General features: G+C 43.5%; 1 protein-coding gene across 2 annotated transcripts; it reads left to right on the top strand.

The window, feature by feature from the left end:
• Positions 1-15106: 15106 nt before the first annotated feature.
• On the top strand, positions 15107-58510 carry SLC39A13 (solute carrier family 39 member 13). 2 transcript variants are annotated; one of them, XM_032956162.2, is made up of 10 exons: positions 15107-15255; positions 35889-36701; positions 38739-38846; positions 40387-40478; positions 44387-44536; positions 50803-50892; positions 52293-52343; positions 54333-54465; positions 54787-54886; positions 55681-58510. In XM_032956162.2, the coding sequence occupies exons 2-10, from the start codon at positions 36065-36067 to the stop codon at positions 55754-55756; spliced, it is 1437 nt and encodes a 478-aa protein (XP_032812053.2). In that variant the 5' UTR covers positions 15107-15255; positions 35889-36064; the 3' UTR covers positions 55757-58510. The 2 variants fall into 2 exon arrangements, with proteins under 2 accessions (XP_032812053.2, XP_032812054.2); XM_032956163.2 differs by lacking the exon at positions 15107-15255 and adding an exon at positions 16965-20023.
• The last annotated feature ends 5086 nt before the right edge of the window (positions 58511-63596 follow it).

Raw genomic sequence — 63596 nt, 5'->3', positions numbered from 1 at the left:
CCATCAGCTACAGAAGACAACCATCAGCTACAGAAGACAACCGCCAGCTACAGAAGACAACCGTCAGCTACAGAAGACAACCATCAGCTACAGAAGACAACCATCAGCTACAGAAGACAACCGTCAGCTACAGAAGACAACCGTCAGCTACAGAAGACAACCATCAGCTACAGAAGACAACCATCAGCTACAGAAGACAACCATCAGCTACAGAAGACAACCATCAGCGACAGAACACAACCATCAGCTACAGAACACAACCGTCAGCTACAGAAGACAACCGTCAGCTACAGAAGACAACCATCAGCGACAGAACACAACCGCCAGCTACAGAAGAGCAACGTCAGGCAATCAACCTCGAGAAAGGGCGGAAAGCGCCAAGCATCGACCAAGCCAGCATCGCAGAGAACCAGCTGCACGCGCAATCGGCACCGCCAGAGAGCACGGAGCAGGAGAGAGCACGGACCAGCGCCACCAGCGCCACCAGCGCCACCAGCACCACCAGCGCCACCAGCCAAGGGTGCCAGCTGCCAGCGGACGAGCTGCGGGCGCTGTCCGACGGCGAGCGGCGTGCCGACTCTTCCATCCAGCAGTGGACAGAAACTGCGGCCGCCCGTGAGAAAGAGGGAAGGCCAAGCTGTTCGTATGACACGCGCACACTCACACACTCCAACGCATCGCCTGGCGTCTGCTTGACGCAAATAATTGATGGAACACATACTCGGACTAATAATAAGAAGACTAATGATAAAGCGCGTCGAATATGAACTGATCGTGAAAAAGCATTGCTGCCCGTCGAGTTACATGAATGCGATTGTTAGAAATATTTTAGTCATTTTCGTTTTCGTTAATTGCATAATCTTGCCAATGAATTAATTGATAACTACTCTTGCTTTAGGAACAGGTTCCTTCATTACTGTTTGTATGAATATTGTTACATTAATTTTAAGGACCTTTTCCTATCGCCGTATATGCTCGCGTTACTCTGAGGAATGTATCGCCTGTTCTGTTACCCAGTTTAACAAACGTAATCATTGAGGGTTAAATGTACGGATCAATGAGGGGAACATCTCCAGGAGTACTGTGTTGACAATTCCAAGCATAAGAGTTCGCATATTAGAGTGTTATGTTTTTATTTTGATTTAAAGCTTTCGTGACTGCAGTAATTCATATTCTTAGTTCTTTCGGTAAAGTCACGTTGAAGGGAAACAACAAAATAATAAAATATATATAAAACAATAAAGTTTCTTAACACAGAAGTGTCTTGAGTGGTGCCTTCCTAAGTTCATGCGTAATAATATTAATTATAAGAACTGTATCCTGCGGTGAGATTTTCATTTGGAGACCTGACATAAACACACTAAGACATAATCAGTAAATGTTAAAGCGAGAATAATTGTATTATCCCGATTGATAATACGACCCTCAACAACGAGGCAGAGCCTAATTATCATAACGGAACGCATCAGCATAATCATCTTTCCTAATTGCATAATTTATGCGCATAATTACATAAATTAGCATACATTCTGATAATTATGCATGTTCTATTTTCATTTAATATGTATTATTTGTATACATTTTTCAAGACGCGGCATATACAACAGGCAGAGCTTTGTGACGTCATATAGGCAGAGCTTTGTGACGTCATTTTTTGGGGGGGGAGGGTCTGACTTTTTGTGACGCCGTGTGACGAGGGGGGGGGGGGGTCAAAAATCGTCAAAAATCGCGTGACGTCATTTATGGACGGCCCCATACTAGGCAAGGTAGTTAACTCCCTCCACGGCCTCTGTCCACCCTGGAGTATAAATTCGTAGATCGCAGTTAGTCGAGTGCAGGTCGCGTGTGGTGAGGTAAAGCGTGGGTATTCCCACCTGTCTGTCCATCGTCAGAGAGTCGGCCTCACTACCACCCCAGAGCAGTCATTCATTGCAAGGTCCGCGAGCCACTGGCGGCCCCTGGCGGCCTTTAGTGCGGCCCCTGACGTGCGGACCCCGACTATACGCAACAACAACACGTGACAACACTCCCCATTGTGCTGTCAACCGCAATGGTTTCAAAAATGACGGCCCTCAACACTGATGTCTCATGGGCGAAAGTGCCACGCCCCCTCACCGAAAATAAGTGGAGAACACTGCTCTCAAGCTTGTTCTAGTGAGTGAAGAACACTGCTCTCAAGCTTGTTCTAGTGAGTGAAGAACACTGCTCTAAAGCTTGTTCTAGTAAGTGAAGAACACTGCTCTAAATGTTGTTCTAGTAAGTGAAGAACACTGCTCTAAAGCTTGTTCTAGTGAGTGAAGAACACTGCTCTAAAGCTTGTTCTAGTGAGTGAAGAACACTGCTCTAAAGCTTGTTCTAGTGAGTAAAAAACACTGCTCTCAATCTTGTTCTAGTGAGTGAAGAACACTGCTCTCAAGCTTGTTCTTGTGAGTGAAGAACACTGCTCTAAAGCTTGTTCTAGTGAGTGAAGAACACTGCTCTAAAGCTTGTTCTAGTGAGTGAAGAACACTGCTCTCAAGCTTGTTCTAGTGAGTGAAGAACACTGCTCTCAAGCTTGTTCTAGTGAGTGAAGAACACTGCTCTCAAGCTTGTTCTAGTGAGTGAAGAACACTGCTCTAAAGCTTGTTCTAGTGAGTGAAGAACACTGCTCTAAAGCTTGTTCTAGTGAGTGAAGAACACTGCTCTCAAGCTTGTTCTAGTGAGTGAAGAACACTGCTCTCAAGCTTGTTCTAGTGAGTGAAGAACACTGCTCTAAATCTTGTTCTAGTGAGTGAAGAACACTGCTCTCAAGCTTGTTCTAGTGAGTGAAGAACACTGCTCTAAATGTTGTTCTAGTGAGTGAAGAACACTGCTCTAAAGCTTGTTCTAGCGAGTGAAGAACACTGCTCTCAAGCTTGTTCTAGTGAGTGAAGAACACTGCTCTAAAGCTTGTTCTAGTGAGTGAAGAACACTGCTCTAAAGCTTGTTCTAGTGAGTGAAGAACACTGCTCTAAAGCTTGTTCTAGTGAGTGAAGAACACTGCTCTCAAGCTTGTTCTAGTGAGTGAAGAACACTGCTCTCAAGCTTGTTCTAGTGAGTGAAGAACACTGCTCTAAAGCTTGTTCTAGTGAGTAAAAAACACTGCTCTCAATCTTGTTCTAGTGAGTGAAGAACACTGCTCTCAAGCTTGTTCTTGTGAGTGAAGAACACTGCTCTAAAGCTTGTTCTAGTGAGTGAAGAACACTGCTCTAAAGCTTGTTCTAGTGAGTGAAGAACACTGCTCTAAATCTTGTTCTAGTGAGTGAAGAACACTGCTCTCAAGCTTGTTCTAGTGAGTGAAGAACACTGCTCTAAAGCTTGTTCTAGTGAGTGAAGAACACTGCTCTAAAGCTTGTTCTAGTGAGTGAAGAACACTGCTCTAAAGCTTGTTCTAGTGAGTGAAGAACACTGCTCTAAAGCTTGTTCTAGTGAGTGAAGAACACTGCTCTCATGCTTGTTCTAGTGAGTGAAGAACACTGCTCTAAATCTTGTTCTAGTAAGTGAAGAACACTGCTCTAAAGCTTGTTCTAGTGAGTGAAGAACACTGCTCTCAAGCTTGTTCTAGTGAGTGAAGAACACTGCTCTCAAGCGTGTTCTAGTGAATGAAGAACGCTGCTCTAAAGCTTGTTCTAGTGAGTGAAGAACACTGCTCTCAAGCTTGTTCTAGTGAGTGAAGAACACTGCTCTCAAGCTTGTTCTAGTGAGTGAAGAACACTGCTCTAAAGCTTGTTCTAGTGAGTGAAGAACACTGCTCTAAAGCTTCTTCTAGTGAGTGAAGAACACTGCTCTAAAGCTTGTTCTAGTGAGTGAAGAACACTGCTATAAAGCTTGTTCTAGTGAGTGAAGAACACTGCTCTCAAGCTTGTTCTAGTGAGTGAAGAACACTGCTTTAAATCTTGTTCTAGTGCGTGAAGAACACTGCTCTCAAGCTTGTTCTAGTGAGTGAAGAACGCTGCTCTCAAGCTTGTTCTAGTGAGTGAAGAACACTGCTCTAAATCTTGTTCAAGTGAGTGAAGAACACTGCTCTCAAGCTTGTTCTAGTGAGTGAAGAACACTGCTCTAAAGCTTGTTCTAGTTAGTGAATAACACTGCTTTAAAGCTTGTTCTAGTGAGTGAAGAACACTGCTCTCAAGCTTGTTCTAGTGCGTGAAGAACACTGCTCTCATGCTTGTTCTAGTGAGTGAAGAACACTGCTCTAAAGCTTGTTCTTGTGAGTGAAGAACACTGCTCTCAAGCTTGTTCTAGTGAGTGAAGAACACTGTTCTCAAGCTTGTTCTAGTGAGTGAAAAACATTGCTCTCAAGCTTTTTCTAGTGAGTGAAGAACACTGCTCTCAAGCTTGTTCTAGTGATTGAAGAACACTGCTCTCAAGCTTGTTCTAGTGAGTGAAGAACACTGCTCTAAATCTTGTTCTAGTGAGTGAAGAACACTGCTCTAAAGCTTGTTCTAGTGAGTGAAGAACACTGCTCTCAAGCTTGTTCTAGTGAGTGAAGAACACTGCTCTAAAGCTTGTTCTAGTGAGTGAAGAACACTGCTCTCAAGCTTGTTCTAGTGAGTGAAGAACACTGCTCTCAAGCGTGTTCTAGTGAATGAAGAACGCTGCTCTAAAGCTTGTTCTAGTGAGTGAAGAACACTGCTCTCAAGCTTGTTCTAGTGAGTGAAGAACGCTGCTCTCAAGCTTGTTCTAGTGAGTGAAGAACACTGCTCTCAAGCTTGTTCGAGTGAGTGAAGAACACTGCTCTAAAGCTTGTTCGAGTGAGTGAAGAACACTGCTCTCAAGCTTGTTCTAGTGAGTGAAGAACACTGCTCTAAAGCTTGTTCTAGTGAGTGAAGAACGCTGCTCTCAAGCTTGTTCTAGTGAGTGAAGAACACTGCTCTAAATCTTGTTCAAGTGAGTGAAGAACACTGCTCTAAAGCTTGTTCTAGTGAGTGAAGAACACTGCTCTAAAGCTTGTTCTAGTTAGTGAAGAACACTGCTTTAAAGCTTGTTCTAGTGAGTGAAGAACACTGCTCTCAAGCTTGTTCTAGTGAGTGAAGAACACTGCTCTCAAGCTTGTTCTAGTGAGTGAAGAACACTGCTCTCAAGCTTGTTCTAGTGAGTGAAGAACACTGCTCTCAAGCTTGTTCTAGTGAGTGAAGAACACTGCTCTCAAGCTTGTTCTAGTGAGTGAAGAACACTGCTCTCAAGCTTGTTCTAATGAGTGAAGAACACTGCTCTCAAGCTTGTTCTAGTGCGTGAAGGACACTGCTCTCAAGCTTGTTCTAGTGAGTGAAGAACACTGCTCTCAAGCTTGTTCTAGTGAGTGAAGAACACTGCTCTCAAGCTTGTTCTAGTGAGTGAAGAACACTGTTCTCAAGCTTGTTCTGGTGAGTGAAGAACACTGCTCTCAAGCTTGTTCTAGTGAGTGAAGAACGCTGCTCTCAAGCTTGTTCTAGTGAGTGAAGAACACTGCTCTCAAGCTTGTTCTAGTGGATGCCCTTCCGTCAGCCTCGGCAAGCAATCGCAGGGATGCATCTTCACTTTTTTTTCTCTTCCAATATTCTTAATCAGCCACGGTCTATTCCCTGCTGGATGAAGGCTTTACGCACGCCGTCGACATCTCTCTCGAGCTCGCATGCCGGAATCTGTCCGTGCGTGATGTGATTGATCATCGCTCCATCTCCGCGTCCATCCTCTCGGGCGGGTTCTCGTCTTTGGCTGCACATTCGACACCAGTGTCATCCACCTGCTTATCACCCCATCTATCGTTATTCGAGGCCAAATTCCACTCACTCTTACTAAGTCTTTATTGTAGGTTATGTCCTACATTCTCTGATCCACTTGTTGAGTGTAATTGCTCACATGCACTCCCCACGGCTCTGAGCGCGTGTTTAAACTTTGTTTTCCATTGGGCAGTATCCATTTTTCTCATGCCAGAGCTGCAACAATGAACTTATTGAAAACATTTGCAGGCACAGTTTCAAACGAGACACAAAATATGCGTCAGAAAGCACACAGACGTTTTGCATTATGCAAAAAACATCAGCATTTTCTGAATAAGTGCATTGTGATCATGGTGCTTTAGGTCAGCATCAAAATAAAATGTGAGCAAATGTGACCGGCAGTGATGCAGACAAATTGTGGACCGATTTCGGCATAATTAAATATTACTCATCGGCAAGAGTATAGAGCCACCAATGCTCACTGATAGAGGCTATCCACATATACAAACACAGAGACAATTTCAACCGAGAAGATGGATTCTGGCTTAGCAATCATTGGAAGGATTTGATTGTTCACGCTTACAGTGGCTTTCAGACCGCATCCGTTATTTTCGTCCCCCCTCCTCTTTTCTGAACATAGATGGACTCGTCCATCTGAATTACTGCCAAATCGCTCTCCGTGGTGCTAACGTAAAAAAAACCCGCCACTTTTTATCAAATTTTCTTGCTGTGGTTTTCACACCTGATGATTGCTTGTGTTGCAGTCGAAATGTCGTGGTAATTTATTGTTTTAAATTTTTATTATTTTATTGTTTCCCTTCTATGTGACTTTACCGAAAGAACCAAGAATATGAATCCCTGCAGTCACGAAAGCTTTAAATCTAAATTTATTTTAAAAAAATACTTGAAACTTTGTAGTAGAACGAAGCAAAATGGAGAGTACAGTTATCACATGCACATATTCATTCCACAGAATGAAAAGCCCTGGTAGAATCATTAAAATCAAAGTGTTTAATAAAAATCATTCAAAATTTTTACAAAACTAATGCTTCTCCATTATCCCATGGAGAAGCAAAATGCTCCTTCGTGGAAAAAAATCAAAGGTGACCTTCATAAATTTAAATAATCAAATAGTTAATCATGAAAATTGATAGAAAATTAGTGTTGTGATAACAATTCTATTGTTTTTATTTATTTAAAGTTGCGCATTTTGACGTGACGTCACATTTCTCAAACCCCCCCTCCCCCCCTCGTCACACATCGTCACGAATGTCTGACCCCCCTCCCCCCCCCTAGGTGTGTGACGTCATTTATGGACGGCCCCTTATTCTATGTGCAACCATTTTTATTTTAAGTTGGTCACTATTTTGATCCAGCTTAGTTGCAGTATTCTTCTGTTGCAATACATTTCCAGTGCCAATATCTTTCCTCTGTCAATCTTTTTTTTAATTTCCAAGTTTCGCAGATACACAAAGCCGTACTGAACACGCACGTTCTAAACATGTTTTGTTTGGTCACGTAGTCTGTCTCTGGGAAATAAATATATATGTGGAGTCCCCACATTCACACCATAGGAACCCATTAGCTTGACTAATATCAACAATAATCACATCTGTAAATGACCAGAACCCCCCGCCCCTCCGTCCCCATCATGTACAGAATAAAAATGCAGGCTGGAAAATCGTCAGTTTCGAGCAGCACATAGAAATCATATATTTCCCTTCTCGTGTCCCTCCAGGACATGATTTTAATTTACCCTACTTCCGCAATGGAAACGTTCAAAGTTAAGTGGTGTACGTGTGATTCATAGAATGTGTCACAGTTTACAAATCACCCGAAATGCGCCTCCTGTCGCTAGAACTCGCTAGGAACTGAACAGGATTTGAGAACCGAATGCGTGACCGTCATAGATGGACGATAACACTACTTTAAAAATAAATATAATCGGTGACGTTTCGGGCAATGACTCTTCGTCACGGACCAGAGAGGTAGAATTACTGCGGTTAAGGCCACAGTGATATTGACGCGAATGCGTTCGAGTTTGTTTTGTCATGCACGCTTCTGCCAATGCCGCATCGCGACGAGAATCCGTGTCCACGCAATGTCAGTGCAGCAAATGATTGATTCTTAACTCTTGTTTTTGCTTCCACGGATGTTGAGCTTCTTTCGCACGTAGCCAACCGTGCTAATCGGCGTTGCTCTCCGCCTTCGCCATCCTGCACTGGTCGGCGTGGTGAAGTGTGGTCGCAAAGACAAAGAACCCCCTGTATAGCCTCAACACACTGTAGGGGCAAGTGTCGTTAGCGAGCACCTATCGAGGCACACGCTGGGGTGGGTGGCCAGGGCCACGCCCGGCCGTCTTTGTCTCCCCAGTGGCGATGTTTGCGCACCATACTAGGTAGTCATTTGAGGCTGAGCCGACCTAGGGGTTCAGGTAATCGTCACTGTGGTGTTGGCCGTGAGCGCCCACCGCTCGCCACATCCCTCCACGACCCGTACAGGCGTGGGGAGACCCGTCATCCAGCAGTGGATCGACGTGTAAAGCAGTTAAATTAATTGCTCTTTAACACGTTATGTATTTACAAGGGGCCGTCCATAAGTGACGTCACGCGATTTTAGACGATTTTTGACCCACCCCGCCTCGTTACACGGCGTCACAAAAAGTCAGACCCCCCCCCCACCTCAAATATGACGTCACAAAGCTCTCCCCCCCCCCAAAAAAAAAACATTTCCATTTTAAAAATAAAACATGCTTCAAATCGCTTTAAACTATCGTCATTGTAGTGCGTATTTAATGTGACGCTGCACTCTGATGTTGTAGGAGTGTTGTTATACACAATTAGTGTTGTTATAACAATTCTGTATTTATTTAAAGTTGCGCATTTTGATGTGACGTCACATTTCTCAACCCCCCCCCCCACCCCCTCGTCACGAAAGCTTCAGATCGAGATCGTCACAAATGTCTGACCCCACCCACCCACCCTCCTAGGTGCGTGACGTCATTTATGGACGGCCCCTAACTCCAGCGAAAGACTTGAGTTGGGCTTTAACCCTATTAAAAATTAATTGGTTGAGAATAGATCAATAAGGTACATGGGACTGCGGATCAAAATTTTGAGGGAACTATTATTCTTGGTTCTTTCGGCAAAGTCACGTAGAAGGGAAACAATAAAATAATAAAACAATGAAATTATCACGACGTTTCGACTGCAACACAAGCAATCATCATCAGGTGTGGTTTTCACACAATCATCATCAGGTGTGGTTTTCACACCTGATGATGATGGTGAGAATTTCTTATTTTATTGTTTCCCTTCTACTTAGTGACTTTACCGAAAGAACCAAGAATATGAATCCCTGCAGTCACGAAAGCTTTAAATCAAGATTGAGGTAACTATTAATATTCTCGAAGTTCGAGGCCACGATGGAATGTTTCGCGAGTGTTGTTGGCCAACTAAATATTCATGAGTGTTTTGAAGCGGCCAACTTAATATTCATGAGTGTTTGAAGCGGCCAACTTAATATTCATGAGTTTTTGAAGCGGACAACTAAATATTCATGAGGGTTTGAAGCGGCCAACTTAATATTCATGAGTGTTTGAAGCGGCCAACTTAATATTCATGAGTGTTTGAAGCGGCCAACTTAATATTCATGAGTGTTTGAAGCGGCCAACTTAATATTCATGAGTGTTTGAAGCGGCCAACTTAATATTCATGAGTGTTTTGAAGCGGCCAACTTAATATTCATGAGTGTTTCAAGCGGCCAACTTAATATTCATGAGTGTTTGAAGCGGCCAACAAAATATTCATGAGTGTTTGAAGCGGCCAACTTAATATTCATGAGTGTTTTGAAGCGGCCAACTTAATATTCATGAGTGTTTCAAGCGGCCAACTTAATATTCATGAGTGTTTTGAAGCGGCCAACTTAATATTCATGAGTATTTGAAGCGGCCAACTTAATATTCATGAGTGTTGAAGCGGCCAACTTAATATTCATGAGTATTTGAAGCGGCCAACTAAATATTCATGAGTGTTTGAAGCGGCCAAATTAATATTCATGAGTGTTTGAAGCGGCCAACTAAATATTCATGAGTGTTTGAAGCGGCCAACTTAATATTCATGAGTGTTTGAAGCGGCCAACTTAATATTCATGAGTGTTTGAAGCGGCCAACTTAATATTCATGAGTGTTTGAAGCGGCCAACTTAATATTCATGAGTGTTTGAAGCAGCCAACTAAATATTCATGAGTTTTTGAAGCGGCCAACTTAATATTCATGAGTGTTTCAAGCGGCCAACTTAATATTCATGAGTGTTTGAAGCGGCCAACTAAATATTCATGAGTGTTTGAAGCGGCCAACTTAATATTCATGAGTGTTTGAAGCAGCCAACTTAATATTCATGAGTGTTTGAAGCGGCCAACTTAATATTCATGAGTGTTTGAAGCGAACAACTTAATATTCATGAGTGTTTGAAGCGGCTAACTTAATATTCATGAGTGTTTGAAGCGGCCAACTAAATATTCATGAGTGTTTGAAGCGGCCAACTTAATATTCATGAGTGTTTGAAGCAGCCAACTTAATATTCATGAGTGTTTGAAGCGGCCAACTTAATATTCATGAGTGTTTTGAAGCGGCCAACTTAATATTCATGAGTGTTTGAAGCGGCCAACTAAATATTCATGAGTGTTTGAAGCGGCCAACTTAATATTCATGAGTGTTTGAAGGGGCCAACTTAATATTCATGAGTGTTTGCAGCGGCCAACTTAATATTTATGAGTGTTTGAAGCGGCTAACTTAATATTCATGAGTGTTTGTAGCGAACTAAATATTCATGAGTGTTTGAAGCGGCCAACTAAATATTCATGAGTGTTTGAAGCGGCAACTAAATATTCATGAGTGTTTGAAGCGGCCAACTTAATATTCATGAGTTTTTGAAGCGGCCAACTTAACATTCATGAGTGGTTTGAAGCGGCCAACTTAATATTCATGAGTGTTTGAAGCGGCCAACTAAATATTCATGAGTGTTTGAAGCAGCCAACTAAATATTCATGAGTGTTTGAAGCGGCCAACTTAATATTCATGAGTGTTTTGAAGCGGCCAACTTAATATTCATGAGTGTTTGAAGCGGCCAACTAAATATTCATGAGTGTTTGAAGCGGCCAACTTAATATTCATGAGTGTTTGAAGCGGCCAACTAAATATTCATGAGTGTTTTGAAGCGGACAACTAAATATTCACGAGTGTTTTGAAGCGGCCAACTTAATATTCATGAGTGTTTGAAGCGGCCAACTAAATATTCATGAGTGTTTGAAGCGGCCAACTTAATATTCATGAGTGTTTGAAGCGGCCAACTTAATATTCATGAGTGTTTGAAGCGGCCAACTAAATATTCATGAGTGTTTGAAGCGGCCAACTTAATATTCATGAGTGTTTTGAAGCGGCCAACTAAATATTCATGAGTGTTTTGAAGCGGCAAACTTAATATTCACGAGTGTTTTGAAGCGGCCAACTAAATATTCATGAGTGTTTGAAGCGGCCAACTTAATATTCATGAGTGTTTGAAGCGGCCAACTTAATATTCATGAGTTTTGAAGCGGCCAACTAATCTTCATGAGTGTTTGAAGCGGCCAACTTAATATTCATGAGTGTTTTGAAGCGGCCAACTAAATATTCATGAGTGTTTGAAGCGGCCAACTTAATATTCATGAGTGTTTGAAGCGGCAAACTAAATATTCATGAGTGTTTGAAGCGGCCAACTTAATATTCATGAGTGTTCGAAGCGGCCAACTTAATATTCATGAGTGTTTGAAGCGGCCAACTAAATCTTCATGAGTGTTTGAAGCGGCCAACTTAATATTCATGAGTGTTTTGAAGCGGCCAACTAAATATTCATGAGTGTTTGAAGCGACCAACTTAATATTCATGAGTGTTTGAAGCGGCCAACTTAATATTCATGAGTGTTTGAAGCGGCCAACTAAATCTTCATGAGTGTTTGAAGCGGCCGACTTAATATTCATGAGTGTTTTGAAGCGGCCAACTTAATATTCATGAGTGTTTTGAAGCGGCCAACTAAATATTCATGAGTGTTTTGAAGCAGCAAACTAAATATTCATGAGTGTTTGAAGCGGCCAACTAAATATTCATGAGTGTTTTGAAGCAGCAAACTAAATATTCATGAGTGTTTGAAGCGGCCAACTAAATATTCATGAGTGTTTTGAAGCGGCCAACTTAATATTCATGAGTGTTTGAAGCGGCCAACTAAATATTCATGAGTGTTTGAAGCGGCCAACTTAATATTCATGAGTGTTTGAAGCGGCCAACTTAATATTCATGAGTGTTTTGAAGCGGCCAACTAAATATTCATGAGTGTTTTGAAGCGGCAAACTTAATATTCACGAGTGTTTTGAAGCGGCCAACTAAATATTCATGAGTGTTTGAAGCGGCCAACTTAATATTCATGAGTGTTTGAAGCGGCCAACTTAATATTCATGAGTTTTGAAGCGGCCAACTAATCTTCATGAGTGTTTGAAGCGGCCAACTTAATATTCATGAGTGTTTGAAGGGGCTAACTTAATATTCATGAGTGTTTTGAAGCGGCCAACTTAATATTCATGAGTGTTTCAAGCGGCCAACTTAATATTCATGAGTGTTTTGAAGCGGCCAACTTAATATTCATGAGTATTTGAAGCGGCCAACTAAATATTCATGAGTGTTGAAGCGGCCAACTTAATATTCATGAGTGTTTGCAGCGGCCAACTAAATATTCATGAGTGTTTGAAGCGGCCAAATTAATATTCATGAGTGTTTGAAGCGGCCAACTTAATATTCATGAGTGTTTGAAGCGGCCAACTTAATATTCATGAGTGTTTGAAGCGGCCAACTTAATATTCATGAGTGTTTGAAGCGGCCAACTTAATATTCATGAGTGTTTGAAGCGGCCAACTTAATATTCATGAGTGTTTGAAGCAGCCAACTAAATATTCATGAGTTTTTGAAGCGGCCAACTTAATATTCATGAGTGTTTCAAGCGGCCAACTTAATATTCATGAGTGTTTGAAGCGGCCAACTAAATATTCATGAGTGTTTGAAGCGGCCAACTTAATATTCATGAGTGTTTGAAGCAGCCAACTTAATATTCATGAGTGTTTGAAGCGGCCAACTTAATATTCATGAGTGTTTGAAGCGAACAACTTAATATTCATGAGTGTTTGAAGCGGCTAACTTAATATTCATGAGTGTTTGAAGCGGCCAACTAAATATTCATGAGTGTTTGAAGCGGCCAACTTAATATTCATGAGTGTTTGAAGCAGCCAACTTAATATTCATGAGTGTTTGAAGCGGCCAACTTAATATTCATGAGTGTTTTGAAGCGGCCAACTTAATATTCATGAGTGTTTGAAGCGGCCAACTAAATATTCATGAGTGTTTGAAGCGGCCAACTTAATATTCATGAGTGTTTGAAGGGGCCAACTTAATATTCATGAGTGTTTGCAGCGGCCAACTTAATATTTATGAGTGTTTGAAGCGGCTAACTTAATATTCATGAGTGTTTGTAGCGAACTAAATATTCATGAGTGTTTGAAGCGGCCAACTAAATATTCATGAGTGTTTGAAGCGGCCAACTAAATATTCATGAGTGTTTGAAGCGGCCAACTTAATATTCATGAGTTTTTGAAGCGGCCAACTTAACATTCATGAGTGGTTTGAAGCGGCCAACTTAATATTCATGAGTGTTTGAAGCGGCCAACTAAATATTCATGAGTGTTTGAAGCAGCCAACTAAATATTCATGAGTGTTTGAAGCGGCCAACTTAATATTCATGAGTGTTTTGAAGCGGCCAACTTAATATTCATGAGTGTTTGAAGCGGCCAACTAAATATTCATGAGTGTTTGAAGCGGCCAACTTAATATTCATGAGTGTTTGAAGCGGCCAACTAAATATTCATGAGTGTTTTGAAGCGGACAACTAAATATTCACGAGTGTTTTGAAGCGGCCAACTTAATATTCATGAGTGTTTGAAGCGGCCAACTAAATATTCATGAGTGTTTGAAGCGGCCAACTTAATATTCATGAGTGTTTGAAGCGGCCAACTTAATATTCATGAGTGTTTGAAGCGGCCAACTAAATATTCATGAGTGTTTGAAGCGGCCAACTTAATATTCATGAGTGTTTTGAAGCGGCCAACTAAATATTCATGAGTGTTTTGAAGCGGCAAACTTAATATTCACGAGTGTTTTGAAGCGGCCAACTAAATATTCATGAGTGTTTGAAGCGGCCAACTTAATATTCATGAGTGTTTGAAGCGGCCAACTTAATATTCATGAGTTTTGAAGCGGCCAACTAATCTTCATGAGTGTTTGAAGCGGCCAACTTAATATTCATGAGTGTTTTGAAGCGGCCAACTAAATATTCATGAGTGTTTGAAGCGGCCAACTTAATATTCATGAGTGTTTGAAGCGGCAAACTAAATATTCATGAGTGTTTGAAGCGGCCAACTTAATATTCATGAGTGTTCGAAGCGGCCAACTTAATATTCATGAGTGTTTGAAGCGGCCAACTAAATCTTCATGAGTGTTTGAAGCGGCCAACTTAATATTCATGAGTGTTTTGAAGCGGCCAACTAAATATTCATGAGTGTTTGAAGCGACCAACTTAATATTCATGAGTGTTTGAAGCGGCCAACTTAATATTCATGAGTGTTTGAAGCGGCCAACTAAATCTTCATGAGTGTTTGAAGCGGCCGACTTAATATTCATGAGTGTTTTGAAGCGGCCAACTTAATATTCATGAGTGTTTTGAAGCGGCCAACTAAATATTCATGAGTGTTTTGAAGCAGCAAACTAAATATTCATGAGTGTTTGAAGCGGCCAACTAAATATTCATGAGTGTTTTGAAGCGGCCAACTTAATATTCATGAGTGTTTGAAGCGGCCAACTAAATATTCATGAGTGTTTGAAGCGGCCAACTTAATATTCATGAGTGTTTTGAAGCGGCCAACTTAATATTCATGAGTGTTTTGAAGCGGCCAACTAAATATTCATGAGTGTTTTGAAGCGGCAAACTAAATATTCATGAGTGTTTAAAGCGGCCAACTAAATATTCATGAGTGTTTTGAAGCGGCCAACTTAATATTCATGAGTGTTTGAAGTGGCCAACTAAATATTCATGAGTGTTTTGAAGCGGCCAACTTAATATTCATGAGTGTTTTGAAGCGGCAAACTAAATATTCATGAGTGTTTTGAAGCGGCCAACTAAATATTCATGAGTGTTTTGAAGCGGCCAACTTAATATTCATGAGTGTTTTGAAGCGGCCAACTAAATATTCATGAGTGTTTTGAAGCAGCAAACTTAATATTCATGAGTGTTTTGAAGCGGCCAACTAAATATTCATGAGGGAGGGAGTCTCTCTGAGGATTTCGCCCGCTCGGTGATGCCAGCGAGCAAGTTCTGAAAGTTGACCGGGAGTGAGGGACGGTGAAGTGTTATTAAAGAGCATCAGCAGCAGCATCATCATCATCAGCAGCAGCTACTCCAAGGTAGGCTTCGTGGTAAATCTCCCTTGAAGTGTTTGCGCTTTAACAAATACAAAGCGAAGGTTTCGGCAGCCGAGATTTGTTAAACTTTTATTTTTTTTCTCCTAAAATCACGAACATCTTCGTAACGTTACTTAGTAAACTTACGCATTAATGTGTTGTTTTACATATAAATGTACACATACAAAATAAACCCGTTTAATTATGTTTTTTTTTGTAGAAAATTGTGTTTACATTGATCGGCGTCTTGGTTGTTGCCGCGGGGTTTGCGTGGTCGATGGACGCATCTGGCCAGTCTATTGACCAGCGGCCTAGCCGCAGGCTTCCCGCGAAATATCAGGCGAGGCCGGTGATGGCCCAACTGTCCCTGGGCGCATAGATAGTCGTGGAAATTCCACATTACTATGACAGTGGAAAGTCTATATGCACAGGACGACCACTGTTGGCTTACCGCAAAAGTGGCGCTCGTTTCGTTGACCATGGGGATGTTAACTTACAGGGTTTGTGGTTGTAGGTAGAGAGATGCGTGTGTACGTGTGTGTTGAACTTCTTTCGCACCGTACGCAGCCAACCGCGCTAATGGGAGGTGCAGTAATGCTTTGTTTTTATATTGCTGGTGTAAATTACACGTTAGCACGTCGGGGCCAGTACGTCCGTCTGACGACCACTGTTTACTTTACACAAATTGGTACTTATCACGGAGGTAGTGATGATTGGCCAAGTCGCGTTGATGTGATTGTAAATCCACTTGCCCTAATAACAACACCGCAGGGATTGGTGATGTATGGGGTACAGAACTACTATTACTTTAACTGGTTCCCCGCGAACACGATAGGGGGTAAATCACAGATAAAACATTGTATTCCGAAGCCTCCGCGTCGCTCAACAATCTCAAACACGTATTTACGTCTATTCACAGACCCTTCTAAGATACGAATATCTGTTGAGGAAAGGCTCTTTAGACATCTGGTGAATTTTTTGTTTTGCTGTTCTGTAAACGGGATCACCGTATCAGAATCAGAAGCATCGGAATATACCGAAGGAATCCGATGAGCTATAAAGCTCTTTTTCCACAGACGCGTACAGTCACTGCCTTGCCACGTCGCATCCATCGTGTGGTTTGTTTGACCATACTTCACCTCGCTGGTCAGTGCTGGTTCGTGAAGTGGGGGGGAGGGAAGGGTTTAGATATCACCGGTCACTAATATTAACTGTAGCCGGGGGAATACAAATACAGCGTTTAGTTTAAATACCTTGCAAAAATTAATTACAAGACAAAAAACTACATCGACATTAAATGCAAGGAAAATAATACAACGTGTTAATTTCAATCATTTTTCAAAGGCTAAATTAAGCAGTTGCGTTGTTGACTGCACCCGTTTTTGTTCACGCATGTTAAAATAAATGTAACATCTATTTAAGCATGACGCTGCCGTTAATTTAACCACCATGCGAACCAATATCGCAGTCCACGGAATGTTTGAGATTCTCTCCCCCCCATCCCCCCATCCCCTAGTTTCTCGTTGAATAATTCGGCACAAGCTAGGGTAGGGTGAGAAAGAAATCAACTTGGGGAATTGTTCACGCCACCAGACACGGGAGGAGCCTGAACCACCAGTTGTGCATAGGGAGCCTTTTCGTTGCTCATTCATTCCTGGGCCGGGAGGGAGGGTGGGAGCTGCGTTTATAGTCGGGGTGGAGTGAGATGCCAGGGGCCAGAGTTTGGGGGGGTTGTGGTTTTAGGTGGCTTGGCCAGAGGGAATATAGAGGCCCAAAGAGGGGTCCAGACAAGAGGGCCTAAGTGACCCCAGCTTTAGGTGAAGGGGTCTCACTCTGAATTGGATAAAGAGGGTCTGTATGTTGAACTTATTTCGCAGCGTACGTAGCCAACCGCGCTTCAGAAGGGAACACTGGCACACACACACTAATGTTTAAATAAAGTGGTTTGTTTGTGTTTGCAGTAACTTGATTCATTTTATAATTATTGCGTGAGTGGGGTGGCACAGTGGGTTGGCTGATGCCCTGAATCTACCGAACTGAGTTAGATTCCTGGCCGTGGCTAACATTAGTGGTGAGTGATCGGTAAATGGGTCTTGGTACCCCTCCCCTAAACCCTTTTAACAACGTGCATTGATTCGCGTGATGACGCATTGTGAAACAACCCCGTGATGGACATGGAATGGAGATGTCGTGAAAAAATAACCTTCACAAGTAAAAGATAACGTGGTCTGTATGTTTTCAAGTGAGGAAATAGGGTGACACATCTCAATTTGAGTATCTGAGCTGGTGTTTCAAATTTCACATTTCAGTGGTGGTCAGTTCTTAACATCTCCATTATTTGTTATTTAAAAAAATAGCTTGTCATGCTGTACATCTCAAGGCACCAAAGCAAAAAGGGTATTTGAGACAATTACTCAGCAATGAAGTGAATGTAGACGAAGTGGAAAGTCAACAGGAGCGGACATATTATATATGTTATTCCTATAGTGTTTGATTAGCCCCTCATAGGGTTTTAAATGTCAAGTTGGGTTCATCAGTGCACTGTTTTTTTGTTGGGTCACGTTCGTACCACGTGGCGTCTAACCAGGTTGTGAGAAATTCCCTAATCAAGCAAGCTGCGTTTCACACACACATCAGAAGTCCTGTGCCCACCACACTTGCTACGTGACTTATCAAGAGTATTATCCACCCCTGGCCCGCCCTGAGAATTTATGTCACGCCACCTTCTGCTTTCGGAGATTGCTACATGAGTAGCATTATTATTTCATCAACAGGAGGATTTAAGGACATTGTCGTTGTGAGTCATCACAGCCAGGACTGCATATTCTGCCACAACACCAAATTACTTTCTTCTGTCACGTCACACATCTGCTGTTCACTTCTCACCCAACCCTTGAAGCCTGATCATAGAGCATCTCACCATCTGGCTTTAGGTCTTCACGACGGTCACTGACCTCTGGTTTCCACTCCAATGTCTGCCTTGGGCACATGCCATCCTCGATCCTGCGCACGCATCCCACCCATCGCAACCTCTTCCTGATTATGTCTACAACGCTGTCCTGACAAGTTATACATGTAACTTTCAACTTACTTTCCCTTCTACTGGCGTGACATTCCTAACATTCTGTACACAAGCCAAAAGCTCCTGTCTGTGTGTGCCACAGTTCTGTCAGAAAATTCGGGAAAAAATCCTTAATGAGATCACAAGCACCCATGCTTCAGTTATTCTGTGTAAGAATGTAACGCAATTTTGCGTATAGAGGGATGACATTTCTCTCGGCATTTAAATGTTAACCTTCATCAGTTGGTTGCATAGACGTAGAACGCACGCATATTTGAAAAAATATATATTTGCCGATTCATGAAATCATCCGCATTGCTGGTTATTGTGCAGTTTCTGCTCACGTGAAAAGGTCCATTAAATGCCCTCATTTGGCGTCCTTTCAACAGTACTGGCAGCAACAGCAGGCACATTGTGTGGTGCAGTGAAAGGCATTGGTAAATAAACAATAGTTATGTGTGGAAATAGTGCAGCTGCTTTTATTAAAAATGTCACGAACAGAGAGTAGCTAGCTTTTCACACGTTTCCATTTGTAGCATTTATAGTCATAGAGACAGTATACCACAGACTTATTAACAGTTGCAAGCATATATTAATGTTGGTTTAATACCATTAATTACCATTAAAAATATCCGTATCATGTTACAGTTGTGTCATGTAATAGGAAAAAAATCAATTTGGGGCTCTCAAAGTCACAGCTAGTAGTGGATAACTGTTTATGAAAGAATAGCCCTGGAAGTTCAATCAGTTTATTTCGGGTAAGGCCAAAGATTCTTCTTTCGTACGGCTGATGTTGTAGATGCAGAGGAACAACTATCTTTTCACATTCAGGTGGTCAAGCCAGATGTCTGCGTCAGGAGTAGCGGAGTGTATCGCTGTGATATCTCATTCGTATTTGTGGATCGGGTATTACGTCGTTACGTGTCGTATATGAGGTGGAAGATGTCAGCCTTCACGCGATCCACTCTGTTAAGAGATAAATTGCTACGAATTCTTTCAAATCGGCGACCGAACATCGAATATGGATCATTGATCTCCCGGTCTCCAGAGCAAACAAGGCCCAAGATGATGCCATGGAACTCCTGTACTTCTGAAATTAAATCATTAGCCCTCTTTATCCACACTCGGGGCACACCTTTAAAATGCCCTGTACAGAGTGTTTGACGCACCTCAATAAAACCAAACACTTTTGTTAATGTTCATAATTTGAATTAACCAAATTTTTTGAAAGCACCTTTTTTATAATTGTGGATTTTTTTAATGCAATAATTGGTAGCTGGGCTGAGACCATCGACAAGCTACGTTAATCTGCAGGCTGTTCTCTGGCATGAAGAGTTGCGCTGCTTTGAGAGAGGTCCGAACCGTTACTTCATGTCATGAAATTATGCCAAAAGCACAATTTTAATACATTTCGAGGAAGAGTTGTTTAATCGTAAGAGAAATATCAGATTAATCACAGGTGGCTGAACTGGGAGTCCAGCTCAGGTCCGAGTGGCGCGCTGGCTCAGTGCTCTGACAGTATTAGCACCCTGAGCCACCTGGCCACCTCCCCATCATCATCTGCGTGGCGCTTAGCTGGTTACTGCAGAACCAATCACACAGGCTCCAGCGAACGCCCGCTGATGATTTGGGCTCTGTTGTAAAAAGCAGTCTCTCGGCTGAAGCGAGCAAAGCCTGGAGGCTTCTGGAACGTCGTCAGTGACAGCCGAGGTATTGTACATGTCTGTTCTGTGTATATTACTGGAAAGTTTTGTCTGGAGAAAAGGTCGCTGCATTTTTAATTGGCATGATAAGTCTGTTTTTAAATAGATTGCAAGGCTTTTCACGGGAATGATAGTGAGCAAAAAGGAATTGGCGTTAAAAGTGACCGGAGCAAAGGAGTAAACGCTTGAGTCATCGTCAGATTTAGTCCTGTAAATTCTGAACAACTTTTAAAATGCTATTTAATAGTCGACTCAACAGTCTTGTAGTCTTGCGTGATCTATCTCAAGTGTTCTTACACTATCACTGTGTTAGTAACAAAATGTGACATTTGCATTGGAATGTTTATGGAGAGGAGTGGCGGTATAACAACAGAGTTGTTGTGACTACGTAACTGGGCTCTCTGCCTGGCGTGCGATAAACGTTTGAGCTATAAACTAAACCCATGTGTTATTAAATCAAGCGGCTCAGTATTTTTAATGACGTGCATACACATGTCCAGATGGCTCAGCGGTTAGAGTGCTGGAATCACAATTAGAATGTTTTCAAAGTTTAAATCGCAGTTGTGAGGCCACTCAGCCCGTCCTCCTCTATAGAGTCAATCTAATATCTACAGCAGTGATAAGTCAACATTGGTCATCCTACGGAGAGACTGCCCCCCCACCATGGAACAGTGAAAATTCCACCACTAGTTTTAAGAGGACCAAATGGAAATGAGTGCCATGCCATTGACCGATTGACCAGGCAGGTAGACACTTTGACTTGATATTGAATCATTGTAAATGGGGGCGGTGGGTCTTGTTGGATTAGTGTGTGGCTCAACCATCCTATAATAGAGCTGGGGCTTGTAACCATGGTATGTGAGACGCCCGTACAGGATGGCTTGCCAAAAGCAAGGCATAGTCACTGAATGTGAAGTATGCAGTCAACCCAAACCGACGCTGCCTGCAGGAACACACCCATTTGGCTTGGTGGAATGACCATTATGCATGCATAGGCTTGCATGCATGCATGGAGGTGCAGCTTAAACCCAAGCATTTCGTGTTTTTGCTATTTTATTTTTAATCGGCGTGTCCTGTCTGCTCCGACGCATGGTTCAGATACATCGTCAATAACAAAAAATATAGATATCTTTCACACAAAAGCTGAACAGTGCGCAAAACCTGAAAAGATGTACGCTTGGAGTTACGTTGAGAGACAAAGAGATGAGCACGTGGAATAGAGAACGTATGCGGTTTGATGACAACATTAGAACTACCAAGGAAAGTAAGTGGGATTGGGCAGGACAAGTATCTAGAAGCGATGGTGGCTGATGAGAAAGAATAAAGCTAGGGAAGCCTGTATATAATAGGTGACCTTTCAGGCAGTGGTGTGTAGACTTTCCCTCAATAGGTGCACTCATTTAGATCAAAAAGCCGGGCCTTATTTTTTGATGTCCAGATTTTAAAAAAATCTATTCCATGAGGGTTCCCTTTATCACACTGCAATAAGCAGTGGCCACGTATGCTGTAACATCTGGACAACCTCCTCATCTTAAACGTCATTTGTTTCCAGAGTTATTTCAAATAAATATCCTCAAGACATCGATAAATGTAAATAAGTGCAGTGGTCACCTGCCCACCGTTTTTCCACCACGTGTATGATAGCACGGTTGGCTACGTACGGTGTGCGAAATGAGTTCGACACGCACGCAAACGATCCAGCCTTGTCGGTGCATTGTTTTCATTTTAGTCACCAAGATCTATTTTTGTGGTTTATCAACGTCATCATCCTTTTTTCTGCTTTCATTCCTCCGTTTCTTGTTACAATTCCTTGATTTGTCTTTGCGTCTGTTCTCTGTTCTGCGAATTCTATTGTATGGCAAAAAATGTTTGTCTGACATTTCCATCCCCTATCTTTCTTTCTAAATATGCTATTGTGTTTCTGGTAGCTGGTTCTGGTTGCTTTTTTTCCTTTGCTGGCCCTCCGCCCTTTTTCAGTATGCTGTACACTACAATGCTTGTTGTTTTGTCTATTTAAAGGGGTCATTTTCAGCAGTGTATTGAAAAAGATGTACAGTATGTGTGTGCATCCAGTGACCATCCATTCATATAAATCTTGTTCAAGGCAAGGGTAATTATCTACCTTTTTATTCCTGCAGCTTATTGTTTCCCAATCCGACTGGCAAGTCCTTTATAGTTTTGTTGTTGTTAATATCATACCTACCCCTTGCAAATCTGTCGATAATCACCCTTAATCCTCCTTGCAGGTGCTTGTTGCGTGTAAATCCTTATTCCCCAGCCTCTTCTGCGCCATACCCCTCCCCTACGATGCATCTGCAAATGATCTTTCGTCCTGTACGTTTTCTCGATTTGCATTTGAACATGGGTAGAATGGAAAGTCACGGTTGCATTGTAATGGAAACCGAGCTCCCTTATTAAAATCACGCGGTTGTTGTCATCTGAAACGTCAGTTGAGGTGGCTGCGTGTTCCGTGGGGCATAATACACCTTTGATTAAACTTGCTTCTCACACTGGTAACTAATGGCTGTATAACAAAATAGCATATATCAACACCCAGTATTTGTATTTACAGTCATACCTCGGTATACGACCGCTTTGGAATACGTCGAATTTGGTATTCGTCGTGTTTTGTTGAGAAAAAAATGTCTCGGGATACGAGGCCTTGCTTGGGATACGACGTCTTGCTTGAGATACGACGTCTTGCTTGGGATACTAGGTGCTTGCTAGAACTTGTATGGGTCGGGATGAGTCGCCCTTTCCATGCGTCGCCCCCGTTCACGACTGAAACAAAGCGCTGCTCCTCAGTCTGCTTGTAGATCTCGTTCAGTGCACAACCCTTGGTATAACTCTCTGTGAAGTTTCACGTGTTTTTCATCATTTTAATTTATTTATGCATTTATTTTTATTTATGCATTTATTTTTATTTATGCATGCATTTTAGCAATAAGTAGTGTCTAACTTATGTTATATACAACCCCATTAATGTATAATATGCCATATAAAATATAATTTCTTATACTCTGGAATGGATTATTTCCTATTCATATTCTTAGCTCTTTCGGTAAAGTCACGTTGAAGGGAAACAATAAAATAATAAAATATATAAAACAATAAAAATTCTCACGACGTTTCGACCATAACACATACGGTTGTCATCAGGTGTGTCGGTTTGCATTAATTTATTTATTTTTAAACGGTGTATTTATTTATTAAAAAACGTCAGCGCCACGTGCAGCGATTTGGCAGTTTATTTAGAAGGACTAGTCCATCTATGTTCTGAAAAGAGGAGGAGGGAGACGAAAAATTAATGTATGCTGTCTGAAAGTCACTGTAAGCGTGAACAATCAATTAAGACCTGAAATGGTTTATCAAATCTTTCCAATGATTGCTAAGCCAGAATCCATCTTCTCGGTTGAAATTGTCTCTGTGCTTGTATATGTGGATAGCCTCATGAACGAATCTCTCATGGTAGCCAGATGGCTTACAAAGAACCTCTGTCTTGGAAAAGTCAATGTCATGTGAGCCTACTGAATTATAACAATGATCTGCCACGGCCGAGGTGTTGGTCCTACCGTGTTTAAGGTCTGCTTTGTGTTCACGAATGCGGTCCGAGACATGGCATTTGGTTTCTCCAATGTAACTACTACCACAGAGGCAACTTAGTTTGTAGACACCAGGGTACTGTATGTCCGGAATCACATCTTTTACAGACGGAACCAGATCACGGATTTTATGTAATGTGATGAAACGGACCTGGATCTTGTGTTTATTCAAGATTTTGGAGATCTTTTTTGTGATCCCCGCAATGTAGGGTAAAGTGATGGTTTTGAAAGGCTCCTCAAGAGGGTCCTTCATGGTTTGAGTGATAGCTTTGCGGATTGTATAGTCGGAGTAACCATTAGCCTTAACAGCTTGGTGTACGTGCTTGAGTTCACTGCCTGTGTGTTCCTGGTCGGATATGCATTGGGCTCTATGATACAGAGTCTTGATGAGAGAATTCTTCTGTGATGGATGGTGGTGGGAATCCGGTTTCAGATAAGCATCCATATGGGTAGCTTTCCTGTAGACAGAGTGGCTCATTGAACCATCCGGTCTCTTTTTAATTAGGACATCCAAAAAAGGTAGCTTGCCATCTTTTTCGACTTCCATGGTAAATCTGATGGCTGGGTGTATGGAATTGATGTGGTCGAAGAATTTCTTCATATGCTAACCTGACACTCCACGCACACTTGAAATGTAACCAGGAGAAATAATAGAACAGCAATAATCTAGGATAATGGAATGCATTGGTGTACTGTACATAGGAAATGTAAACCTATCCAGCTGGCCAGCCAGTCTATGAAACCGCGAGGAAGATGGGATTTGTTTACTAAAGGGCACCACGTGTTATTTTTTTTCCATCTGTGGTAAAGAGTTCTGTGGCGGTGGGAAGGGAGGGTGATAGAGAGGGCAGACGAGATGAGCATGGGCACCCCACACTCTCTGCCATATGTGATCATCGAGTTCAGGGCATTGTGCACCAGCCTCAGCGATGATTAAAGCAGTGTTTTTTTTTTCAACATTTTTAATCACCAATTTGAATGGCAGCATTGTAAAATGTTTTAATGATATCCGCCACTTTAAAAAATGCAAACCAAAGTCCAAAATTCACGTTATTAAGTACAGTACCCTGATCACATGACCTTTTAGATGGAAGAGTAAAAAATGTGGGAGACTTACAATGAATGTTTCTAAAACATATTTGTCTTTTTGAAACATCTGCTTAATACTGGAAATGAACGTGTGAAGGTCCACCAATGGTATCGTCAAAATACTGCATTGATCTCTCTTCCATAGTTTCATGTATATTTGGCCATTATTTGTGTATTTATCGTTTTTTTTATTATTTGCCATCATTAGGCACATGTTCACTTTTGTAAAAAAAAAAGATCCCACATCTTAGGTAATGGGTTATAAATGATGCTTTGATAGATTCGGCTCTGATTTCGTTTTTGGCTTGTTGACTGCAGCGTTATTGTCATGAACGTTACAACCAGCTCCGATGCCGTTAACGCAAACGATACACACAACACACGCCGTCGTTTAAACATTCATCATTCCTGCCTATCAATCCACATCCGCCCTCTCCCAATCTTACCCCTTCCCCTAAAAACTCCTCAACAATCCCTATCTCACCTCTCCCTGCCCACCCACCTGAGTAAGAAAATAATATGTAGACAGTTCAGATTGTGAATTTAGCTGCATTCATTAATGTCCACCCCACTTGGTGATGCCTACTTAAGCCCAGGACGAATGTATAACACTTTTTAGGTTCCTGGATGACTGGGCTGTAATCTCTCTTGTTCGATGCAAATGTCTCGCACGTTGGGCGACTGATGTCTCCCACAAATGTGTTGTCACGAGCGTTCATATGCCCCCCCCCCAGCTCTGTACGTGCATCTAGACGTGAGATCGGTACAAAATATGTCATTGGTGACATCTGAACAATTACCTCCACAACAACCAGCAGAGACGAACATTCTTGACTTGACGTCACCCAGAAAAAAACTGTCCATTGGGACAATTTTCCATACTTCTATTGCTGCGGTATTTTCAAACCCCCATTTGTACTTTCCATCCATATGTTTTCTGTTGCTTTTTTTTATGCAACCACATGTGAGTTTTTTTCAGGTTGCGTCTGCCCTGGTGCAGTGCTATTTTCAGTGACATATAACCAAGTTCCTCTATGATGAGACCCTTCTGCCTGAAGAAGGAACTTCTTCTCAAAGATGAACAAGGAACTTCTTAAATTTTGATTTAAAGCTTTCGTGACTGCAGTAATTCATATTCTTAGTTTTTTCGGTAAAGTCACGTTGAAGAGAAACAACAAAATAACAAAATATATATAAAACAATAAAAAATTCTCACGACGTTTCGACCATAACTCAAACGGTCATCATCAGGTGTGTCGGTTTGCATAAATTTATTTTGAAAACGGCATATTTATTTATATATATAAAAATAACGTTTGCGTCACGCGCAACGATGGCAGTTTGCCAGGACTAGTCCATCTATTTTTTTGAAAAGAGGAGGGGGGAGACGAAATTTGTTTTTATGTATGCTGTCTGAAAGGCACTGTAAGCGTGAACAATCAATCAAGAACTGAAATGATTTATCAAATCTTTCCAATGATTGCTAAGATAGAATCCATCTTCTCGGTTGAAATTGTCTCTGTGTTTGTATATGTGGATAGCCTCATGAACGAATCTCTCATGGAAGCCAGATGGCTTACAAAGAACCTCCGTCTTGGAAAAGTCAATGGCATGTGAGCCTACTGAATTAGAACAATGATCTGCTACGGCCGAGGTGTTGGTCCTACCGTGTTTAAGGTCTGCTTTATGTTCACGAATGCGGTCCGAGATATGGCGTTTGGTTTCTCCAATGTAACTACTACCACAGAGGCAACTTAGTTTGTAGACACCAGGGTATTGTATGTCCGGAATCACATCTTTTACAGACGGAACCAGATCACGGATTTTATGTAATGTGTTGAAACGGACCTGGATCTTGTGTTTATTCAAGATTTTGGAGATCTTTTTTGTGATCCCAGCAATGTAGGGTAAAGTGATGGTTTTGAAAGGCTCCTCAAGAGGGTTCTTCTTCATGGTTTGAGTGATAGCTTTGCGGATTGTATAGTCGGAGTAACCATTAGCCCTAAGAGCTTGGTGTACGTGCTTGAGTTCACTGCTTATGTGTTCCTGGTCGGATATGCATTGGGCTCTATGATACAGAGTCTTGATGAGAGAATTCTTCTGTGATGGATGGTGGTGGGAATCCGGTTTCAGATAAGCATCCGTATGGGTAGCTTTCCTGTAGACAGAGTGGCTCATTGAACCATCAGGTCTCTTTTTAATTAGGACATCCAAAAAAGGTATCTTGCCATCTATTTCGACTTCCATGGTAAATCTGATGGCTGGGTGTATGGAATTGATGTGGTCGAAGAATTTGTCTAGAGCAGGCCGGCCATGTGGCCAGATGACAAAAGTGTCATCCACGTACCTCTTCCATAAGGTTGGGCGCAGAGTGGCAGTCTGGATGGCGTCAGTCTCAAATTTCTCCATGAAAATGTTAGCTATAACTGGAGAAAGGGGGGAGCCCATTGGGGTGCCCTCAGTTTGTTTGTAGAAAGTTCCATTCCAAGTGAAGTATGTATTGGTTAAACAGTGTCTCACCAGGGGGGGTACCTCAGTGTTTAGTCCTTGATGAACCAAGTCTTCAATGATTGCAATGGTGTCAGGTACAGGAACCTTGGTGAATAAGGAAACTACATCAAAACTGACAAGCAGGTCGTCTGGGGACAGGGAAATACCCTTGATTGTTGATACCAGGTGAGTAGAATTTTGTACCGCAGAGGTGGTCTTTCCAGTGAAAGGACGCAGGATTTCAGACAAAAAACGAGCTAGTTTGTAGGTGGGGGAGCTGATAGTAGAGACTATGGGACGAAGAGGTGTATCAACTTTATGTATTTTTGGTAAGCCGTATAATCTTGGTGGCCTGGCAGCAGAAGGTTTCAACGAAAACTGTTTAGATTGATCAATTAATGCGGTTGAATCAGAAATTATTTTGTTGGTTTGTGTGACGAGGCTGTTGGTGGGATCTCTTTTTATTTTTGTATAACTACCATCGTCGAGTAATTCTTTAATTTTGTTGTTGTATTCTATTTTATCCATGATAACAGTAGCATTGCCTTTGTCAGCTGAGAGAACTACAATATCATTCCTCTTTTTTAATTTATATAATTCAAAACGCTCATCTTTGCTGAGGTTGCTAGCTGGCATCTTAGCGTTTTTGAGGGTTGCAGCGATTTCAGATCTTGCTACGTCTGCAGCGATGTGACCCAGGCCCCTGAGAGCAACGTCTACTTGGGCAATTATATCATTAACTGGTATGTGTTTAGGTGTGACTGCAAAGTTTAGACCTTTAGCTTAAACGGATTTCAGACCATCGGAAATAGAACTGTTACTGCGATTAATTACGACTTTATTAACGTCTAACTTTTTGGTGTGTGGGTCCGGTCTTTTGTTTAAGAGGAGGTTAAATTTGGAAATCAGGTTTTCCTTACATTTGGTCGACATAGTAGCAGCTGAAGAGGCAGTCATATTGTCTACATGTTCCCAATCCGATGTGGACATTATTGCCGTCAATGATAAGTGTGATTTGTAGAGTGTCTTGTCTAACTGATCTAGTTCTGTGCGTATAAGTCTGATTTTTTCTGAGATAAGAGCTAAGCTAGTTTTGAAAAGAATTCGTTTCGCATTAGAAGAAGTTACAGTAGCAGAGGTGAGTGTAAATGCGATTGGTATTACCCCAGAGTCGCGGCATCTCTTCAGGAAGGTGAGAGACTCGATCAGCTGAGCTTTCTTATCCCGGAGTTTGTTGAAAGATCTTAAAGTTATGTGAAAACCCTCCCCGTAGAGGCGATTAAATTTTGATTTAAAGCTTTCGTGACTGCAGTAATTCATATTCTTAGTTTTTTCGGTAAAGTCACGTTGAAGAGAAACAACAAAATAACAAAATATATATAAAACAATAAAAAATTCTCACGACGTTTCGACCATAACTCAAACGGTCATCATCAGGTGTGTCGGTTTGCATAAATTTATTTTGAAAACGGCATATTTATTTATATATATAAAAATAACGTTTGCGTCACGCGCAACGATGGCAGTTTGCCAGGACTAGTCCATCTATTTTTTTGAAAAGAGGAGGGGGGAGACGAAATTTGTTTTTATGTATGCTGTCTGAAAGGCACTGTAAGCGTGAACAATCAATCAAGAACTGAAATGATTTATCAAATCTTTCCAATGATTGCTAAGATAGAATCCATCTTCTTGGAGGTTCTTTGTAAGCCATCTGGCTTCCATGAGAGATTCGTTCATGAGGCTATCCACATATACAAACACAGAGACAATTTCAACCGAGAAGATGGATTCTATCTTAGCAATCATTGGAAAGATTTGATAAATCATTTCAGTTCTTGATTGATTGTTCACGCTTACAGTGCCTTTCAGACAGCATACATAAAAACAAATTTCGTCTCCCCCCTCCTCTTTTCAAAAAAATAGATGGACTAGTCCTGGCAAACTGCCATCGTTGCGCGTGACGCAAACGTTATTTTTATATATATAAATAAATATGCCGTTTTCAAAATAAATTTATGCAAACCGACACACCTGATGATGACCGTTTGAGTTATGGTCGAAACGTCGTGAGAATTTTTTATTGTTTTATATATATTTTGTTATTTTGTTGTTTCTCTTCAACGTGACTTTACCGAAAAAACTAAGAATATGAATTACTGCAGTCACGAAAGCTTTAAATCAAAATTTAATCGCCTCTACGGGGAGGGTTTTCACATAACTTTAAGATCTTTCAACAAACTCCGGGATAAGAAAGCTCAGCTGATCGAGTCTCTCACCTTCCTGAAGAGATGCCGTGACTCTGGGGTAATACCAATCGCATTTACACTCACCTCTGCTACTGTAACTTCTTCTAATGCGAAACGAATTCTTTTCAAAACTAGCTTAGCTCTTATCTCAGAAAAAATCAGACTTATACGCACAGAACTAGATCAGTTAGACAAGACACTCTACAAATCACACTTATCATTGACGGCAATAATGTCCACATCGGATTGGGAACATGTAGACAATATGACTGCCTCTTCAGCTGCTACTATGTCGACCAAATGTAAGGAAAACCTGATTTCCAAATTTAACCTCCTCTTAAACAAAAGACCGGACCCACACACCAAAAAGTTAGACGTTAATAAAGTCGTAATTAATCGCAGTAACAGTTCTATTTCCGATGGTCTGAAATCCGTTTTAGCTAAAGGTCTAAACTTTGCAGTCACACCTAAACACATACCAGTTAATGATATAATTGCCCAAGTAGACGTTGCTCTCAGGGGCCTGGGTCACATCGCTGCAGACGTAGCAAGATCTGAAATCGCTGCAACCCTCAAAAACGCTAAGATGCCAGCTAGCAACCTCAGCAAAGATGAGCGTTTTGAATTATATAAATTAAAAAAGAGGAATGATATTGTAGTTCTCTCAGCTGACAAAGGCAATGCTACTGTTATCATGGATAAAATAGAATACAACAACAAAATTAAAGAATTACTCGACGATGGTAGTTATACAAAAATAAAAAGAGATCCCACCAACAGCCTCGTCACACAAACCAACAAAATAATTTCTGATTCAACCGCATTAATTGATCAATCTAAACAGTTTTCGTTGAAACCTTCTGCTGCCAGGCCACCAAGATTATACGGCTTACCAAAAATACATAAAGTTGATACACCTCTTCGTCCCATAGTCTCTACTATCAGCTCCCCCACCTACAAACTAGCTCGTTTTTTGTCTGAAATCCTGCGTCCTTTCACTGGAAAGACCACCTCTGCGGTACAAAATTCTACTCACCTGGTATCAACAATCAAGGGTATTTCCCTGTCCCCAGACGACCTGCTTGTCAGTTTTGATGTAGTTTCCTTATTCACCAAGGTTCCTGTACCTGACACCATTGCAATCATTGAAGACTTGGTTCATCAAGGACTAAACACTGAGGTACCCCCCCTGGTGAGACACTGTTTAACCAATACATACTTCACTTGGAATGGAACTTTCTACAAACAAACTGAGGGCACCCCAATGGGCTCCCCCCTTTCTCCAGTTATAGCTAACATTTTCATGGAGAAATTTGAGACTGACGCCATCCAGACTGCCACTCTGCGCCCAACCTTATGGAAGAGGTACGTGGATGACACTTTTGTCATCTGGCCACATGGCCGGCCTGCTCTAGACAAATTCTTCGACCACATCAATTCCATACACCCAGCCATCAGATTTACCATGGAAGTCGAAATAGATGGCAAGATACCTTTTTTGGATGTCCTAATTAAAAAGAGACCTGATGGTTCAATGAGCCACTCTGTCTACAGGAAAGCTACCCATACGGATGCTTATCTGAAACCGGATTCCCACCACCATCCATCACAGAAGAATTCTCTCATCAAGACTCTGTATCATAGAGCCCAATGCATATCCGACCAGGAACACATAAGCAGTGAACTCAAGCACGTACACCAAGCTCTTAGGGCTAATGGTTACTCCGACTATACAATCCGCAAAGCTATCACTCAAACCATGAAGAAGAACCCTCTTGAGGAGCCTTTCAAAACCATCACTTTACCCTACATTGCTGGGATCACAAAAAAGATCTCCAAAATCTTGAATAAACACAAGATCCAGGTCCGTTTCAACACATTACATAAAATCCGTGATCTGGTTCCGTCTGTAAAAGATGTGATTCCGGACATACAATACCCTGGTGTCTACAAACTAAGTTGCCTCTGTGGTAGTAGTTACATTGGAGAAACCAAACGCCATATCTCGGACCGCATTCGTGAACATAAAGCAGACCTTAAACACGGTAGGACCAACACCTCGGCCGTAGCAGATCATTGTTCTAATTCAGTAGGCTCACATGCCATTGACTTTTCCAAGACGGAGGTTCTTTGTAAGCCATCTGGCTTCCATGAGAGATTCGTTCATGAGGCTATCCACATATACAAACACAGAGACAATTTCAACCGAGAAGATGGATTCTATCTTAGCAATCATTGGAAAGATTTGATAAATCATTTCAGTTCTTGATTGATTGTTCACGCTTACAGTGCCTTTCAGACAGCATACATAAAAACAAATTTCGTCTCCCCCCTCCTCTTTTCAAAAAAATAGATGGACTAGTCCTGGCAAACTGCCATCGTTGCGCGTGACGCAAACGTTATTTTTATATATATAAATAAATATGCCGTTTTCAAAATAAATTTATGCAAACCGACACACCTGATGATGACCGTTTGAGTTATGGTCGAAACGTCGTGAGAATTTTTTATTGTTTTATATATATTTTGTTATTTTGTTGTTTCTCTTCAACGTGACTTTACCGAAAAAACTAAGAATATGAATTACTGCAGTCACGAAAGCTTTAAATCAAAATTTAATCGCCTCTACGGGGAGGGTTTTCACATAACTTTAAGATCTTTCAACAAACTCCGGGATAAGAAAGCTCAGCTGATCGAGTCTCTCACCTTCCTGAAGAGATGCCGTGACTCTGGGGTAATACCAATCGCATTTACACTCACCTCTGCTACTGTAACTTCTTCTAATGCGAAACGAATTCTTTTCAAAACTAGCTTAGCTCTTATCTCAGAAAAAATCAGACTTATACGCACAGAACTAGATCAGTTAGACAAGACACTCTACAAATCACACTTATCATTGACGGCAATAATGTCCACATCGGATTGGGAACATGTAGACAATATGACTGCCTCTTCAGCTGCTACTATGTCGACCAAATGTAAGGAAAACCTGATTTCCAAATTTAACCTCCTCTTAAACAAAAGACCGGACCCACACACCAAAAAGTTAGACGTTAATAAAGTCGTAATTAATCGCAGTAACAGTTCTATTTCCGATGGTCTGAAATCCGTTTTAGCTAAAGGTCTAAACTTTGCAGTCACACCTAAACACATACCAGTTAATGATATAATTGCCCAAGTAGACGTTGCTCTCAGGGGCCTGGGTCACATCGCTGCAGACGTAGCAAGATCTGAAATCGCTGCAACCCTCAAAAACGCTAAGATGCCAGCTAGCAACCTCAGCAAAGATGAGCGTTTTGAATTATATAAATTAAAAAAGAGGAATGATATTGTAGTTCTCTCAGCTGACAAAGGCAATGCTACTGTTATCATGGATAAAATAGAATACAACAACAAAATTAAAGAATTACTCGACGATGGTAGTTATACAAAAATAAAAAGAGATCCCACCAACAGCCTCGTCACACAAACCAACAAAATAATTTCTGATTCAACCGCATTAATTGATCAATCTAAACAGTTTTCGTTGAAACCTTCTGCTGCCAGGCCACCAAGATTATACGGCTTACCAAAAATACATAAAGTTGATACACCTCTTCGTCCCATAGTCTCTACTATCAGCTCCCCCACCTACAAACTAGCTCGTTTTTTGTCTGAAATCCTGCGTCCTTTCACTGGAAAGACCACCTCTGCGGTACAAAATTCTACTCACCTGGTATCAACAATCAAGGGTATTTCCCTGTCCCCAGACGACCTGCTTGTCAGTTTTGATGTAGTTTCCTTATTCACCAAGGTTCCTGTACCTGACACCATTGCAATCATTGAAGACTTGGTTCATCAAGGACTAAACACTGAGGTACCCCCCCTGGTGAGACACTGTTTAACCAATACATACTTCACTTGGAATGGAACTTTCTACAAACAAACTGAGGGCACCCCAATGGGCTCCCCCCTTTCTCCAGTTATAGCTAACATTTTCATGGAGAAATTTGAGACTGACGCCATCCAGACTGCCACTCTGCGCCCAACCTTATGGAAGAGGTACGTGGATGACACTTTTGTCATCTGGCCACATGGCCGGCCTGCTCTAGACAAATTCTTCGACCACATCAATTCCATACACCCAGCCATCAGATTTACCATGGAAGTCGAAATAGATGGCAAGATACCTTTTTTGGATGTCCTAATTAAAAAGAGACCTGATGGTTCAATGAGCCACTCTGTCTACAGGAAAGCTACCCATACGGATGCTTATCTGAAACCGGATTCCCACCACCATCCATCACAGAAGAATTCTCTCATCAAGACTCTGTATCATAGAGCCCAATGCATATCCGACCAGGAACACATAAGCAGTGAACTCAAGCACGTACACCAAGCTCTTAGGGCTAATGGTTACTCCGACTATACAATCCGCAAAGCTATCACTCAAACCATGAAGAAGAACCCTCTTGAGGAGCCTTTCAAAACCATCACTTTACCCTACATTGCTGGGATCACAAAAAAGATCTCCAAAATCTTGAATAAACACAAGATCCAGGTCCGTTTCAACACATTACATAAAATCCGTGATCTGGTTCCGTCTGTAAAAGATGTGATTCCGGACATACAATACCCTGGTGTCTACAAACTAAGTTGCCTCTGTGGTAGTAGTTACATTGGAGAAACCAAACGCCATATCTCGGACCGCATTCGTGAACATAAAGCAGACCTTAAACACGGTAGGACCAACACCTCGGCCGTAGCAGATCATTGTTCTAATTCAGTAGGCTCACATGCCATTGACTTTTCCAAGACGGAGGTTCTTTGTAAGCCATCTGGCTTCCATGAGAGATTCGTTCATGAGGCTATCCACATATACAAACACAGAGACAATTTCAACCGAGAAGATGGATTCTATCTTAGCAATCATTGGAAAGATTTGATAAATCATTTCAGTTCTTGATTGATTGTTCACGCTTACAGTGCCTTTCAGACAGCATACATAAAAACAAATTTCGTCTCCCCCCTCCTCTTTTCAAAAAAAATAGATGGACTAGTCCTGGCAAACTGCCATCGTTGCGCGTGACGCAAACGTTATTTTTATATATATAAATAAATATGCCGTTTTCAAAATAAATTTATGCAAACCGACACACCTGATGATGACCGTTTGAGTTATGGTCGAAACGTCGTGAGAATTTTTTATTGTTTTATATATATTTTGTTATTTTGTTGTTTCTCTTCAACGTGACTTTACCGAAAAAACTAAGAATAAGGAACTTCTTCTTGAAGAAGCAACTGCTTCTTCAAGAAGAATTAACTTATTCATCGAGAAAAAGGGCTCGTAAAGGAACTGTGTGCGAGTTAAACTGCTTTGTGGGGGATTTTTTTTCTCTCTCTCAATTATTCTACAGTTGTGCCCTCAAAAGTTAAGTCATTAGACGAAGACATTTCCGTATGCACCTCTCACGGTGAGCAATAAAACATCACCTGGTTTCAGAGAGCGGTAAAGCACAGGGTAGCACCGTGACGCGTCCCTTTAGTCAGCCGATTGTCCACGTTGGGTAGCACGCACGTTTTATTCGCCCTGTAAAGACCGTTTGTAAAATCCAAAGCTTTAACTTTCAACATCAAATTAAATGACAAACGGAATACAATACAATGGGTTTTTTTTAGCACTCATTTAGGACTTGGATGAGACCAACAACAACAACTGTCAACTTAAGAACACATTTTTTTTAATCATGCATGGCTGAAACCTAGATTTGAACCTGGGATCTCAGCGACGCTGGCTGAGTGCTGTGATGCTTTATTAGACCCCTCCTCTCATCTGGCCTCCTTCTGTGCACTTTTCCGCAAATCTGTTAATTCCCCACAGTCAACGTTCCACGTTGTTATGTGGCACATGGGGTTGTTGGTATGGTAATGCTGCACTTCGAAAATAAATTATGAAAATGAAATGTAAAGTTTACATTATGAGACCTCCTTTGCCAGTAACAAGATATAGTAATAGGTTTTACCCTTTTAACTGGCACAAAAACTGACACCTTTATTCAAGGCATCATGTTTGCAATAACCACAACACAAGCAGTCAAAATGCAAACAAAAGAGACAACTCTGATAATAATATGCACTGTCCTTGAATTTGATTGGTCCACACCCGAGACTAGGCTCTAAGAAAAGCTGTCTCGGGTGTGGACCAATCAAATTCAAGGACAGTGCATATTATTATCAGAGTTGTCTCTTTTGTTTGCATTTTGACTGCTTGTGTTGTGGTTATTGCAAACATGATGCCTTGAATAAAGGTGTCAGTTTTTGTGCCAGTTAAAAGGGTAAAACCTATTACTAGAAATGTAAAGTGTTTATAATTCACGGTGCTAGTGACTGTGCAACATAATTGTGATTGGGGAATATAGGCTTTGTCAGAGTATGGCTTCAATTTAAAATCTGTATTTTTTTACAGATGTTTTGACACATGGAAGCAGAGGTGTCTACAACAGAAGCTGAAAAATGGCACTCAATAACTAGTTTCACTTAATTAATAATTATGCCAACATTTAACAACTTGCAACTTTAACTACTACGTCGAAATTAGGCTACAGGCATTTAGCAGTAAAGCGATTTTAAATCGAATGAAAGATGGCGCCAATTCCCTGGGTCTGGTGTCACTTGGTTCTTCTCGCGCTGCTCTTCACGACAGCAGAAGGCAACATCCACCGGGCGAACGCGAGACGCCTCTCCCGCAGAGAGCCCTCGGCCGCCAGCTCCCCCCACTCCCTCCCTCCTCCCGACAGCTCTGACGCATCGCTCCCCTCCGCTAGCCAAGTTTTCCAGCCCTCCTCAAGCCTCTCGCCCGGCTCGGTTAAGGCGCCCGGCTCGGTTAAGGCGCCCGTCCGAACGTCGTCCGACGTAAATTCCGGAGGCCACAAAGACTCTGGCTGCTCCCCTCCGAGCCACGATGCCGCCCACCAAGCTCGCGGACGTGACGATTCCAGTCAGGCGCACCGCAAGCGGGGTTTCTCGGGCGCTGCTCCCGGACACCAGGGGGGCCGCGACGAGACGGGATCTAGGCCGGACGCGGTTCCCGTCGGCGGTGATGGCGATGGCAACGACGATGGCGAGCCACCGTCCCCCGCTTCGTGGCTGAGTCTGGACTGGGATGGGCGGCTCGGAGCGTGGGTGCTCGGGCTGGGCGGGGCCTGCCTCGTGGGCCTCAGCGGAGTGCTGCCTATCCTGCTCATCCCCGAGAACACCGGTGCCCACCTGCAATCTCCTGGTGAGCCACGGAGTAGTCAAGAATAATTTTTGTGAAAAAAATACATTGACACGTTATATATATAAAAAAAATGTTTATTTAGAATGCGTAACAGCCGGTGTCACGATTTAATTGTACAGCCATTTGGGTCAATCTGCTGTTGCGAGTAGTCAGTGCGGGTTGGTGAAAGCAAAGGAAGCCAAGAACTGTTTTAAATGTCACTCTCCACTCACATTAGCAATGCTCTGGAATCAAACTCCGTTTCCAGACTCATAGCGTGGTGCACAAAGCACTGTGCCACTTCCTGTCACTTATTAATCTATCGTTAGACAATAGGGTAGTAAGTATCTTCCCGGGTGATGCGGTGGTGAAAACAGCCCACCGTCGAAAGCTTGCTCGTTCAAATCCTGGTTTGAGTTCAACGTGGCCCATTATTTTTCCAAGTCAATAGAATGAGCACTAACTTATAGGCAGTAAACTCTGGTTCTCCTGTAGGTAGAGTGGCCTCTGCTATGGGAATGTGGAATTTCCACCACCTGTTCATGGGTACCAGTGGAGACCGTCCTTCAGAACATTGCTCGTTTGACCGAAGAGACACTTCAACCCCATGTCTATGAACTACACAACTTGAACCACATTCTCACAACTTGTGAGAATGTGGTTCAAGTTGCTAATACGAGAATGGGTTTGGCAAAAGTTTTGCTGAAACACTTTGGCAGCATTCCCACCACCACCACCACCACAGTTCACACATTGTGCTAGTCGCCTCAGCCCAGATTCACACATCCACATTGCTGGGCCAAGCCAGATACACCTGGGCCTTGTGGTGGGCCCAGTGTCTTGCTTTACTAAGAGAGCCACGTGATTTTAGCCAGGCTACCCCCATAAACCCTCGCGACATTTCGGATTCAGAGAACGGACGTGTGTGGTCTCTGGCGTCTTTCCCTTAGGTAAAATTACGGGTTGTGTTTTTGTTTCAGTAATGAGCATAAAAATGCAAAAGATTTGAAAAATATGGAAAAACCATATAGAAAATGAAATATGATCTATTTTATTCAGTGACAGAAAGAAGAAATGGGTCGGGGGGGATGGAGGGGAAGGGTTGAGTCCACAGAGGTGTGCTTCTCTTGAAGCATTCGTACAATAAATGAGCTTTGCCGGACTGTTCCTGGAATAGACTGGCACAGCTTCGTTGGTTCTTTCGGTAAAGTCACGTAGAATGAGAATAAAATAATAAATTGATAAAATAAAATAACATAACACAATAATGGTCATGGAAACATGGCATCATTTGTTTACTCTCTGGAACACTTGGACCATTGGTTGAGGTTTGAATCAATTGGATTTTGGTTAAGTAAACACAACCCTGGGCTTTTTATCCCAAGGTGTCTTTGGCGCAAGTTTGAAGTTTCATTCGTGACGATAGTTGCAGCAAGCCTGCATGGGGTGGGGCTTGTGCGAAAAACTGTAGCTGTGGTGCAAGACAAGACGATGACGAACATTGTTGATGGCTGTTACCATGAACCAAGCTTATCAGTGGTCTATAGACGACACCGCTGCACGCACCGGAATGATGAAGCTGCTGCCTGGATCGATGCAAATACACACGCTAATAAAATAAAATTAGTGAAAATAAAATCATGAAAAGTTTCAGTAGCGTGGTTTTTGGAAGCACTCTTATCGGTGACTGGAGTATGATGGCCTTTTATGACATCAATGTTATCACGCGCAATGCGTTGTGGAAGACTGTACTCCAGCTCCATTGTGCCATGCAGTGCATTGTGGGAGGTGGCCATATTAAACAGATGGAGGGTGGCGAATGTCGGGGAACTTTAAGCTCATAACGACTGCATTTGAGCCAGACTTTGGTTTGACGGAGATTCAGGAGGTGAATCATTGTTATTTTTTTTTACAGTATCAGATTTAAACTACAATTTTTGTTTTGTTCATTCATTGTTTTGGTAACGAATTAACGTCTCATAAATTAGTTCACTGGGTTGCATCTTTGTTGATTAAGCTTGACGTTGTGAACCTCGTGCGTGTGTGTTCTCTCTCTAGAGGGCGGGCGACGGCTGAGGTTCCTTCTGAGCTTTGCGGTTGGCGGGCTTCTTGGAGACGTGTTTCTGCACCTGCTGCCCGAGACCTGGCAACATGGCTGCACCCAAGGCAAGTCCCAGGCACCACTGCAGGCCTCTGCATGCTCCCGACATTGCGTCTGTGTGCGTGCATGATTTTATGTATGTGTGTGTGGTAGTGTAGCGGTTAGCGCGCTGCGCTATGAACCCGGCGAACCGAGTTCGATTCCCGATCACAGCCAACACCAGTGACGATTATCTGAACCGGTCCTGGGCCTCCCCTAAGTAGACTCAGACTAAAATGAGTGCCTCGTGCAGTGCGTAAACATCACCACTTGGGAGAAAAAGGCGGCTGGGCGTGGTTGCTGGCCACGCACCCCCTCATGTGCCGTTCCGGCCTTCATTGGTGCTCGATAACAGCACTTGCCCTAACAGTCTGTTAAGGCTATACCGGGGATCTTTGTCTTTGTTTGAGTGGGGAGCGGTAGTGTAGCGGTTAGTGCGTTGTGCTACGAACCTGGAAACCCTAGTTTGATTCCCGCTCACAGCCAACACCAGTGACATGTATCTGAACTGGTCCTGGGCCTCCACTAGGTCGACCCAGCCTCAAATAAATACCTGGTGCAGTGTGTAAAAACATCGCCACTGGTGAGACAAAGGTGGTCGGGCGTGGTGTTGGCCACCCACCCCCTCATGTGCCGTGCCGGCCTTCATAGGTGCTCACTCACAGCACTTGCCCCTACAGTCTGTTCAGGCTATATGGGGGGTCTTTGTCTTTGTTTTAATGTGTGTGTGGATGTATGCTTCTAAATGTTTGTGTGTGAAAAGTGGCCATAAACTCAAAAAGACATTGCAATGGGGAGGAAGAGCAAATATTTATTAGGCTGAGCACACGAGCCACTCAAAAGTTAGCCCACTTTGCATAACCCTGACTAGTAGACAAGTATTAGCCCTACTCTTAACCCTAGCCAACTAGCCAGCCATCCTCTTGTAATAGCTCTACCCCTATCCCTAACCTCGCCAGGTCCCTCTGTAACTTTCAGGTCACGTGTTCATAATGCTCTATGATCCCAATGATTTGAGTTTGATTTCTGGCCAAAGATAACATCAATGGCAAGTGGTATCTGAACCTGTGCTGAACCTTGCCTGGTTGACTCAGCCCTGCTAAACAGCAGCCCTGTGAAGAAACAGGTGACCAAGCATTGTGCTGGCCAGACCAATTCTTAAATGTGCCATGTCCGTTTAAGTAGACGCTCACTAACAGCATTTGCGTAGACAATCTGTTCGGCTAAACCGAGGATCTGTGTCTTTGTCTGCATGGGTAACGGTCGCGCAGTGGTTAGCACGCTGTGCTACGAACCCGGCGACCTGAGTTCGATTCCCACTGACAGCCATCATCAGTGACGATTATCTGAACCGGTGCGGGGTCTCCCCTAGGCCAACTCGGCCATAAATGAGTACCCGGTGCGATGTGTTAACATCAGCACTGGGGAGAGCCGGTCGTGGTGCTGGCTACCTTCTCTTGCTGTGCCGGCATTCTTAGGTGCTACAAGGCTATAACGGGAGATCTTTATCTTTGTTTTGTGTGTGTGTGTTTGCTTTGTGTGCTCACATGTTCATTGTGTGCGTAGGTGCGGGGCTGTGGGTCACAGTGGGGCTCCTCACTTTCCTGGTGTTGGAGAAGGTGTTTCCTGACGTCGATGAAGATGAACCGCCCGCCACGGTACAACAACAACAACACCCGCCATTCGGCCACTACGTGGCGGTGACGTCACCACAGTACACACACTGTTTATCCTCAAAATAACGTGGCCACGTGGTATCTCGACCCGTGTGCAGGAAGTCCCCGTGGTGTACTCGGCCTAACGTGCATGCGCAAACATCAGCACTGTGAAGAGGCAAAGGGGGCCGGGCATTGTGCTCTGGTGCTCTGGCCCAGACCACCCCCAAGGGGGTTTTGAGAGAATGACTCAACATTGTTATTAAATGGAGGAATCGTAAAATCCTGAGAACGTGCAAAGCAACGCTGCCTGCGCCAGACCATTCCAGCTTAGCACTGTACAGTAGGAGTTACTAGTTCCCGTACAGTAACCAAGTCCCTCGTAGCACCGCTTTCCCACTCTACCTCGAGATCAAGCAATACTTTGTTTAATTACTGTACACCTTAATACCATGTAGTCTTTCAGCTTTAATATTGCACACTTGTTTTATGAGTTGTTAACGGGCTAACATGCATGGGGGGGGTGGGGTGGGGGGGGGCAGTTAGCTTTGTCTGCATGTCATTTTAGTTGATTAATTCATTTCTTGTCACATGCCCAGTCAGCACGACTAGACCTTTGTATCATAACGCGCCTTCCGTAGGGGAACCAGAAATGCAGAAGGGATTTATTCGGCTAAATCAGCCGTCCTCGTTATGAATTCAGCATTCTGCTCAAATTCTCTTCATGTTCTGCAAACAAATAGCTGATGCAACTTTTCCTAACTGTCAATACTTTATTGAGCAATCTTAAGTACTCTAATCAGCACCTTTGAACATAGTCATCAACAACAAACAAGTTGCTGTTATATCAACATACGAACATATTAAAATATGCTACCTGTCTTGTTATCAAGCTGCAAAAAGGGCATGTAGTTAATTTACCCAAGAATAACCCACAGTGTTGCATTTTTGTTAAACCGTGTGCGTTAATTCTGTAGTGTGACGTCAGTACATTTGTTGTGCAGTACGATCACGCGAAGACAGGATTTACTATAAGGGCTGTTGCCGTTTATTAACACTGTTTCACACAACACTATAACTCACACCAGAGGTAGGTGCTCTCTTTTCTTGGTCCTTACCCTGGACCCCCGAACTCTGTATTGTCCCACCCTCGGCTATCCCTTGGCTGTCCCACTCGTCTGCACGGGACGGGGGTTCATCCAACACCGCCCGGCGACGAGGAGAGAGAACCCTCTCTCTCTCAGCCGATTCTTACTGATTACTCGGGGCCCTGCTCCCGGCTATCCGTTAGCTGTCCCACTCGTCTGTACGGGACGGGGGTTCATCCAACACCGCCCGGCGACGAGGAGGGAGAGCCTCTTCCAGCCGATTCTTTCCCTGGCTCCCCACACTGACCCCGCCTTCGTCACGGGGGTCCCCCTTAAGTACCCCTTTGGCAGCTCCTCCCCCTAGCTCGGACCCGCCCTTGTTCCCGAAGGTACCCCCTTACAGCCCCCGTGACATGACGTCATCCTCGGCTGTCAACTCGCTCGCACCTCCCTCTGTTCGCTCCCTCATGGTTGCTCACGCGACTCCTCTACATCACCTCCCCCCCCATAAAAAAATTTCAGCCGTCCCAGCTGCTAACTATACCAAAACCAACCCGCATCGGGGTCGACAGCAAACAGCCAGAAACCCATCAGCAAGAACAATTGGAACAACAACATAACAATATCAACAATATTCTTGGTTCTTTCGGTAAAGTCACGTAGAAAGGGAAACAATCAAATAATAAAAAATTATAAAAATAAAACAAAATTCTCACGACGTTTCGACTGCAACACAAGCAATCATCATCAGGTGTGAAAACCACAGCAAGAAATTTTGAAAAAAGTAGCTTTTTTTTTCTCAACGTTCGCACCACTGACAGCGATTCGAATCGCTGTCAGTGGTTCGAACGTTAAGAAAACACGTGTGGAGTGGTTTCGCGATCGTCGCAAAATCCCGCACAAAGCGACGGTAATATGAGGCAAAGCCAACGAAACTGCGAACCTCCTCGTCAGATGTGGGGGTTGGCCGTGCACGGACGCAAGCAGTTTTTTTCTGGATCTGCGGCGACACCTGACGCACTGACCACATGGCCCCAAATACTTCACCGATGGCTGCAGCAAATGGCACTTTTGGGGTTTTAATTTCAGACCAGCAGCACGCACTTTGACGAAGACCGACTCAAGACGTTGCAAGTGTTCGTCAAACGTGCGGCTGAAAACGATGACATCGTCCAAATATATTCAACAAGATTCCCACTGTAGTCCCGCCAAGACCATCTCCATGAGGGAGAGCCCTCTTCCAGCCGATTCTTGCCCTGGCTCCCCACAACGCCCACGCCTTCGTCACGGGGGTCCCTCTTAAAGTACCCCTTTGGCGGCTCCTCCCCCTAGCTCGGACCTGCCTCTGTTCCCGAAGGTACCCCCTTACAGCCCCCGTGACATGACGTCATCCTCGGCTGGCAACTCGCTCGCCCCTCCCTCTGTTCGCTCCCTCATGGTTGCTCACACGACTCCTCTGCACATTTATTCCACATAATTATAATACACAACAGCACGTGTCCACTTACACTCAAAACACGCTATTAATCCACCGGCACACGTGCACCCTTCCGCACATGATACACTGGCAAGTTACGTACACATTCAATACATTTAATGACCATACAGATATGGTGATTACACACATAACAAACATGCTCTCAGGCAACGTGCGTACATATATGCATGCATACACACGTACCTCATTCAGGCATTATGCACGTGCAGTACAACAAAGACAAAAATACCCCCTATAGCCTTTGACAGATGCATTGGGAAACTGCTATTAGCAAGACTGGCACAGGACATGAGGTTTGTGGCAAATACCGCGCCCGACAGTCGGACGCGGTGTCTTCCCAGTCCTGATGTTTACACACCGCACCAGGCACTCATTTAAGGTACTAATTTAAGGCTGAGGCGACCTAGGGGAGGAGCAGGAATGGTTCAAATATTCTCCACTGTTATTGGTCGTGAGCAAGAAATTAACTCGGGTGGCTGGCTCTGAAGCGCAGTGTGCTGCACCACCACTCCTCCATGCATATACACATTACCATACGCATTTTTTTGTTTAAAGGCACGGTGCACAAGCACCCATAGAATACACACATGATCCATGTACACATGTATTATAGAGGACGCAGCACATACACAGTTTACACACGTAATTTCAGTTGTGCATACACGTATATTATACAGGCATGCTGCAAACACCTACACACCATATACAGTCACACCTCGGTATACGACCGCTTTGGAATACGTCCAATTTGGTACACGTCTTGTTTTGACGAGAAAAAAATGTCTCGGGATACGACGCCTTGCTTGGGATACTAGGTGCTTGCTAGAACTTGTATGGGTCGGGATGAGTCACCCTTTCCCCGCGTAGACCCCGTTCACGACTGAAACAAAGTGCCGCTCCCTAGTCTGCCTGTACAGTATTTTAATTTATGCATTTATTTTAATTTATGTATGCATTTTAGTAATAAGTGTCTAAATTATCTTATACAACCCCATTAATGTATACTATGTCATATAAAATATAATTTATTATACTCTGGAACGGATTATTTCCTTTCCCTTTATTTCTTATGGGAAAAATTAGTTTGGTATTTACGTCACTTTCGGTATTAGTCCTCCTACCTTCTGGAACGAATTAACGACGTATACCGAGGTACCACTGTATTGACACGTATTGACTGTATACTTACCAGCACAAAGTGCATTTCGACTGTCGTACACAGTGAACACTCGCATGCATTGTCACGTGCGATGGTGATCAATCGCAAGCAGTGACCGTGGTTCTTAAAAAAATTAAGTGTTTCATTATTTTTTTCCCTTTGCCAGAACGGCGTCGCGTCAACAGGGAATGGCGTCGATTCAAGAGAAGGGAATGGCACCATCGGGAATGGATCGGCGATCTCCAATGGCCAAAGCAAGAGTGCCAGTAAAAGGGAGCTGTCGCCCAGCGGCAAGGCGACATCTGAGCACATCAAGGTGACGATGTTTGTTTGTGTAGATCGGGGATAGTGAACATACGGCCCGGCCAATTATTTCCCACTACGGAACGGCCTTTAAGCGGCATTTATCCGCCACTTCAAGCATCTTAGCCACCACACTAATCGGGTTGCTTAGAGGGAAATATGTCCGACCTGGCAACAACACTGTGTTTTTAACTTTAGTGTACTCAAGTAATTGCTGTGGCTTCAAGGGTCTCTCTATACTTGGGCAACACACCCACGTTATGATATCGCGTGAAGGTGTGCCAATGTGTGGCCCGCAAAAGTTATTTAAGAGTTATAGTCAGTCCTGATTAAGGAAAAGGTTTCCCCATGCCTGGTGTCGATTTATTTACGGGGCGCCACGGTGGCGAGATGTTAACTACCTCGCCTAGTATGCAGGAGGTCTTGGGTTTCATCCCGACCCTGATGCCTGTATATTTGGAGTTTGCATGTCCTCCCCATAGTCACGTGGATTTTTCTCCGGGTCCTCTTGTTTTTCCCTCCACATTTAGAATCAACGTGCGTTTAGAATATTTGGTTGAGCTGCATTTCCACGTGATAAGCCACTTTGTCGAGCTATCATTTGTGGCCTGGTCACTTCTGGAAAAAATCCATATAGCTCAGTGGGCCTTCCCTGGTAAAACAAAAATCGTAGTTTGGAATTAATTAATGTGTTATTTTTTTTCATTCATGTGTCTTTTAGAAACCGCATGCTTCAAAGCCAAGGTGTCACTCGCTCATGAGCAATGAGCGATGCTCATGTCCATTGGTTTCCTCGAGCCATTGGCGAAAATGTAATATTCCCATGGCAGTGGTCTGTTTACCCATAGGAGTATGCCCGTTGACTCTCCACAACAGTGGTACTCACCTTCTTGGTTCTTTCGGTAAAGTCGCGTAGAAGGGAATTAATAAAATAATAAAACATAATCTAATATTCTCACGACGTTTCGGCCACAACACAAGCAGCCGTCCTCAGGTGAAGACACAGAACTGTCGGAAAGACAGCGCTCCAATGGAACTGTCCAAGAAGGATGATATAATTCACGGTTATGATGATATTCAAGGCGGTGTGTTTATTGATATTGTTTTTTTTTTATCAGATTCATTGCAAAGTGCCTCACTATTGTTGGTGTCCTATAATTTGGAAACAAATGCACATATTTAAATGCTTAGTCAATGAAATGTTTAGGAATTCTAAAATGTTTTTTTTTCTTGGGAGGTGAATCCATATCGGTCAGGACATTACAAGCATGCACATTTGAAGCAAATCTTTTAACAGCGTTTAGAGGTGGTCGGAGTCTAAGCCAGGAAATGTGGAAGGACTCCACAGAAAGGATAGGAATTGCAGCTGGAAAAGTTACTGATGAAACGTTGAAGTGTAGGTGCAAAGAAAAGCATGGGTGTAAAATCTTAATTGAGATGTCCTTTTTTTACGGTATATCTCGTGTATCTATATATGTAGGTTGAACTTATTTTCGCACCGTACGTAGCCAACCGTGCTTATCGAAGGTGCAGGTGAAGGACGACAAACTGAACACAAAAAGCAGTTGTAACGTAATGTCGTGAAAATGGGCAATTGTACATGTCCGGCCGTTTTGTCCCTCCATTGCTGGAGGAGGCCCTCCTGATGCTGTGCGGATTGTTGCGTACTTCACACTGCATCAGTCCATGACACCTATTTGTATGCATGGTGCTCGCCCTCACAAGCACTATGTAGCACCATCCAGGCCCAAATTCCTGCTTGGCTTCTGAGATCTGAAGAGATTGGGCAACATTCTGGTTGATCTGGTCATAGATGTCATGAATATGTTTTGATTGAAACCAGGGAGAGACTTCACAGTCACTCTTGATGGCTTTTATTCACCTGTTATTCCTTCCATCTGTTTGCACACTGCTTTACGGAGTTTGTGTGTGGATGCCAAAGGTGGTGGTTAAACAGTAACTTGTGTATGTTTTGGCAGGTATGACCTTGTCCATGAACCCGTGTGTGACTCAACATCTCAGCCAACAGGCTGAAATGTTGAGTCACATTTTACTTACCAAAATCATGAGCAAACACAAGATCCAGGTTCGATTCAACACAGTACATAATTCATAATAAAGGTTTTTGGGTTAGATCGCGTTTATTTATAAATGTGTCGTAACCCTCCACCACCCGACACAGCCAATCAGCAAAAAAAAGTGTCACGTTGACAAAAGACAAATAATGCACTACTTTAGCCCACCAATTCGCCAGAATTCTGGCGAATTGCCCGATGATGCTGGATGTATTTACCAGCGAAACGTCGTACTCAAACTGTAAATGTGGATTCACTCTTCAACACACCGGTGGGCTAAAGTAGTGAATTATTTGTCTTTTGTCAACGTGACACTTTTTTTGCTGATTGGCCGTGTCGGGTGGTGGAGGGTTACGACACATTTATAAATAAACGCGATCTAACCCAAAAACCTTTATTATGAATAATATTGGTCGCGAAAGCCTACGTGTTAAACTGACAGTACATAATATTTGTGATCTGATCCCATCTGTGAAGGATGTAATCCTTGACATGCAATACCCCGGTGTCTACAAACTAAGCTGTGTCTGCGGCAGTAGTTGCATTGGGGAAACTAAGCGACATGTCTCGGACCGTGTTTGTGAACATAAGGCAGATCTGAAACACGGTAGGACCAATACCTCGGCCGTGGCTGATCATTGTTTTAATGCTCACACTAAATAGATTTTTCCAAGACAAAGGTACTCTGCAAACCTACTGGCTATCAGCAAAGATTCGTTCATGAAGCCATCCAGATATATAAACACAGACACAATTTCAACCGAGAAGATGGGTACAAACTGAGCAATCATTGGAAGGACGTTATTAACCAGTTTAAGTCATAACTGGCTGTGATGTTTCCATCCTACCTGCCGATGTTAGCAGTTATTTTCGACTCTGAGTTACATTACCAGGTTAAATGTCTTTACATTAACAGGCTAAATGTCTCACTAACACAGCCACCGTTGCTCGTTTTCCTCGATGTGGCAGTGGTTTTCGTGTTGTTCGATTGTCTTACGTTGACATGCTAATCTCTAACAATACAACGTCGTGGAGGTAGCCCAGCTCTCCGATCTTACATTTACATGCAAATTTCATCTCTAGCCCCGCCCACTTCGCTTATGACCCTTGGGCTACTCCCATCTCAAACCTTTATAACATTCTGCCTCAGCAGCTCTCCCGCTCTATTTTTTCACCTGATGACGATTGCTTGTGTTGCGATCGAAACGTCGTGATATTTTTATTTATTTTTTATTGTTATTTTTCTTCTATCTACGTTGGTTTAACCGAAAGACCCATAGAATATGAATTCCTGCAGTCATGAAAGCTTTAAGTCAAAATTTGATAGATGCAGTCACACAAAGGCAGAGGAGAAGAGGTAGGTGGTGAGCTTGGATTCGAACGGGGAAGGGAGTCGACAGAGCGGACGGCTGGGGGCCCGGGTTCCAGATGATGGGGACAACAGGAGAATTAGCGACCTCCCACTGGAGTGCAGAGCACTATATTGAAATTCATATGCTCAAAATGACAATAAATTTAACTTGTAACACGCACAGTATTCGCTCACTATTGAAGAGAGAACGGCGAAGAGGTATGAGGAACCACAGACAAACGGGAAGGCAGCCACATGGTAACCAGTGCCAATAATTGCCCAAGCTCTACAGTCCTCTATATATGAAGGTGTTATTGGCCAATTAATGAGTGTTTACATGTGGGAGGAAACTGTAGCACCATGAGAAAACCCACACGTGCAAGGGGAGAAACACTGTCCCATTTAGACGGAACAGGTGGAGTCCACATTTTTGCTTCTTTTGCCTTCTCCAGGCAAGCCAGGGAATGACACCTCGTCCACACATGGGAGAAGGGAGTTTTGCAGCATTTGTGCGATTCACCAACCCTCGCCTCCAGTGATGGATACAAGGCATGGATAGCCACCACCGCATGGCTAAAATGTGGATTATTTAAATTAAGTTTCTGAAAAGTTGCATATTTTGCCAGATTTGGTGGCATATGCTTGTAATTCCATACCAGGTTATGATGGATCATCCCAGATTTCATCATGCACTGTGAAACTCACAAACACACTAGGTTGCGATGCAGTCACGAGGTAGCAGTATAGAAAGTGGGTTCATCGGCAGGTCGTGTATTTTGGGCTAAAGTGCGAGCAAGGAAGAATAAGCCGAATACCTTCCTCTACTTACTAACGAGTTGGGTTCCAGAGGTCTGTTCGTAAGTCGATTTGTTCGTAAGTCCAACTTTACTCCCGTCGATTCCAAACATGTTATACGGCGTGTACACTAAACACGGGCAATGGCTTTAAAAGTTGTATAATCGCCTGTAGATGTGGATGCCACTGGTTATTCGTGTTCTGCAGATGTAGATGCCACTACCGCCATCTATTGCATGGCGGTTGAACTTACGACTCTCGGTCCGAACAGGCAACTGGACATGCAGTGATGGAAAAAAGTATTTGATCCCCTGCTGATTTTGTACGTTTGCCCACTGGCAAAGAAATGATCAGTCTATAATTTTAATGGTAGGTTTATTTGAACAGTGAGAGACAATAACAACAATAAAATCCTGAAAAACGCATGTCAAAAATGTTATAAATTGATTAGGCATTTTAATGAGGGAAATAAGTATTTTACCCCCTCTCAATCAGAAAGATTTCTGGCTCCCAGGTGTCTTTTATACAGGTAACGAGCTGAGATTAGGAGCACACTCTTAAAGGGAGTGCTCCTAATCTCAGCTTGTTACCTGTATATAAGGCACCTGTCCACAGAAGCAATCAGTCAATCAGATTCCAAACTCTCCACCATGGCCAAGATCAAAGAGCTCTCCAAGGATGTCAGGGACAAGATTGTAGACCTACACAAGGCTGGAATGGGCTACAAGACCATTGCCAAGCAGCTTGGTGAGAAGGTGACAACAGTTGGTGCGATTATTCGCAAATGGAAGAAACACAAAAGAACTGTCAATCTTGCTCGGCCTGGGGCTCCATGCAAGATCTCACCTCGTGGAGTTGCAATGATCATGAGAACGGTGAGGAATCATCCCAGAACTACACGGGAGGATCTTGTGAATGATCTCAAGGCAGCTGGGACCATAGTCACCAAGAAAACAATTGGTAACACACTACGCCGTGAAGGACTGAAATCCTGCAGCACCTGCAAGGTCCCCCTGCTCAAGAAAGCACATATACATGCCCGTCTGAAGTTTGCCAATGAACATCTGAATGATTCAGAGGACAACTGAGTGAAAGTGTTGTGGTCAGATGAGACCAAAATGGAGCTCTTTGGCATCAACTCAACTCGCCGTGTTTGGAGGAGGAGGAATGCTGCCTATGACCCCAAGAACACCATCCCCACCGTCAAACATAGAGGTGGAAACATTATGCTTTGGGGGTGTTTTTCTGCTAAGGGAACAGGAAAACTTCACCGCATCAAAGGGACGATGGACGGGGCCATGTACCGTCAAATCTTGGGTGAGAACCTCCTTCCCTCAGCCAGGGCATTGAAAATGGGTCGTGGATGGGTATTCCAGCATGACAATAACCCAAAACACACGGCCAAGGCAACAAAGGAGTGGCTCAGAAGAAGCACATTAAGGTCCTGGAGTGGCCTAGCCAGTCTCCAGACCTTAATCCCATAGAAAATATGTGGAGGGAGCTGAAGGTTCGAGTTGCCAAACGTCAGCCTCGAAACCTTAATGACTTGGAGAAGATCTGCAAAGAGGAGTGGGACAAAATCCCTCCTGAGATGTGTGCAAACCTGGTGGCCAACTACAAAAAACGTCTGACCTCTGTGATTGCCAACAAGGGTTTGCTACCAAGTACTAAGTCATGTTTTGCAGAGGGGTCAAATACTTATTTCCCTCATTAAAATGCAAATCAATTTATAACATTTTTGACATACGTTTTTCTGGATGTTCTTGTTGTTATTCTGTCTCTCACTCTTCAAATAAACCTACCATTAAAATGATAGACTGATCATTTCTTTGTCAGTGGGCAAACGTACAAAATCAGCAGGGGATCAAATACTTTTTTCCCCTTACTGTACAGACAGGTTTGTTCGTATCTCTGAAAGTTCGCAAGTCGAATGTTCGCAAGACGAGTCCCTGTATAGTGGCTGTCGAGAGCTTTCTCTAGCGGAGCTCTTCCAGCAGCAGTCGCGTGAGCACGCAGTTGAAGGGCTGCAGCTTTAACTTTTCACTGTCTGGGTTACAGATTAGCGGTTACCTGAATCTCTTTGCGAACTGCGTGGACAACTTCACACACGGCCTGGCGGTAGCAGGGAGCTTCCTGGTGAGCCACAAGGTAAGAATCTCATGTCCCCTGCAGCACAATGTTTGAAACTCTAGGGACAGTGTATGACCAGGCCACTCGCATTTCTTGGATTTGCTCAACACTGCAGTCGTGCTCATTCAAAGTATCTCCCAGCTTAACTGAGCAATGCAGTGGCCCTCTTCTCCTGTGACCCTAAGCATGGACATGCACAGCCGTTTGGTCAATCAACGGCCAGATGAGGGCCTCACCCCACTGAGTAGGTTACAACGGGGTTATTGGACCATACTTGATTGGTGCGAGTTGGATGATGGCGCCGATAACAGACAATGAAGCATTGTACAGCACGACAGTGGATTTGCTGCATTATCTTCTGCTGACAACGTAGCCTTGCAGCAGCCTGCAAGATATTTTGTGCATGGTGGTCGTCCATCCGAGCACTATTCGGCCTTAACCCTGCTTTAGCTTACAAGATCTGAAGAGTTCGGGCACATTCTGAAGGGTGTGGTCATAGGTGGACTGAGGCAATTGTTGGAAATTCCACATTCTTATTTGTGGGGTCTGGGTTAACCATAGAATGATCACTGTTGACTTGCCAGAAAGTGGTGCTCATTTTACTGACCCCAGATCAATTATAGGCTAAGTTGACCCCCGAGCATTCTGATTATGAATCAAGTGCAATGAGAACTGGGACTTTTCAGCCAGACTATTTGAGTGTTCGCGTAACCCTAACCCAGGAACGCTCAGACAACAAGCATAACGATAATTCGCTACCGTCATCATTCATGCTGCCGCCTTACGAAAGAAAATCGATTCATTCAGAATAATTACGAAATAAGAATATATTGTGGGGCAACGTTTGCCTAAAATATCACACTGTTTTTTACATATATATCTCCGTTAATTATGAAGTTGCGAAAAAAATGTTTAACTGCTACCGGTGCAGACTTTTAAAACATGTTTTCATTTGACTATTAACATGAGTGAAGTGAAAGGAGCTTTCAGCTGCTGTGGCTTTGCCCACAGAGGCCCCCTGTGTGTGCTGCACATGCCTGCCTGCGCAACCCTGTCTTAACCACTGTCGTCGACCATGGTCAATCCGCTGCTGGATGAAGGCCTCCCCCAAGGCGATCGTCATCTCTCACTGTCTTGCAATGCAACAATTTGTCCAGCTGCTGCACATGAGTTAATCCCATTAACTCCATCTTCGCGATGGATGTACTCTTAGGCACGTTTTTTTTTTTGGCTGCAACTTCATCGTTGGTCTCTCTGCGTTGATTCTAATGTATCTCACCAACAAATTAAATTCCACACGGATGTCCTGACCAGGTCCCCAAGACACCTGCAGTAGCAGTCAACGTGGCACAGCAGCCTTGTCACCAGTGGCACGTGTGGTGAATGTGTTGGTATTTACGTTGAGGTTGTCCCTCCAGGTTGGATATCTTACGACGCTTGCAATTCTTCTGCATGAGATCCCACACGAGGTAAGTCCTATAATAATGAGCGTTTATATTTTTTATTGGCTTTTAATACAAATGAGCTTATTATTTACAACGTTCTAGCCATTGAAGGGTTTAGTCTGTCATTCAATATCTACTAAGACGGTGGTGGCCAACACTGGTGGGGGGGGGGGGTGGTACATGCCCCCCCCCAATGATCTGATCGAAATCCCTAATTTCAATCGGATCATTGTGGTTTATTAGTAATAAATCGGCATTTTGCGACCCCCACTGCCACTGTGTAGCAGATTTTTAAGTGCCAGAGACTCTATGAGATGATAGGACAATAGTCTGAGTCCATAATTGGCAATAAGTAACGGCAAAGCAGTTATAAGTGACTCACAGAATTGTGCGCAGTTGCGTATACAGTACACGACTTCCCTGAAAGCATCACACCTTCAGCGAGCAGTATGCCGATCACACACGAGCCTCGATGGCTGCGCCATCGCCGCACACGCGTGGAATAAAAAGCAAGGGACAAGTCTTTATTTTCATTGCTGGAGAGATTGCCCCCCCCACCTGAAAATCCTGGCTCCGCCATTGGTGGCCAACAAGTGACTCGCCATCCACAGCTGCATCGCAAAATATTCTTTGTCTATCTCAGGATTTTTTTTTTTAAACGCTAATGTAAGCAGACGCCGATTTTTGTTATGGCTTAACGGCAAATAAAAAAAATCCCTAAGAATTAATTCGTCAGCAACATGACTTCTGTTTAACACACGGCTTTCATAACGTCTACCAATAGATGACGCTATGACCGTGTCCAATGAGCACGGTTGGCTACGTACGGTGCGAAAGAAATTCAACATACACACATGCGCGTACTTTATGCCCAAGTATATTACGGGGTTCAATCGGGTAATGGTTGGTCGTAGCTTTTTTTGGTGGATTGCGGAACCCGTTGAGATTCACCGGGATGGACCACCGTGCTTCGTGGTCCATCCATGGCGTAGAGTGCGGTCTCCAAAACGTTATCTATGATATATATTTGCTTTTAAGGCCACAGTGTTTATAACGAATGTGTTCAAATTGTATTGTTAATTGTGCTTGTGCACTAGTGCACAAACACAATGATTCTCTCCCCCACCCACTCCCCACCTCGCAACTCAATACATTCTTACCATTCAGGATCTAAGTTCAATGCAGGAGGCAATTATTGTATTTTTTCCATGGTGGCAAAAGAGCCTCTGCCGTCCATCGTGGACTGACTGAGCATCTCGGTTTACCCATGCAGCCTCCATGAGTGACGGTGGAAGCTCATCTACTGTCATTGTGGAGCCTCTAGTGGCCACAGCGGTTAGGTTGAAATTGTTCCACGCGTACCAATCAAATATGAGGTAAATCTCCTCATCTATATGGCGCTGTAGTGGCGAGATTTTAACTACCTAGCCTGGTACACAGGAGGTCGTGGGTTCGAGCCCGACACCTAACCCCTGTATGTTTGGAGTTTGCATGTCTCTCTCCCCGTGGTCGTGTGGATTTTTCTCCAGGTCCTCTGGTTTAACCCTCCACATTTAGAAACGATGCATTTCGAGTATTTTGGTCCTGTAAATTTCCACATGACAAGCCACTTTATTGGGCTATCATTTGTGGCCAGGTCGCTTCTGAAAAAGAGCTGTTTAGCACATGGGGCCTGACCTGGTAAAACAGGAAAGAGTTTAGAGTTTTAGATTAGAAACTTCTGATGTCTGTGAAACATCCTGTCAAAAAAATATGTACACCTTTTTTGGACAACCAAGATTGGTTGTCCTGTGAAATGCATCTCCTGCATCATGGCAATGTGGATTTGTCCACGTCCAATGGATTTTCACCACTGGCTGAAGGACATCAATTGATATGATCGCCATCCTATTTTCCGTTTACAGGCATGGGATATTTTGTCTGACGTGAACGTTAACAGGGCATGCAACCGACGAGAAACAACTGGACGCCTGTTGTTGCAACTGTGTTTACGGCGACTGTGTGTCTGTGAAGTTCGGAGACTTCGCCATTCTGCTGAGGGCCGGGTTTGACCGATGGCAGGCGGCCAAGCTGCAGCTCATCACCGCCTTCGGGGGCATCTGTGGAGCCGTGTTCACGCTCACCGCCCAGTCCGCACAGGGGGCAGGTCGGTTGTGCGTGTGTGCGTTTGTCTTTGTGACATGGGGCAAGTCGTGGTCGTCTTGTTGTGGGTACTTCCCTGCGCGCGCTCTCCTACCAATTCCCGCTCACCTCGCTCTACTCCCCTCCATGCACTCGCCTACCTCTCCCCTATAATCTCATTCTTCTGCCTCCCCCCCTTTGCACTTCGCAACAGCTGTGGGATTTAGCAAAAAGGAAACGATTGCAATGTGCGGTGACCTCTTGCCGTTGACCTTCCGAGGTCGGCGTGCACCCGTCGCCACGTTGCGCTCACAGCGAAGGTGGCGTTCCCGTGTCGCCTGTACAGGGGACAGCACCGCCTGGATCCTCCCGTTCACGGCGGGCGGCTTCCTCTACATCGCCCTCGTCGGGGTCATGCCGGAGTTGCTGCAGGAAAAAAACCCGTGGTGCGTGCACTTATGCCGCCGCCCACACGCACCGTGATGCACACACCATGATACACTGCCTGCACATCCATAGGAAGAGCACAAAGGTGGTACCCCTGATAGACCTTTAACAGAATTTTGGGGCAAGTGTTGTTCGCGAGGACCTTCGTAAGGCCGGCACCACACAAGCCCCGCCGCCTTTGTGTCTCCAAAGCTCCTTGTTTACACACTGTACCAGGTATTCATTTGAGGCTGAGTCGACCTTGATATTTTTTTTTTCTCTCTATCACCTTGTTCCGTCTGTAAATTTAATTAGCTGACGTTTACCAGCCTTACATTTGCTTGCAAATTCCATCCCTAGCCCTGCCCACTTACCCTTGGGTTGTACCCACCACAAACCTTATATAACCTCTGGTTGCAGTAGCTCTCTCGCTACATTTCCTCCTGCCTCAGCGGTCCGCCTGCTGTATTATTTCACCTGAAGACGATGGCTTGTGTTGTTATCGAAACGTCGTGATCTTATTAGCTATTTTTCTATCTACGTGACTTTACCGAAAAGAACCAAAGAATAACAGACAGTCTCTTGGTAAACTGGTCCATGCCATTAGAATGTGGAATTTCCACCACTTGCTCTGGGCCACAAGTAGAGATGAGCACCATTCCAATGCTCGCTTAAGCAAGGTAGACGCTTCGACTTTTTTCGAGTTTGTGTTGGGAATTTACCATCCTCGCCACATTCACTTCTGCTCTTCTACCTCCCTATGCATCACCACCTCCAACGGTCTCTCCTGCCCACCCCATTCGATGCTCCGCAGGGACTCCCTGTGGCAGCTGCTGTTCATCCTGTGTGGCATCGGCGTCATGGCGATAGTGACCATCGTCGTGGACTGACCACTGAGGGTATCGCGACTACCCGGGCAGCCTCCCGCGAGTGATGGCGGAAGCTCGCCTGCTCTCCGACTCTGTGAGCACGGACATCGTACGCCTCCCCCCCCCACCCCAACCCCAACCCCAACCCAGGGCGGTGGTGGGCGTTGTGATGGAAGACTCGTGAAGTTGAGAAACAGATGTTCACTCGGCGCTTTCTACCCCCCCCCTCCTCCCGCTCGCACCGCGTAAGCCCAGGCAAATCGAACCAGGCTCAGATGCCGATTTTCACGCAGCGAACCATGGGGTTTTGTTAGCGTCCGATTCAAAGCATGGTGTGCGCGCAACTCCCACCGGGCTGTAAAGGTCATCTGGCTGTAAATGCGTGTGTTTTTTTTAATCAAATGTGATGTTTTTTTAGTGGTGAACATGATTGTTATGATCAGTATATATGAATACACACACACACACATCGGCACTTTACACCAGTGGTGTTTTTAAACAGTTCATAGTTTTATGTTGATATTGTGGTGCCAGTGTGTGCTCTTTATGGATCAACAAAAATACAACCGTCTCATCATTCACAACTTGTATGTGACCAAGAGTAGCTCATTAGCTTTACGTATAACTTGCTGAAAGTTTATCATTCATTGTCTATTTATTGTGATGTCCCACATTTTAAGAGTACTCATCGTGTCGATGAGTTGTGGTAGCGTTGACATTTTAAATCAGCTGGGTAGTGCTGTGGTAGAGTACTTTGACTCGCAATCAAATTTAATATGAGTTCAATTCCCTAGTTGTGGGTCGACTCAACCAATCATCCTGATGGGTTTGATAAAATAGGTACCACTTTGTGGGAAGGCATCCTTTGGAGATACATAGCAACCGCCTTTATAAAGCAACATTTCCACCACTGGCTCATTTCTGGTAGTTGAGATAAGCACCACCTTACTCCCTTTTGAGCAGGGGGAGTGCCTTTAACTTGCAATAACTATAAGATTTCTAATGTGAAGTGATTGGGTAGAGATACCACTTCCATTACGGCATCGTGGGTTGAAAGTTCCCGTGGTGGCACAACTGCCCTGGTGGGACACGGTACCAAACATCCCACAAGCTGTGTGCCCTCTGCTTTGTGGCCTTACTGGATTACAGTGATGCCCAAAGAGACCGTAACATTATTTATATAGATGTACAGCAAAATATCTATTTTATAAGAGATTTTTTTTTTTTAAAAACCGAGTTATATGGTGTACAGTAGTTTATTAATCGTGCATGCTTTGTGTAGAGGATGCACGCAATATCCAGTACATTTAAAATGTTGTAACATAAACCTTAGGTGTCGCGATATGCCCGTTGTGCTTTAAGGAGGCACAAACATTTACAACTGGGTTTTTTTTATATTTTTATTGTTTTCCTGAACTCTTAAGTGTTTTGCTTTTAAGACCAATAACCTTGCCCCTATATTGCGAATACATCTTTAGCGTATGTTCTGTGCATGTTTACCTCTTATGCAGGATTAATTATGTGTTTTAATTGTTGGTTAATATTTGGCAATGCAAAAACAGTTTTAAATCTGTTATGTTTTAGTTGACCGAATGATGTTTGTTTCCAGATTTGACGGTGGGGGGCCCCCAGGAATGTAGAGTAGCACCCTAACCGAGGCTCCCCCAGCCCCTTCACAGGCCATGTCATACTTGGGGGGGGGGGGCCCACTCCCAACCCCCTGGGGGAGTACATACTGGGGTTCTGAGTGTATGTCAAATGCATTTTTGCGATAAACAAATTACATTCGCAGCCAGTCTATGCGACGCAAACAAACAGAAATCTTCACGATTTCCTTGCGGCTCTGCAGATGTTAGCCCCACCCACTTCAATAATCTGTTTCTTGACCATATTACAGGGATTGACCGATTGTTGGATTGCAAATTATTGCGATTTCTGCTGTAATTTGACTATCGTTTGTTTGCACCTGAATATATGAGCAGATCATTAAGTCGGTGATCATGTTCCCACACTTAACCGAGAATAAGGCATTGCGGTATCACCATTGCCGGTCCTGAGCCAGTGGTATAGACCCCCACATTCCTGCCTACAGGACAAATTCGTTCATGAGACGACCACAGTTGATCTCTCCCACCCAAGTGGTACTCATTTCATCGGTCCTCAATTGTTAATCTTTAACCACAGCGGCACACGTGCCCTTTTGCATTTATTTCCTCCCATTCCCTGCCACTTACAGTCCAAACTCTCTGGGTGCTTCGAGTTTTCGGACAAATTTTACTTCTGCTGCAAAGCTTTGCTTGCTTTATAGCTCTCCAAAGTGTGTTCGGGTTGTACCTCGACTTGTCCGGAATTATGTCCAACATTTCGCTCCACGTGCTGGGATCTTCTTCAGGAACTGAATTTTCTGTCATTTTCCTGTTTGCTGGAGAGCTCATGCCAGAACCATGGCGGTCTAAGCACATACCATCTCGGAGAGACATATTTTGCATCTGCCAAACATGAGCTGTACGCAAGTATACAACTGCTTAGCTATTAACGCAGTGCAATGTGACATGTTGTTAAAAGGAAACTCTGTTTTGTGGGTTGACCATCTTAAACCCGGTTCTACTTATGACTGCGACTACATTCTGATGAAGTTCTGCTTGATTCTGGTGAAACAAAGTTCATTCACGTAATAACTGCATGTCGATGAAGTTTACAATTTTGGCTTGTAAAAAAAAGTCACCTTTATTTTTAAAATAAATAAAATTGCTCATAATAAAAGGAATGCTGTCATTGTAATGTGTGCCGTGCGTTATTTTAAAACTGATATGATGCGGATCGGTCACTTGGGCTATATATAGTGCAATCTAATGTCGACAATCTTGTACCAACCAATTGAATGGGCCAGCGCTGGTGCCGTTCCATGGCACAGGTCACGGCACCCCAACCAGACAGACCGGCCCTTAAAAGGACTTCGGCTCTGAGGCTTTGGGGCCGCACCACTGGCTTGCCCTGCCCGGTCCTCACAAGGACAGCGGGGTCAGGGTAGGCCCAGGGTCTATCTAGCCGGCCTTCAGTCTTCACTGGTTCGTCGCTATTGGCTCCCCCAACACACTGCCCCGAGCTCTCTGGCTCCCCGCCTTTTATACCAATTTGCCACCGAGGGGCGGGGCTGTGAGGGATCGAAACATCCCCCCCGCAGCCTCCCAGGGTGGTGGCTGTAGCGGACGTGTTTGTGGCCACCGCGATATAACTGTGCGTTTCCCTCCCGCAACACCCCTACACATGCTACGACTGGACTATGGTTGTATGTACCATATAACGGTATTCCAGGGCATTTAATATGCTGTGCTGCTAAACTCATTACTGTGCATTAAATAAAGTCCAGTGTTGGCAACCTTTGTTTGGCTACTGTAACCCCCTTGTTGAATTCTGTTTCCACCGAGCACCCTCCTTGCCTGGCCCAACGCCGTTCTGAGAAACACGTCTATGAAGAATTAATATCAATATCTTAACCGATTGTCCATTGTGTGAGGTATCCAAACTAGCTTGTAACTGCAAGCGAATTAAAACAAATTCAACGGACGCTCTTCGCGCGTGATGTAACGCGTTTGCGCTCCCTGGTTACTCTTGGAAAGCACATCCTTCATAAATGACGTCACGCGATTTTGGACGATTTTTGACCCTCCCCCCCCTCGTCACACGGCGTCACAAAAAGCCAGACCCCCCCCCCCTTAAATATGACGTCACAAAGCTCTGCCCCCTCCCCCCGTAAAACCATATTTCCATTTTGAAAATTAAACATCCTTCAAATCGCTTTAAACTATTATTGTAGTACGTATTTAATGTGGCGCTGCACTCTGATGTTGTAGGAGAAAACATAAAAAAAGTCTATTTAAGTAGAACATGTCTTTATTTATTTAAAGTTGCGTATTTTTATGTGACGTCACATTTCTCAAACCCCTCCCCCCCCCCTAGTCAGACATCGTCACAAATGTCTGACCCCCCCCCCCTCCTCGGTGCGTGACGTCATTTATGGACGGCCCCAAAGTAACACAAACAATATCATACATTCACGAAGACACTCGCACACACGAATGCACGCAAAATCACTAACATTTACTTAAAAAAAAAAACCCTTCAATTACACGTGCAATGTACACATTAAACTGGCTCAAGTGTACAGAACAATGTTCGTCACGGTGGCCACGTTGCACATGGACTTGATGCGCTACTCTTTGGTTCTATTCGGTAAAGTCACGTAGGTACAAAAAATAAAACAACAGAAATCACGACGTTTCGGCCACAACACAAGCGGCCTTCATCAGGTGAAGGGACCAGACTGTCTCGAAGACTGCGCTGGAGTGAAACAGAGCCAAGCTCAGCTTAAAGGCTGGAGTGAAACAGAGCCAAGCTCAGCTTAAAGGCTGAGAGCTTGGCTCTGTTTCACTCGAGCGCTGTCCTCGAGACAGCCTGATCCCTTCACCTGATGAAGGCCGCTTGTGTTGTGGCTGAAACGTCGTGATTTTTTTTTTACCTACGTGACTTTACCGAATAGAACCAAAGAGTAAATGGATCCTTGCGGTCACGAAAGCTTCAAATCTCGAACTTTGATGCGGTACCTGGCAGCTGATTGGCCTGTTGTCGTCGGAGTGATGACGTCATCCATGGGGACTATTGTTACGCGTAGATGTTTGCGATATGGCGAGGTCACGCACACATACTCTGGATGTTTTCGGTGTCCCAGCATATCACTGCCTGGTAGGATTTACGTCGGTTTTTTTTTCTGTACTCAGTGCCCTCAAATTTTGAGGGTCTGGGATGTGTGAAATGCAATTCTGTAGCAATGTGATAAATCCCACAGCTAATTGTGTACTTAGAGGCCGTCCGTAAATGACATCACGCGATTTTTGACGATTTTTGACCCCCCCCCCCCTCGTCACACGGCGTCACAAAGTCAGACCCCTCCCCCCCCCAAAAAAGCTTCAAATCGCTTTAAACTATTGTCATTGTAGTGCATATTTAATCTGGCGCTGCACTCTGATGTTGTAGGACAAAATATTTTTCAAAAAGTCTAATTAAGTAGAACGTGTTATCTATATTTATTTAAAGTTGCGCATTTGATGTGACGTCACATTTCTCAAACCTCCCCCCCCCCATCGTCACACAAATGTCTGACCCCCCACCCCCCTAGATGCGTGACGTCATTAATGGGCGGCCCTTTATAGACACGCACAAACATCACCTGACAACTTGTATTATTGCTGGCTATGTGCCAACATTCAATTCGTTTTATATTGATTCGTAGTTCATATAGACAAATCTAAAACTGGAATAAACAAATATTCTTGGTTCTTTCGGGAAAGTCACGTAGAAGGGAAACAATAAAATAATAATAAAGATATATATAAAACAATAAAATTATCACGACGTTTCGACCACAGCAAGAAAATTATAAAAAAAAGTGGCGGTTTTTTTTTACGTTAGCACCACGGAGAGCGATTTGGCAGTTATTCAGATGGACGAGTCCATCTATGTTCGGAAAAGAGGAGGGGGGGGACGAAAATAATGGATGCGGTCTGAAAGCCACTGTAAGCGTGAACAATCAATTAAGACCCGAAATGGTTTATCAAATCCTTCCAATGATTGCTAAGCCATAATCCATCTTTTAATTGATTTAATGTTCACGCTTACGGTGGCTTTCAGACCACACCCATTATTTTCGTCTCCCCCCTCCTCTTTTCTGAACATAGATGGACTCGTCCATCTGAATAACTGCCAAATCGCTCTCCGTGGTGCTAACGTTAAAAAACAGCCACTTTTTTCTATTTTTTTGCTGTGGTTTTCACACCTGATGATGATTGCTTGTGTTGCAGTCGAAACGTCGTGATCATTTTATTGTTTGATATATATATATATTTTATATTATTTTATTGTTTCCCTTCTACGTGACTTCACCGAAAGAACCAAGAATATGAATCCCTGCAGTCACGAAAGCTTTAAATCAAAATGGAATAAACAAGGTAAAAATTAATTAGTGTTTTGCATCAGGCATGGGTGGTAGTAAAACAATTAAGGGAAAGAACTGTAAATACAAAGAGAGCCAGCCCCACATAAAACTCAATCCGGCCCAGCAACGAGACCACTTTGCAAATATAACTCTGTGAAACAGAGCTATGAAACAATAAAAAAAAAAGTTTATTTAACAACCGATTCACGAAGTCTTGGGTTTTCTGTTCAAGTCCACAAAACAGCACATACGAGTGGGATTACAATCGGAACCCTCAGCACTGCGCCAGCACAACCTACTAAAACTACATTTCCCCGCAAAAATCATGCCATTAACAGCTATGACAAAGAGCACATTTACGCAAAACGAAACTCTTTCTAGCCATAAGCACAAATAACGCTAAAGATCTACTAATAATTCTCACTCTACGTGACTTTACCGAAAGAACCAAGAAGATGAATCCTTGCAGTCACGAAAGCTTTAAATAATACTGTCTTAAAAGGGAAAAAAAATATATAACAGGTGACATTTCGAGAATTGGTCCTTCTCAGTCAAGATGGAACGTTGGGCCAACGCTGGTCCAACGATTCCACCAAGAAAATGCCATCGTTGGTCGAATATTGCATGTTTAATGGCCCTTCATCGCGTGATATGAAGAAACGTTGCTCATTATACACTTTCCATTTAAGGCAGTATTATTGACAAATATGTTAAACCTTATTAACTGCTCACTAAATCACAACCAGTCCCTGCTATAACCAGATTAGGCAAATACACACTATACATTTATCGCACTTTGTATATAAATCCACCATAAGCAATTGACAATATTTATGTCAGGCTTTCCATATATATTTAACTATGAAACAATAGATGAACTAATCATAGTTGACAATATAATAAGATATTATTTGCTATTTCCATGAAAACACCAGCTCAGAAAGTGCCCTACACAGTCTATAGAACTCTTACTTCACACTTGCTGGGGATAGGCTCACTGATGTGGACTATGCTCAAGATATTTAGCTCCGATGGATAATCCCGGCCGAAAGTCTCGTATGTTGATAGCAATTGACGACAAATAAATATTCTGATATGTTCCATGGACCGTTCTGGGTCGCACATCGTATCACGTAACTGCATCTGCCATGGGTTTGTACGGATGCGGCTTAGGGTTGCGTTATTGAAGCCCAGTGCGCGTGGCTTTGTACGACCGTAGGTGGCTAATGAGGGACGATGTTGAGATCCCGGCGGAATGGGGAAACGCACGTTTTACACAATTCGCTGCACTTCCCAGAGTGCTGGAGCATTGCCGCGACTCCTTTTTGCCACACTTTCATATTAATGTCAACAATGATTGTAATCACTCGAGAAACGATTATAGCTGCTCATGATGATGGTCCTATCTGTTTACGGAAATAATGCTCTCTGTGAAGAGATTCTGCCCATTTAACAACCGCTGCAACGAATATCTAATCTATATTATATTTATAGAGCGCCTTCACTCAAGACGCTTGACAAAACGGTGACATAATGGAATGATTTAGATGGCAGGAGCGTAAAAAGATTGAGGAAGGAGTGACAGCAATAGAGGGGCACTTAAGGATCACGAAAGGGTAGGGAATGGACGGGAAGGCGAGTGGAGGGAAAAGTAAGAAAATGGGCAAGAGAGAACAGCGGAATGGAAGGAGGTTAAGTAGGGAGACTGTTTAATGTTCAAGGGAAATGTATTCCAGTGGAGTGGTGAAATGAAGGAGAAGGACCGAACACGGGATTGGGCACAGGGAAAAGGAGGGACAGAGAGAGGCAGAGAAAATTGGTGAATGAAGAGTACGAGTGGAGGGGACATGGAAGGAGATGAGTGGAAAG

Source organism: Petromyzon marinus, chromosome 17 (assembly GCF_048934315.1).
Source record: "Petromyzon marinus isolate PM22_M1 ecotype Great Lakes invasive population chromosome 17, UKy_Petmar_22M1.pri1.0, whole genome shotgun sequence".
Lineage (NCBI taxonomy): Eukaryota > Metazoa > Chordata > Hyperoartia > Petromyzontiformes > Petromyzontidae > Petromyzon > Petromyzon marinus.
This window is presented reverse-complemented; position numbering and strand designations above follow the sequence as displayed.

What these genes read in the sequence shown, in the direction of transcription:
- SLC39A13 (XM_032956162.2), top strand. Translation starts at nt 36,065, where the DNA reads ATGGCGCCAATTCCCTGGGTCTGGTGTCACTTGGTTCTTCTCGCGCTG. An exon ending in GCAACATGGCTGCACCCAAG is followed by an intron (nt 38,847 to 40,386) that starts GCAAGTCCCAGG and finishes TTGTGTGCGTAG; the next exon opens with GTGCGGGGCTGTGGGTCACA. An exon ending in CTGCAGGAAAAAAACCCGTG is followed by an intron (nt 54,887 to 55,680) that starts GTGCGTGCACTT and finishes GATGCTCCGCAG; the next exon opens with GGACTCCCTGTGGCAGCTGC.